Genomic DNA, 72,089 nt, shown 5'->3' on the forward strand with positions numbered 1-72,089 from the left:
GTGGTGCTAAACACTATTACCAGAAAATGCTTAGAAACAAAAATTTTTTTCTTGTAGCAGTGTGGGTCATGTGGTATTTATTTTGTGGAGATATAAAAAGTTTTTCTACCAAGTGTGACTTAAAGGCTAACAAATTAAAGTCTGACTGAGTTATACTTCTCACCAAAGACTTCATATGGCTCAAAAGGCTGGAAAGTTCTTGGAACAGCAAGAGGCAATATGAATGAGATGGGAAGTACAAAACATACCAGAACTTTCACCCACAAACTGAAATCCACATACCTTTTTTTTTTCCAGAGAGAAAGCCTTCCCTTATTCATACGTTCATTGCAGTGCCTGTCATTTAAACTTGCAATGGCAATGCCTTTTCCATACACCAAAGTATTTAAACTAAAATTTAGCCTAGGTTTTTGAATATGAGAATTTAGCCTAGGTTTTTGGAGATGAGAATTTACTAATCAGCAAATGTACTTTGCAGATGTGGATAATTGTGTGTCCCATGACTAAAGCACCATTTTGAGAGTGTGAATTGATTTCATAGAGCTTCTTTCATTTTCCCTCATAAGAGCCAGCAATAGTAGGAGCATCTTAGGGCCTATGACAGACAGGGAGTAGTCTATGATATATCATCACCATTGGGCAAGTTTGCTCTGAGCCCAGCCTACAATCCTGAAATTGTCTGCTAGGTATCCAAATACTGGCATCTTTCTTTCTTACATATTTGTAGTCAATAGTTCCCATCAATGAACCACTCCTACTAGGGGAAACACTCTGGTTAGAATGGAGATGAGCTAAAGTCTTAGTCTTATACCCCTGCTACAGATTGAACAAATCGCCCTGAATTTTTGGTATAATGAGAGTGACAGCTGGGAAAACCCATTCATTAAACACCATTGCAGTATACCGAAGAACTGTTGTTCAAAATAAAACAAAAGGTTCAGTGCAGAAAGAAAAGAATCTAAAATAGGGTTGGAATAGATTGTCTTTTTCAGATCAAGTGTTAATATTATTTGTAGCACTGCTTTTAGGATGTCTGCAGTGCTCTGGCTAAGCACCACTGCTGGCTGGTTACCCATCTCATCCTCTGCAGCACCTGGGGGAAGTCAGTTCCCCAAGGACCATCTTCACCTCTAGCTCTTACCTGTGGGGCAGATGGAGTGTCTGGGGCCTTGATACTGCTCCTGCAGAATCAGTTTTAGTGTTAGAGAGAACTGGAGAAGTATCTAACCCTATTGGTTTTAAATTTTCACATTTTGTACCATCTGCAAAACAGGAGGAAAGGCAAATTTAGAATACTTCAATTCCAATCTTTGAATAGGAATCCTAAGGTCATGCAAGAATATACTGTTTATTAACCTGGGTGGGTGATAATGATATAGGCAGACACAAGTGTCATAAGTATTATATTTGACGGGGTTTTTTTAAGAGTGAGAGACAGTAGATTCAGTATTCTAAGCTAAATGTATGGTAGCATATACAATGCATTATGCATTTAGTTTTTTCTGCATACATCAAGCATTTCATAAAGTGATGGCAGATGTTGAAAATCTCTGCTGGACTGCAAAATACTAATATGCAGCATTTGGATACTGGGGGAAATTACATCATCTTTAAGTTCCAGAGTTCCCTTTACACAGTCATACAACAGCATGACAAATTGTTTATAACACATGACAAATTGTGTACCAGTCTCTACCAAGCATTCCACAAAATATGCATGATACTAACACTGGAAACGAAGGGGTAACTTTTGTATTGTGAGTATCACCCACTCTCCTTACTCCTATATGGATCAGAAATCTGGTCATGGTATAATTAACTCACTTTTTTTTTACTTCTTGGCTGAAATAGCTGGATCCCTTTGGATAGTCATATGATAAATCTGTTGGTAACTTTTTCCATTGCCTTTCTAAAGTAATTTGGCTAATGTGCAGAGCTGAACTTCCAGCCAAGTCTGAAAGGCTTTTTTCCCAGTTTAGAAAATGCGACTGTTCCCTATGTGCAGTAATAGTTTTCCCTTAGAATAAGGTAAAATGGCTCTATTAGAATAGCTTCTGGTTTTCAGATACCTCTTTTGGGTACTTTTACACAGAAAATGGCCACATTGAAGTACTTATGAAAGGGAAACCGTTTTACCTGGTTTGAAGTATGCATGATGTGCTTTAGGTAGGTCTGGATGCCTGTGCTTTGTCTGCCTTTGCAATGCCCTCCTCTGTAGGACAGGACAGCATTGAGCACCATTAGAGGTATACCTGCCTCATCATTATGGCTGTACTAGCTTTGATCCACAGCCTCTGAAGATTAAAAACTAGTTGGTGTCAACTACTGCAGTGACTTTTTGCTAATTGCTAGGCTGGATCAAAAAGTGAAACATTTTCATTGGGATTGCATCAGGACATTGCCTCATGCAAGTGGGATGGATGAAGGCTGGAACAGCTTTGCCCCAGTCTGCTGTGTCTCTCTGTGACAATGTGATGGCAGAAGCAGGCTGTTAGGGTAGATGTTGGGGACGAGCCAGTGGCATTAAGACAGCAGGCAAGAGGCTGCATGCAGCATCCAATTCAAGCTGGCATGTTGTTCTGGTCTGCGAGATCCCCAGCCTTGGTACCACCAGGCATAGTGCATGTACAGCTGGCTACCAAGGGGCAGGGTTATCTAAGAAACTGCAAGGCTGGTGCAATGATGATTGGGATATTTTCCCATAAACATTCGTTAAACATAAGTGATGGCGAAGAAATCATAAAAGTAATTGGCTCTTGTAACTCCTTTTTTGAAAACAAATTATACCTAAAACCATGGAGAGATGTCCTTCTTTTCCAGAATATTATTGAAAATTAATAGACCATCTGAGTCTGCAGTATCATAAAGTCTGTATCCATTTTTTCACATACCTGCAGATTCATCTCCAGCAGCTCTCCATCTGTTTGCAGGCTGTTTTCTAAACCAGTGTGATGCCTCAGGTGCAGAAGAGAGAGACAATAATTAACAATGTGGCCTACAGCATCTTGGGGAGCAATTAATTTTAGTGAATGGATGGGGGATGAAGAAGAGGGAAGGTAAGCTTTGCACATTTGTCTGCTTGTGCATGCAGGCTGTGCATATCGGATAGATGTACATACAGATATGTATGTATCTCCCAAGAAGACTATTTCCAGCTCTCAGGCTTTCACTCTTTCGCAATGATTGTTGTGCACAGAAACTACTTGAAAAAGACAGTGCCATCTGCACTGAGGAGATTAGGGGGTGTCAAGGAATATTCTTTTTCACTTCTCACATTCCTGCTTCTTTCCATCCTGTCCTTGGAAAAATCCCAGCTTTTAACCTGTCAAAACAGTTTTAAAGCTGGTCTCTGATGTATAGAAACCTGTGAGACGGAACCATGACAGCTACATACTGTCAAAGGAGTATGACTGCATAAAAAATAAAAATCCAATGCTGCTGAATAAAAGAACAGGGAAATATATGAGGCTGTACTAGCACGTGGGGTAGCTTTTTTCATGCAGATCTATGTACATACATTGATCAGGGAATACTGAATTTAAATATAGGAAGACCATTTCACTGATTTATACATAGATTATAGGGTGTATACACAGCACTGATAATTAAAGAACCGCACATCTAGGGAGAGGTTAAAAATGAAAATCCTATGATCAGCTAGATACTTTTTCCTCAAAATTTTCCCCAGTCCTGGAATTAGGAACTAAATCCATTTATAAGCTCTTAAATGCAAGTGGCCTCATTTCAGATGTGCTGAACAACTACTGCGTCTGCTGGCTTCTCTTATTAAGACTAGCTCCGTCTCCAAAAAGCAGCTGTCAGGAAGGAGATCCTATAGGATCTCCTCTGACGTGTCTAGGTAGCAAATAGCCAAGCATGACTGCAGTATCTGTGTGCCGTATGAATACAGCTGGAGACACAGAGAAGTAGCGCTCAACTTTCTGGCTGGCTATGTAATCTTCGGGGAGGAATCCAGTGGAGATTCTGAGGGAGAAACCCCACCACACACTAATTATTTTTCTGCTTTGTCTTTACTCCTTTTTTCATATCCCTCTGTCCCTTCTCCATTACACACCGGTGCCCATGCTGAATGCAGAGACTATTTGAACAAGCAGAAGAAACTCTCGCTGTGTTAGTTTTGAGAGTGGGATATCACAGATGTGACTGCTCTGGGTGCCTCACAGGCAAACCAGGCATTTTGAAACTGTTTCATCTCACAAGTGCATGGTCAGATTTGGCAAATGGTTGTGTTAATTAAGGGCACCTGAAAGCTTAATTGTGAGCCCAAATAAGGTGGTTTCTAAACTTTTAACTTTATTCTGCAATTCTGTAATTGCACAAATGTGGATGATGCAGAGAGAAAATAGAGTGCCCCATCGGAAAGCTAGTAGTGCATTCATCCCTTCAGAGAACAAACTCATTTGCCCTTTTCTTTTTATGTCTGCTTATTCAAACAATTAAATAAATTAAAACCAAGGAAATGTTCTGCTCTGAGCCACTTTCAAATTATTTCAGGCAGTAAAATAAATGAGAATCAGTAATCTAATGCAAAACTGATTTGACCATGTTTACATGTTATAAGGAAGCTAAAAGGTTTATTTATGCCTTTGGTTCTGAGTTGATGTAAAAATATGTACTATGTCTGTAGAAACAGCTGCATGTTGAGGCTGCTGTTGGCAGGCTGCTCTCTGTACAAAAAACAAATACGGGGGCATTTGTCTTTTTCTCCTCCAAATGTCCAGACGATGACAGCAGGGAAGACGACAGACTGTCTTTCAGGATGTGAAAGCTGTCATTTGTGCATCCAAGAGAGGACTCTTCTGTGAAGGTAGAAGTATTTTTCTATAAGGAAATGACATACTAGGAAAGAATGTAAATTTCTGTGGAATGTGAGGAGCAGTTTATATTAATATCTGCATATCCATGTTGCCGTCTTGATTCTCTTCATGCTACCTCAATTATACTGTAACTTTTCAAACTTCTGTCTGTGAGTAGTATTGTTAGCTGTAGCCAAAGATTGGAAAAAGATTATCCTTTTAAAATTTGATTGCTTGCTCACCAGGAAAGCAACAAGAAGGAAAAATAATAATAATAATTTTACCAGATCCTGCAGAGAAAAAGAACTCCATCTATTTTCACTTCTAAATACAATTAAAAAATCAGAAATTCCCATGCAGTTTCTAATCACTACATCTTCAATATCTTTGAATTCTCTGGTTTTGAAAATATAAAAAATTGTGATGTGAATTGTAATTTTGGTTATTATATATGCATGATATTGCATAGAAGCATAAATACATACCACACGGAGGTTTCTATACAAAAAAAGAAAACCAGAATACTTTACTGTGCCAAAATGCAAAATGCAACATTCCACTCTGATAATAGCTTACTCAAAACCAATTTTATATGGGGAAGTTTGATCAAAAGCAACACATTCCCATGAATTTTCTCATACCACTCAAGCTGCTAACTCTAGTGAAAGCTGTTCAGTATAAAAATTTTCAGCCTGTCATAGGTTCCACAGGCTTAATTTGGTTTAAGATGTAGTTTTTCACGTCCTGGTTTGTGTTACTCCTTTTTTCATTGTGAATGGAAATGAATTTATGACCTGAAAAAGAAAGCAAATTGTAGCGTAGGGAGCTCTTCCATAACGAAAAGAGTAGAGCGTAGAGCAGTCGAAGAAGCTCCCAGTATATGAGTCTTGCACAGCTGTAACTTCTGTAATTCAGTGATATTTTGTTCATTTTTCCAGTTCTTGGTCAAATGACTACTGAGCATAATGGATGAGATGCTCTTAACTCATAATTTTAAAACATTTGTTAGGAAAACTACTCTTTCATAACAATATGGGTTAATGTTATTGCTTGAAAGAATATCAGTCTTTCATGCTCCAAGAAAAGTTTCCCCAGTGCTAAGCATTCACATGTATGATTAAAGGCAGTCTAGGTAGATACTCTGATGTTAAAGATAACACAGCAGGAGTTATATAAATTACACCAGCAAATATAGGGTAAGCAGGAAGAAAGAAAATCCTCAAAAGATTTACTAGAAAAAAATGCTTACTGGGAAAAATCTTGGCATCATTAGTAATCAACAAAGAATCTCACAGAAAGAAAACGTAGAGAGGTGGCTGTCGAAAAATTAGCATTTGAAGATAGGGAGAATAATATGGAAAGACAACTGTCCTAGGCACAAATTCTGTGCTGCTGGAGAGCACAGTTGGAGTCTCTTCCCTCCCTGATTAGCTGCAATCTACCTAAACAGGGAAATGATGCCAGGACAAGGCATATTCCTCCTGAGAGGTGAAGCTTTTGTGTTTCTCAGATCTCTCTGCATGTCACCTGAAGACACAACAGAAAAAAAAAAAAAAACAACAACAAACCCACCAAACCAGATGGGAGGAGGAATTCTCATGCTCAAAAGTTATTATTTTATTTCACTGAAATGATGAGTCCAAGGAATTCCAAGGCTGTTTGGTCCTGCAATACCAAGGCAAAGAAGAAGTAGCAATCCAGTAGCAATACTGAAAATGTTCATAAATTATTTTGAACATGCTCTGTTGAAATGTTCTTGGTTTCAGAGAGAACTGGTTCCTTAGCCCTGTGTAATGATGAGCCTGGCCTAGAGCAGTAAGAAGGGAGAGGAGGCAATCAAATGAATTATAAAACAGAATTCAAAATGCACTGGTAAGGGACAGGGTGCTTTTTCAGGGCTTGTCTCTTTCCTGCTTCTGGCAGACCACAATGATATAGTAAAGCTACCATGTACCAAGCAAAAATCAAAGCAAAATAATATTGCTTTAGAAGCAATGATTCTAAAATTCTTCCTTCTTTCCATTTACTGTCAACGAGAGACCTGTTAGTTTACACCTCTAAGAATGGCTAGCAGTTACTCTTGCTCCCTGTCTCCTGACCTACAGTTGTTCCTTAGCCATGCTATGCATATTTTAGCTCATTTAATCTTTCCTTTGAAGTCATTCCCTCCATCTCTTTTTCATTTGTCTTGCTTTTGTCTGAACTCCTTCCAATTCATCCTGGCATGAAGGTAGCCAAAGGGGGGTATTCGGGGTGTGCTTTCAGGAATATGTTATCAGGAAGGACCACCCAACTCTTTCCATCTCCCGGGTCACCTTGGTAGGCTCATGGGACCACTGGTGGTCCTGGTGCCTCCCTGCTCCCTAACTCTATTTTACAGACTGCACACCATGGAGCATTTAATAACAGAGCTGCAAAATGCACTGGCTGCTAGTTTTGGTTTATTTTTTTGTTTGTTTGTTATTGAATACCACAATCCCAGTTCTGATCCTTCTTCCTGCGTATACTCCTTAGACCTTTTTCAGCATTTCTACCTTTCTATTTTCTTTCTCCCACAGAATATCTGTGCTGCAATATATGATTTTTCCAATATGTGTCTTCTTCAATGTTTCTAGGCAGTATCACCAGGGTCCATAGTGCATTGCCTTAGGTATTTGTTTTTCTCCTCAGTGGGTTTCTCCCACGAACTAAGAAATTGATTATTGTCTAGGTTTTATGAGGTCAAGTCTCATAATGATCCCCACATTACAAACAGCAGATTTTGGCTCAGTTTGCTGCTCTTTTTCAATTTTCCAAGTCTTTCTCCAGGGCCTTGGTCAAAAAGACAGGCTATGTGGTTTCTCAACAGGTTTTCCTGCTATGTTCCTTCTTTGGAACTGAAGTTAATTAACAGTTTTTTCAAGCACTTGCTGATGCTTGAACACTGGGTTCTTCAGCCTTGAAAGTGAGACTGTAAATAGTGGAGGTCTCTCAGGTCAGTTTTTAGAGATTGCTGTCCCATCCCTGAGCAAAGATATTATTCTTTATAAAACTAACACACATACCCCTCATTTTCCCAAATGTGAAGACAGTGTCAAAGGGAAGGGTAGTAGAAATATCATATTAGGTGACTTAGTGTGATATTACAGGTAGGTAGATAAAGCATGGTACCCTGAGTATGTGCAAACCAATGAAAGCAAGAATATCTCAACATGTTTCAAATGCCTTTTTAAAATCCAAGTCTTGTATTTACATCCTGTTCCATCAGCCACATAGTTCACAGTTCTGCCAAAAAAGCTATCAAGATGCTATGCATTATTTATTCTTTAATATTTCATGATTCATACAATGTATTCATCTAGATGTTTGTTTGCTTGATTCTCTACAGTGCATGCTGCTGATTTCATGTACAGTAACACTTGGATAAACCTGTATTTTGTTCTGAAGATTCTTGCTACTTTGGCAGGGCTCACTGCTTGCTACATTTGTAGTTCGTTGTTTCACCACAGCTGTTAAAACAGCTAACAGTTAAATGGTTCTCTAAATGCTAATTTTGTAATCCCCCATCATATATACAGTATTAGTCTACTGATTCTGAAACATACAATAAGAGTGTAGATCAAGAGGTAAAGCCATCATGATTAGTGATGTCCATGGACAGTCAGAAGAATGATAAACCTCAGATGAGAAAATAATTTGGTATAGAGATGTGAAAGTTGAAAAAAAAATCATGTAGATAGGAGGTAGACAGTTTTCAGAGAAGAGACGGAGGCCTACCTGGATAGATATATAGCAAAGCAATCTTTTGCAGATGTCCATAGATCAATGTGTAGGAAAAAAGGGTGTGTGTATGTGTATATAAGTGTACATGCACACACACATATATACATATATACATATTTGCGTGTGCATGTCTACATCTTTAGACTTGTAAGTAGTAAAGGAGAATCCAGAAGAAAAATGAATGTCAAATATCAGTGATAAAGAGATGTCCCATCTGGAGATCAAATTAATCCTCTGAAAAGAATGCAGCATGTGTCAGCACTGAATGTGACCATATTACTTGAAGAAGAAATGTGATAATTCAGAATCACATAGATTGGTTCATGTGAGGATACATAGTGCACACACAATGAAATAAAGAAATGGAAATTAAGATGTGTTGAAGGAAACCTGGAATAGAACTGAAATCAGAATACATCAACAAAAGATCAAGACTGGGAAGTCAGCATGCATTCAGCCATGGACCATAACACAGATTCCACTAAGATCTAGGATTCAGAAACTAAGAGCTCATTTGGGAGCATTTTTAAAACTACTAGCATTGCTGCCATAAAAACATTTCTTTTGATTGCCAGGAATTGTCATACTGGATCAGAGCAGCGATTCATCCTGTTGAGTATCTTGTCTCTGACAGGGTCTAGGATAAGATATGTTGAAGAAGTAGCTGAAATTCCATAATAGAAATCATCATATATCCTGCTCACCATAATGATTTGTCCTGTCCCTACCAGTTAGTAAGCATCATATATGGTCCTTTACACAGTATTTTAAAAAAAAAGAAAAAGAAATAAAGGGGGTAATTTTTTACATATACAACTAATCAAGAAAAATAATCCTGTGGTTTGGACAGCAGTTTGTTGTGTGGGACCCATGTGTCTGCTTTGGGGGAGGATTGGGAAGACATCCTCAGGCACAGTTTAATTTTGTAACTGAAAAATAGGACTAAGAGCACTTTCAAACTTATCATGTATTTTGACATAAACTGTTCATGAAGGATGGCCTCATATTAAAAGATGCTATGGAAGTATTTCAGACAGGCAGTCTTTGTAGATACTCTGTTTTGGGCAAATTTGTTTGCATTGTTGGATGCTACCGAAACATGAAGAAGTTTCTGCTGCTTTAAGGATCTAAAGTTCTAGTTCTCTGAGCCTGCATCTACTTTAATAAATACTGCAGCTCAACAGGACTGGATCTGTGGAGAGATACATTTGGTGCTGAGGATCTCCTGTACACACGGTACCTGATTCCAGACTAATTTAACTTTAGACTAGCTCTACTCTCATCCCAGGAACTGAAGGCATATTAGGAGTTGGAGAGCAGTGGGCATATTCATAGAATCATAGAATTGCAGGATTATTTGGCTTGGAAGGGACCTTAAAGACAGGGGCATCTTTCACCAGACCAGGTTGCTCAAAGCCCCGTCCAACCTGGCCTTGAACACTGCCAGGGAGGGGGCAGCCACAGCTTCTCTGGGCAACCTGTGCCAGTGCCTCAACACCCTCACTGTAAAGAATTTCTTCCTTATATCTAGTCTAAATCTGGTCTCTTTCAGTTTAAAACTGTTACCCCCCATCCTATCCCTACACTCCCTGATAGAGAGTTGCTCCCCATCTTTCCCGTAGGCCCCCTTTAAGTACAGGAAGGCAGCTATAAGGTCTCCCCGGAGCCTTCTTTTCTCCAGGCTGAATAACCCCAACTCTCTCAGCCTGCCTGACTCCTGAAGCTCATCTTCTAGTTTTATTTCACCTGAAGGGAATCCAATCCATGTACCCCAGGACTCATACCCAGTGCAAAGCAAGGCATGGTAACTGGGAAAAACTGGGAGATTTGGCTTCATAAACACATTCCAGATCTGAACCCAAACCTTAATGGAGACACATATGGAGAGCTCTTTTATAGACCAAATGTTCTCATAAATACAAATAAATTGTGTGCAAAGACAGATTTTTTTTTTTTTTTTTTTAAATCAAAGACAAAGTTCGTGGGTTTGATAAAGATCCAGTAAATTATCTCATTTACATAACTGGAACTTCAGCTGACAAGGGGCATCTACCTTCCAGAGCATTATTTGTATGCACATTTAAACACAAAACCATGCTATATATTCATGGAAACAGATACACCAAGTTATTTTAGATGGTCAAAATAATTTCTGCATTTGATTTTTCCATTTCTTTTTTAAAAATGTAGTTTATTCAGTAACTGTTTAGAACAAAAAAATGTAAGGAGGTGTCAGAGTGTAACTGTAGCAATTAAATGCTGAAGTAATAATTTAATAAATAGATAATTTTAAAATTGTGTTACTGAGGAACAGTAGTGGAAATTGGTTGTTATCATATGAAAATTGGTAAAAGATTAGAGATTAAAAATGAGATGTAATATAAAATAAATATACACTGCCTGTGTACCCCATGTTTCATAACCAGGCCTCTCCCAAAGGTGGGATTAAGACACCTGAACTTCAGTGTCTATGTGTGGTCAAGCACATGTGAGTCGAAACTCTCCTTCCTGACAATGGAGATACAGTCAACGCAGCCTAAGGGCCAGGGCCTTTGCAAAGCCATTAAGGACAGTCATCAGTTGCCCACAGATAGCTCTGAGGGCCCTCTGAGGTGCCCAAAGATCCTCCAGATGTCTGCTTGGGGCTGGCCAGTGTCAGAAGGGGCAGGGAGGCATTCTGCGCTCCCTGGAGCGTGAGTGAGGGGCCAGACTGCAGGCTCTGTGGCACCCAAGCAACATGAGGTGCCTATGTTTAGGCATCTGAATCCTAGGCAGGTGTCCAGATGAACTCTTCCTAAGGAGCATCTTAGCAATAACTAAAAATAGAGTTTAGACATTTAAATGTGAATGCCTAAAGGTAAATGTCTTCACACCAAATTTAATCTGTCCCTTGATGTCAAATGTGTAACTCAATCTGAATTCTCAAGACAAGGTAGAAAAAGATATGACCACAACCAAAGTAAATCTGTTTCATTTTGTACATTTTTTCTTTGTTCAGATACTTGCAATTAATTACCTCCAATTAATTAGCTTCATCATTGTTCCTTTACAGACTTTGAGCAAGCAAAGATAACTCAGCAACTGCTTGATATCATCTCTTGTTCTGCACCTGGTATTATGTGCAATGCTGTGTCACCAACAAGCAGATCTTGTGATACATCTATTGTGTCAGGATGTGGCAAAGGCAGGTTTTCTGAGGAGCAGTTCACAGAGCTAAGCAGAATGGATAAATATGGGACTAACTCCTCTGCTGTTAGAAAATGATCTGTTTTAGTAGTCCCTGATCACACTCTGCTGAAGCCATATTCTACATGTCTATAGCCATACACTATATAACTATAGAGATGAATTTTCTTACAATAGTGATAATGAGGCTGATTAATGTAATGCCAGTCAGAGACCAGTCTATTTCTGTAATGCTGAGATAGAGCCTTTTCAAATAAAATGAGCTACTGCTTCTGGCTGAATACTGCTAAGCCTCAAGAAATAAGTAAGGTTTTATGAACTTCAGGATCATCCATCCTTTCTCCCTGTCTTCCAATCACTTATTCCCCATCTGCCCCTCAATTTCACCATGCCTGTGTACCCTGTCCTTTCCTTCCCTATGTAGCCTGAGGAATGCTGTCCTCATTCATTTCTGACCTGACCTGCCACCTTTATTTGTGCTGTAATGCTAGTATCTTTGTCCTCGTTGGTCAGTCAGTTCTTGCATCCCAAGATTTTAAAACAGCTGTCACCAGGTGTTAACTGGAGATATGCTGGGGCCTGTGATTTTGAAAGGACACTGTGGTAAAAAGGATTAATGAAAACCTGTTACAGATGGAAAAGACTTTTCCTGTATAGCAGCAGAGGCAAAATTCGCTCAAAAGCGGAAGGTCAGTACAAGGGGAATAGATCATCAAATCATAGCTTGAGAAGCTAAGAAAGGTAAAGATTTGTGGTGGATTTCTACATGGATTAATTTCATTGGGGGAGAGCAAGACTGGGCAGATCTTCTCAGGTGTGGTCAGGGCTGATGGTACATGATGCAGAGATGGCCAAGAGGCTGGTTCACCACATTTGCTTGGTGACAAACCAATGTACTCAGCTCCAATATGCAAACTGATGTGCAGCCCTACCTGCTATGCAAGATTGTGGCTTTTGGACAACCTGTGGCTGATATGAAGGCAGCTGAATGCAGACAGATGGAGTTTGGCTTCCTCTGCATTTGCTCAGACAGATGTGCCTCAATACCAGACAAAGATATCAAAAATCGTATCAGCATAACTGAATTTGGGATTTTCTCATTTTTTCTTTTTCATATCCCGTTTCCTGGAATTTCTTGGGTAGTTTAACTGTGTATCTAATTATTCTGTGTTTGATTACATTGAAAAATACACGCAGATTTTTAAAACGCTGTCTTTTGCTTCGAAGTGGATTGCTGCTGTCTCAGAAGCTCCCTTCCCTTTTTGCAGTTGTTTAAAACGGGAACTGTCAGATTAAGGACATAGACAACAGATCTACTAAGCAAAGAGGGAGCTTCAAAGGATATACAATTCTCTGAGCTTTGTTGTTCCGTACTGGCAGTGCTAGACAGTGCACTTAACACCTGACCTTATATAAATACTTGTAGGAAGCTATGTGCGCTTTGGAGCCACCCATTCTTTGTTAATTACAGAAGATATGCATGCAGTTTAAAAGTGTATCATGGTTGGTTTTTAACGTTTATCCTGTCTTAATGTCTAAAAGCCATGACCAGCTGGGTCCCACTGTACTCAGTTATAAGTAAAACTACTTAGTGGACTGTGTGTGTCCGGGCCCTGAGCCCACCAGGTGTTGCTGCAGCCTCTTCCTCCCTCCCCTGGTGTTTTTCTGCCTGTGTTCAAGGCCATCAAGCTCTGATGTGGTGCTCATGTGCAACCAGGGGTCATCCACAGCTGAGGAAACAGCCCAGTTGTGAGGAGAGCTGTGAGAAGCCTCCTCTGGAGACCACCCCGTAGCTCATGAGCTGCACTGCATCTCTGGCCCTGACACTGGATCCCTACATGGTCACTGTGGCCATGTCCACACCTGCCCATCACCCCAGCTGATCCTGTTCTTGCCTCCCTCTCTGCAGCCATCCCATCCCCATGGCTATGCCTTACTGTCCCAGGGCTGCAGGAGGCCCTGGCCACCCTTCCTGGCCCAGCTCTTCTTGCCACCTCTGGCTGCGGTGGGTTGGGGTTGTGGGACGAGGTCCCTGCCCCATCCTGCCCCACTGCCTCAATGCTTCCTACCCTCACCCTGCAGCCTGCTCTTGCTACTGTCTGATGGACATGTCTGGTGCTGTGAGCATGTATTATTTGTGCAGATATAGTCTCCCCATAGTTCCCAGATAGGTGTACATGTTTAAAGACATGTACCCCTTGATCAGTTGGGGCTTACCACACAAGGGCACTAAGACTGTCCTATGGAGCTTTTTAACTGTAGGACAGAGGAAATTTCTCTGCAGAAGTGCTTGCTCGAAGGGAACTAAAGAGCAGTTTGGCTTTGAAATAAGCCCTGAGGTGTCTGTGAAGCCACTAAAAAAGGAACAGTGAAGGATCTAGCTATAATGCGAAGGCAAGCACAGATGCCCTTATTGGAAAGATGTGCTTCAATTCCAGGCTTTGTCAATGGCAGTTTAATTGCTGGGTCACTGTGTTTGTGCTTCATCAACTACAAGAAAGAAAATAAGTGGCAATAGAAACTTGGGAATAGACGTGCTGGTAGTAACTAATCTGTACCAAAATGCTATGTACAAGCCAATGGTTTTATAATGGGCACATCTGCCCACCTCACAAAACCACTACAAAAATTGGCAGGATTTGCAGCATCTGTTGGGAAAGTTTCAGCTTCAGAATAGCAGAAAGTGCTGAATGTTGGAGTTTTGGAGTTTAGCTGTACAGATCTTGATATTCTTAGTTTCTTCTTGTGCTGTGTGAATGAGTCCTAAATCCTGACCTCAACAGGCACATTTTCTCTTGCCTTTTCTTCTGGACCCCCACTGAGATCTCATTTTTTTTTCCCTACTGCTGAAATCTGGCTTTGAGCCTGTTAGGGTCTCTGTGTAAACCATGCTCTCCTTACTCTTTATCCACTTAGCAAAGCTAGCACATTTAACAGGTATTTCCATGAACCTGTCATTGTTCTTCTAGAAGTTCTAGTGGTTTTGTGATTGTGTCTCTCAAAAGATGTAAAATATTCCCTGCAAAGATTCTTCACACAGATTATATCACATTCTCTTGTAGTATAGTGAGTGCTAAAGAGGTCTACACTTTCCACTCTTGCTGTAGACAGTGTACTTCTCAGGACCTTCTATTACCTTGTGAGAATTTTGCACTCTTTTAAAAAAGGTTTAGTTATTCCTCAGTATATGAGTCTTCTCTGTAAGAGGAGCATGACCAATTCTCATGGGATATGACCATTCAGCTGCCTCACAGCTACTTAGCTCCCAACCAGTCCTAATGTTCTTTGGTAATTCCACTTACCTCTCAAGCAACTTCTGCTCCCTGCTTCTGCATCTCTAGACTTGGAATAACTCCTGCTTTGACACCAGCAGGTTCTCCATTGGAAAACCAAAAGTGCAGTGAGTTGTCCCAGTCTGAACTCTGTACCCGCCTTTTAGCAGTAACATATTAGCTGTATTCCAAGTTCTCTGAGAAGTTTCTCAATGCCATCGCTGCTTCGGTGTAAGCAGATTTCTATGTGTTTATACACCTGACTGGCTCATGAGGCTCTGTTTAGTTTATTTTATATAGTGCTTCTCTGTTTGTGGTTCTGTAACACCACACTGTCCTTCACCAAGGAAAGGCTTGTCTATTCCAGTCGCTTGCTCTTTGCCTCGGGAACAAGACTTCTGAAAATGTTGTCTTTTTTCTACCCTCATTTATATTCTCGAAATAAAGAGAAAGTAAACAAAGCAAATGTACACTGAATCTCCAAAGAATTGCAAATTGGTCTTGTGTTGTCAGGGAATAGCTATGGTTTAAGTTAAATGACAGACAGGAAGAAGTCCTGCCTCAGCTTTGCTCTTCTTAAGAACTCCTGCAGGACCTTCAATGTTCAAGCATACCATTTGCTTCCCACTTTCCTACAGCTTCTCAGGGTAAGTCCTATGCTGCTGGCTAGTGAAAGATGCCTCTTCCACAGAGGTTCTTATATTATGAGCTCCCAAGATGGCCCTTGCATTAAAATGGAGTGCACCCTGATGTTTTACAGATACCCTGAAGGATTGTATTGCAATGGTAAGCTTTGTTAGAGCACTCCAGTGTTGTCCTCTTAAAGCTTGCTATGCCAGTAGAAATGGCATGACACAAATAAAAGGAAAGTGAAGCATACAGATGCAACGTCAAAGTCAAGTAACGTAGTCACAGAGCTGTATGAAAATGTAGGCCATGTAAACAAGGAAAACCAAGAATGGGTTTATACTTGTATCAAATCCAGGAGACCCTGTGGAACTCCTTCTGTTGGCAGGGTGTAAAAGTGGATCTACTATGCGTGGGCAAGGACTCAAATATGGTCTACGCAGCATGTCCTCCAAGTCCTGGCTGGCAGAAGCCTTCTGACCCTGACGTGCCAGGCTCTCCTTCTGTTTCCATTCAGAATCAAAGACTTTCTTATCCAGTTTATGGATCGCCTAATCGTTCCCAGCATATCACTGGCTTCCACCTGCTACTTTGGAAATTATGAGGTTCCTTGGCAGACACAGGAGCAATTATTGCCTGCTTAGATAATAAACAGAATCAGATAATGTCTGCTTTGGTGTTTGATTAGTCATCCAAATTTAGTTCTTATAAAGGCAGGAAACCCTTTTCCACAAGGCTTGGTATTAATATTTTTTTCTGTTGTGGATGACATATTTAATGCAATTGTCATTTGCTATGCAAGACTTGCACAATTACCTATTTATGTAATTTGTATGTGCTACATACTACTGTCATTTGTCTGAGACTGCATTAACAACTAGGCTTCCCTGAGGGGGTACTGAGTTAGGGGTGACATTCACCCAAACTCTGTCCTTGGGAGCACTAATCAGTGCCTGACTGCATGAAAACTAGCTGTAACTCCTGTCATTATCCACAAGCAAAATAAATAAAATCACCAAATTATATAGGTAAGTCTAAGGTCATAGAAGCAGATGTTATACTTGACTTAAAATATGCAGTTCAACTTTTTATGGTTTGATTTAAAATTTAAAATTAAATATTTTAACAACTCTAGATACTTGACATTGAAGTAATGCCATTATGTATTGTAGGACGTTATGTATTATTAAGGCTGACTGTCCTTGTAAGGCACTTCAGTAACAGTGCATAACTTAACTAGAGATGAAAATCCCTAATTGCCAAATGTGTGGACCAGCACACTTGGCTTTCACGAAGTAAATACAGAGGGAGATGCTGCTGCTGAATTGATTAGCAGTAGCAAATACAAGTCATAAACAGGATGGGGATTTCCATTCTTCTCCTATCACAGTGATGTGTCCCCTAAGCCAGAGACCTTATGGTCTAAAATAAAGACAAAAGATAGATATCTATTTCTGGGGGGTTGATGTAAGCCAGGAAATATGCTAGTACATAGGCAATGTTCCCTTAATGACATACCCCAGACTGATTTGAAATGTCATTGGTGTTTTTGTAGGATAGTTTTAGATAATTTTCTATTTGGAAAAGATCAGGTTAAACCTGATCTCACTTGTATGTCAGTGACCCAAAAGCACTTGCCTGGGAAACCCACAGTTGTTGTTTTGATTTTATTTTCTGTTGAAGAGGGGAAAGGAATTTTTGGTGCTTGCTGTAGGTCCCTGGAGGCTATACCTACACATGCAAGAAGTTCAGTGCCATAGGAAGAGATCCAGCTGGTGCTGAGGATTTGATATGGGCAATTTTTCCCCTTTTCAGGTGAGCTTTACTCAAATTAGCTCTGGTCTGGAGCAAAGAACAAAATGGTCGTAGGAGCTGGAAGGCAGTACATGTGTTCCTCAATCCCATCTTCCAGTTTGGTTAATTTGAAAAGAATCTGATTAATTTGAAAAGAATCTTCCCAAGACCTTTCCATCATATGAAACAAGGCACACTTAAGTGGCAGCAATTGCAAGATCTGCCTTCACATTCATGATCTGAACTAAGCTCACTCTGTATGAAAATAAACACAGCTGCACTAAAAGGATTCATTTTATGTCAATCCCATACTTTGGGATTTGGCTATAAACTCCTTAGTAAGCCCAAAATGTTGCAACTTGCCCCATAGCTGCTTCAGTACAAATGCCTGGATTTATTATTTCATGGGTTTTAATGTTTCACAGATTGCTAGAAAATAAATTCAGAACACCCTGATCTAATTTACTAATTGGCTTAAAAATCACCTCTAATAAACTATGTAATTGCACAGGGAAATGGTGATTTCAGTCCAAGTGTATTATTCTGTGTGTAGAACTCCTTTTTCTGTGATGTTCACATTCAGATGCTACTGAGGTTTTATAGCATGCTGTATGTTTACTAAACTGCCTGCTCACCGAGCATTAAGAATATTTGCATGTGTGCAATATTTAAGGAAATACGAATTAATTTTGGCTGATTTTTGTCAAACAAACAAATCTAATCCAGTTTGATCTTGGATGACAGAGTGGCAGTTTAATATCCTTTCTGACTTAATGTAACTAGCTTGCTATAAAAAAAAAAAAAGAAACAGTTTAAATCTAACAGATATTTTTTTCCCAATCTTTCATTGCATTTTCTATAAATCATTGTAAAAGCAGAGTGAGAAAAATTATCATTATCTGGAAATTACCTTGACTGAAATCTGAAGCATATAGCTCAGCTTGAGGTACTGGAACTAGAGCAGTCAAATGTTGTTCCAATTAAAAATTATAAATTAGAGCTGCTAGTGTGTGGGACTGCCTGCCTGATGAACAATCTTACTTTCATATACATATATAAAAAGGTTATTGAGTTCCTGAACTCATAGAGATTAAAGCAAATAGACTCTGTCTCAGAGAGTCTCAAGAGAAAAACAAGCACTTTGAAACCACTCTCCTTAGGATGTAATACTGTGGCTGAATCTCCTATCAGAGGAAAATTTACCCTCTCGTTTGCAGATATAAGAAGGAAGGAATAGCTAACCAGTTAGGAAACTAATGGTCTCAGAAGACCCAATTATTTAAGAAAGTTTATTGGTGTGCAGGAGTCACAAGTTCAAGCTCCCCTTCTCCTCATACAGACCAGCTATGTGTGTGGCAGTTTTCTTGGGGGGATTACACTCTTCTGGCCTGGGTCTTCCATGCTCGATTAGTCCAGTCCAGTCCAGGAAATAATTTAAATTCTCATTTTCAAGAGGCAATTTCTCTCTGTTCCCCAGACTCCCCTGAATCTTAGAAAACATCCCTAAAGCTGATACATTTCTATGAGTGGCAGTATTGATGGAACAATATATTCCTGTGAGAACACTTTTTGCCAAGCCAACTGTAGTTGGGCTTTTATCTTTCACCTCTCAGATATATTATTGCAATCTATCTGATGAGTTGAGCAGACTTTCCCACATAAGGTCAGATTCCTCAGTAGCAATGGTTTCAGGGTCACTTTTCACTTAAATGAACATTCAGTTTCTGAGATACAGCTAGAAACCAGCTTTAATGAAGAATTTGCCATGGTGCAGTCAATAACCAAGCTGAGTACTTTATATCTGGAACATAAGGTTACCTGATGTTTTTATTAGAAGGGACATATGTGATGATGTGAGACTTTTTCAAAGCAGCGGATTCTCTCAGCTTGAAGCTCTGTGTCAGAAACCACTGAATAATCCCTCCCCATGAAACTTTTCCCTTTGTACCTAGCACTTCACCATGACCCCATGGATTCCCAGACTTGTCTCAGTTTGCATACAGCTTGTCTGCAACATTACTTGAATGTGTTACATTCTGAACACTGATGTACTCTAAATTTGTCAAAATACTGTGGCTAGACAAGCTTAAAATCAAAATAGGAAAGCAAAGAGAAAAGCTCTTGATGACGGAGATGGAGCTGCTGCTATGAAAGCATCAAATTAAGCATGGTAAACTTATTTCAAAAACTAATCTGCTCCCCAAGCTGTAACTCAACACTCTGTGGAAAGCTACCTTGGTAGCTGTGGTGGAGGATTAGCTCACTCTGCTCTCCTGAGGTGGTGTCTCCTGGAGCATATGCCCCTGCTCTGCATCACCTCATTCCTATGATACCCGTGCAGTGTAAGCATGGCCCTGCATGCAGATGAAGCTTCAAAGCACTCGCTAGGAAAGTCTGCTTTTCCTTCATTCTGGCTAATCAATTTAGGGAAGCTTATTGTTGCACACTTTGCTGTTTGTGTATATGCAGATGAAGCCTTGTTCAAGCTTGTCTGTGACTGGGATAGACAAAGCCCTTTTGATGTGTTGATTTTCCATACCCTGCTCATCCTCCTGCTTAGAAGCTGTTTGAATTGCAATCTTTTTGACTCATCCCTTCCTGGACACAGAGTTTGCGCTGTGTGTCTTTTCATGGTGCCACAGCACTTCATAAAGGATAACGTATAGGATGTTCCTGATTGATAGTCTTGCAGTGTGTGATAAGTTGCTGAGTCTATACAGAGGTTGCATGATGTGTATTAGGAATCCTGATATCAATGTGGTATTTTGCTTGCTGCCCGCCATTGCAATTTTTTTGAATTCTTGTCAGTCATAATGTGTTCTGTTCACCCTTCCAAGCAATGTCTGCTTGGAAGAGCAACTACATATCTCTTCCTGCCTCATTATAACAAACACTTCCATATATATCCGTATATACAGGTTCAAATAGAGCAAGGTGTTAAGTGGGAAAACCAAAGAGGCTCATAGAAGATGAACTGGCCGCATGCTCTACCTTTAATTAAGCATGAAATTTTGATACAGGGTGTGCTCAGGGGGGATGTACAGTGGGGTCATTTAATGTAAATGTTGGGAAGAGTGTTTAGACCTCATTAAATAAGAGTTTTGACAGGTGAATGGGTATAGTAACGAATAATTTATATTGCCCATAACTAGAAGGTTGTGTAATGGTAGTAGCTGTAGAGAATTAGAAGGTTTTTTGATATTTTGATAGATAGATAGATAGATAGATAGATAGATAGATAGATAGATAATGGGGAATGGAAGTTAGAGCAGATTTCCAAGCATTTTAAAGCTGCTGCTATTTAACCACACAATCAATAGTTCTGAAAAGGGAAAGGCATTTGCAATGCTAATTGCAATTCACATGTGGGGGTGTACTGAGTGGGTGGAAGAGTTAGTTGTTTGCTTGCTGAGGGACGTTTCAGAGCTGCTGAAGTTCTGATACTCGTAATTCTTTTTATAAAACAATTATCTGCTGAGCCCTTGGCTGAGAAGAACACAGGAATAATTTCTAAATCACAGAAATCAAGGAGGGTGGTACTTCCTCAGGTAGTGATTTTCTGGCAGGTTTTGCTGGTTGTCTCAGTGCTCCCACTGAGAGGAGAGATATGATGAAGAGCTGCCAACCATGGAGCCTGCGGGACTGACAGTCTTTGCTAGCCTTTAGAGGTATGCAAGGCCCATCTCTTCATCCAAAGTTTTGCCAAATATGTCCTGTCTTTACCTATGTTCTGGTATCTACTTTTTGATTTCTGAATAATAAATTGATATTTTTACCTGTGGCATGACCTGAATCTGCCAACTTTTTTTAACCTGATTAGTGCACTACTCTGTGCATGCAGGTTTGTTGGCCCCAGCTGAAATACTTGCAGAATAAAGGACAAATCAGTGTGACAGAGAATGACAAAACTGAGCTCTTTCCTCCTCTCTCCCTCCTTAAGCAGGGGCGAAAGTTCCCTGGACTCCACAAACTGACTCCACAGCATGAAAACATATGTGTGTATAAGACTAAAGTGCAGAATCATTTTGGGGAAGAGGAGGAAGAAAATTAATGTTCTGATGCTAAGTCTTGTTAATGCTAATTATCAAAAGTGCCACTGATCTCTAAGCATATGAGAGCAAGGAATAGCAAAGTCACCTAACTCCTGCCACTCTGAAATCTGCTGCTGACATCCCAATGTTCCCTGGGCTGTTTAGATACAAGCTGGGGTTGAATGTGGTGTTGAGTGAATGTTACCTTGTGCACTCAGATGCAATTTTTAATTGGGTCTGGGTGAGAATTTCTGCTTTACACGGGATAAAATGCAAAAGTCTGTGGCACGGAGATGTCACAGACATACAGTTTTAAACTTCTGAACTAGGAATTGTAAAAGATCAAATAGTAATACCACTGTTCTTTTTCAATTTTTCTTTAACAACTAACAGATGAGTGGCTACTATTGTTATGTATGCTTTTATTATTAACAAAGTATGAAATTTCTTTTCTAAGTCAATTTGGAATTAGAGCAAAATTTTTCATTTCCTAGAATAAAATATTTTTTTTCTGAAAAAAAGAAGCCCAAACCTGAAACTTTTTATTATCTTCTGCCAAATTCAACAAACAATTATTAGACGAAAATGAGGGGCAACCCTGAAAAGGTAATAGATTTTCTCTTTCCATTTCAGTATGGGATTCTGGAACTAATTTTAGCACATTCAACATTTCAAATAAGTATGTAAGGGACTGTGTTATCTGTCTCAAACATTGCTGTCACACCACCACCATTTCCTGGCCTTGGCATCCTGTCGCCATGGAGGAGACAAATTGTATGCAACAGTACCACAACATCTGCCCAAAGTTAAATCAGGATAAGGAGGATGTGCAGGCTGGCACAGGACCATGGGCGGCACATATTACAATGAGCTCTGTGGGAATGAGTGGGCTCTTCAGAGAGATTGTGGGGACTGGGACATAAAAGGACTGTGTACTCCTCTTTCATGAGCACTATTCACTCTTGTCATCTCATCCTTCCTCGAAGCTGGGACTTTGGCAGAGCTTGGAGCTTGGAGCACCAACACGTGCACCGAGACCGAGCCAGCAGGACATCGCTGGACTTGTGGTGGTGGGAATTAGTCTCGCTGCATCTCTACCATTTGCTTGCTTAGGGATTCTGACTTTTCTTTTCCTCTCTGTCCTAACGCTGTTATCAGTTATTATAGAAAATAAAGTTTACAAGTTTGTACGGCATCTGACGTCGTTTGTATCTTAATCTCAGTCTTGGGATTGTTTAAGAACCCTCCCCGATATCAGATCGAGACATTTTAAATTGGCATCATGGACAGGATCCCTAGAGACAAGAGTGCTGTGCTACCTTGCTGTGTTGGATGCAAACCTCTCAGGATGAAATAACCCCCTTTGTGTTACATTAAGGTGTGACCTCCTGAGAGTGAACAGAAGAAACTTGCATACCAAGGTCTGGTCCTCTCAGGACTAAAACCCCTTTGAGTTGCTTTTGTGTTAGATTCAGATATGGCCTCCTGGGAGAGAACAGGGGAAATCTGACATTAAGGTGTGACCCTCTCAGGATGACGATCCCCTTTGCATTAGGAAAAGGAAAAAGAATGGCCACCCAGAAGGCAGACGATGCTTTTGATGATGTGCTCTCACAGGCTGAAGGAATAGATAAATTATATGATCTTTTGGAGGTGCACCGATCTTGCTCCTCAGTCCAGGGACAAGACTGGGTGAAAACTCACTGTTTTCAACCGCAGAGTGTGGTGGATAAGATAAGGGTACTGTGGAAGGAAGCTAAGGTTAGGAGGGGGAAAGGAAAACTATAATTTGTGCAGTGTTAAATGTGAGTCTGGCAGCTGCAGTGGAAGAGAGAAAGCAGAAGTCTTGTCAAACTGATACTGTAATAGACTCCCTGCAGACTGCCATACAGACCCTGCAGGAACAATTGAAAGAAACCAAAGAATTGCTAGAGGAGGAAAGGAACCAAAATGTAATATTGAAGAACGAGTTGAGGGAACAACTTTTGACAGAGATGGATACACTGGCGGAGGCAGAAGTGAAGCTTTTGGAGAAGGGGATATGACAGATTTATCCCCAAGGAGATTTGCAGAAGGCAAAAGAAACCGTAGAAAGAGTCCCCCATGTGTATCCGCTGGTTAAAACAGAGTATGTGTACAAGGATGATAGCGATAACCATCCTCATGTTATCACCAAAGAAGTCCCATTTACAGCAACTGAATTGGCAAAGCTGAGAAAAGATTTTGCAAGGACTGTAAAAAAATCAGAGACAGAGTATGTTAGGAGAGTGTCTTTGTCAGGAGGGGATGGGATTTTGTTGTCAAAAAAGCAGAAGGATACTGGGGTCCAGGTGTGTTTCTAACTACTGGCGACCGCTGAGCCCCATGGTCATTGACTCAGAGAGCTTCGTACTGGGCCGGAGGGCTGAACTCCTTGGAGAGGGGAGATCCTCTTGCCATAACATGTACGGTGGATCAGTTAGTGGAAAGTGTGCAGAAGGCAGCCTGTCTCCAGATGATGTATGATTGGGAGGGAGCTCAAGCCCAACCAGGGCTCCCCAATGATGATGTTTGTGGACTTGAAGAGGATGACTCCCCTGATACGAGGACTCCCTGACTCCTAGAAACCCATGGGCATTCAATTGCAAGGGAAGATTCAAAACACCCCCAATGGAGAAAGAATGATGGCCGCTCTGGAGGGGATAGTGACCCCTGACCATTGACAGCCAGGGAGGAAAGTATGGACATGGGGAGAGGTAGCCCAGGAATTGATTAATTTTGGGAGAAAATATGGCCCCATTGGTGGATCATCCCAAAGAACTGAAACCAGGGTCAGACAGGCTACAGAGCAAATTATTGGGTGACAGGCATCCATGAGGAAGGGCCAAGGCTTGGGATCACCCCAAGAACAGAATTCTGGGAGAGAAAGGCCCCTAACTCGACAAAGACTGTGGCAACTAGAGTTTCAGAGAGGCATTCCCCGGGACTTGATGGACGGACTCCTGACTTTAAAAATAGAACAACTTGTGCAGAACTGGAAGATGTCACTGCACAAGGTCTCCAGATCCTTGAGGAGGATGGTGAGATCAGTCGTCTCCTGCCTGGCCTGGAGGACAACTCACAGTTGGCACATCTCCACCCCCATGCAGTTCATCTCGTTTTCCAGGAAAACTCATCTTGGTCAAACTCCCCACAATGGGCAAAGTGCCACTGGTGTTGGACACACCCCTTAATAAATACACCTCGAAGGCAAAAGACGCCTGTGGAAAAACTCTTAAGATTCACACTCAATGGATTGTTCCCTCTTTCTAATCCAAGAAGCGAATTTGGTTTTTGTTTCACTTTCAGGAGAAAGCAGGCACACAGATGCACCCACAGAAGAAGTGAAGCAGATGCAGATTTTAGTGTAATTTGGTTAGGATGTGTATGTCAATTTTTGCTATATTTTGGGGGGGATTTACCTATAAGAGTGAAGGGAAGCAAATTCCCCCACCTGCCCCCAGCGCATATGATCCCTTTGAGGATAATGAATTCATTTTGTTAGCAAAAACTGTAAGCCAAACCTTTAATCTAAGTCACTGTTGGGTTTGTGAAGGAACTCTAGGATTATCAAGATGGCCATGGGTCCCTACACCCCTTACTCCAGCACAAATTGTAAGCAATTATAGTGAGACTGATAACACCACCTGGGATGATAGTGGAACATGGCCAATTCAATTTCCTACTATGGGTCAATATTGCTGAAATCGCACCCAGGAGGAAGGGGTCAATGTGGGGGAAAGCAAGTATCAATGGACACTCACACATAAATTGGTTAACAAAGATAGAGGTGTTTACATATGGATGTGGCTTGATGAAACTAGACGAAAAAAGGGTTTAAAGGGTTTTGGTCATACAAAAATGAAACGTTATTTGTCCGATGGCCTGGAAACCACATTTACCATCAAATTTGTAAGTGGAAGAACCACACTGGTGCCTGGTATTGTACCGGCCAGACAAAAAAATAGCCCAAACAGCTTTTTCAGCCCTTTGGGAAATGAAAACACAACTTATTTCCAATTCCCAAAGGTTGCAGCTGGACCATTTGCTCAAGGGGCCAAAGCCAGAAAAGGCCATTATTGGATTTGTGGACATGCTGCCTACAAACAATTACCAGCAAACTGGTCAGGGATTTGTTATATAGGGATTATCTAACCTCTATTTTTCCTTCTTCCAGAGGCGGATGGTCCTCATTTGGGAATAAGACTATATGACAAGTTAGGGGACAAAAGGATTGCCTGCAATAAGTGATATGCTGAGTTTGAAATAGGTGGAACACAAAAGTGGGGGGAAAATGAATGGCCTCCAGAAAGAATAATTAAGCATTATGGGCCTGCCACTTGGAATCCCAGTGAACCAATATCAGGGGCAAGAGAACCGATTTATAATTTGAACCACATAATTCGACTACGAGCAGTCTTAGAAATTATTACCAATAAAACTACTAATGCTATAGACCTTTTAACTCAACAATCTCCACACTTGTGTACTGCAATCCTTCAACATTATTTATTTGTCTTTGTCTAAATTTAGGATAGACACTTTTATGCCTAAACCACACATAACAGCCACCTTTTCCCCCTCCCTGTCCCCAAAGACCGGGAGCACATCCCTCGGCCCAGCCTGAGACATGTCTTGTTTGTTTGGTTAAAAAACTGTTGGTTAGTAGTGTTACTGTTACCTTTTTATATGTTTATTTAGAATATTGTTAACATTGTTATGAATAGCGGTGTTGTTTGTTTACCTTTGTTTAAATCTGGGATAGAAGTTTCTAGACCCAAGAGACACATGCGCTTTAGGATAAAGGGGGTGTGGAAAGCTATTTTCCTGCCATGCATGCTGATCCCAACTCCAGCAGACCAGAGCAGCAGACCACGTGGACTGCCAGGGCCTCAGACACCTTGTGGTATTTTGTTAAAACTGTGGGAAAAATGGAACAAATATTAGGATTAATCTTAATTCACTTTGCAGTCTTTGACTTGTTAGCCATTATCTTAATTGTTATTGTAATACTTCTTTTTTGTCCCTGTGAATGTCAACCATGTAAACTGTTGTCATGTTCTTCTGCTGATTCATCAGAGCCTTAGAACTGGTTTATAAGATGTTTTGGTTTTATAAAGTTAGTTAGTTTTGAGTATGCTATATTTGTTAAAGATGTTATTGGTTATGTTTGTTAGTTGAAGATGTTCATATTTGTTATTGATTAAAAATTTGCTGGAAATCTTGTTTGTTATTGTATTGCGGGCTATTTCTGGCCTTTCTCTTTTTCTCTCTATACTGTTATCTTTCACGGCACCACGAAGACAGCAATGTTGAGCCATGGGGTGGTGTAAGGGACTGTGTTATCTGTCTCAAACATGGCTGTCACACCACCACCATTTCCTGGCCTTGGCATCCTGTTGCCGTGGAGGAGTACTCTGAAGGAGACAAATTGTCTCCAATGGGGCCATGACATCTGCCCAAAGTTAAATCAGGATAAGGAAGAGGTGCAAGCCGGCATGGGACCACGGGGCAGCATGTGTTACAATGAGCTCTATGGGAATAGGTGGACTCCTTGGAGAGATCGTGGGGACTGGGATTATAAAAGGACTGTGTACTCCTCTTTTGGAAGCACAATTCACTCTTGTCATCTCATCCTTCCTCGAAGCTGGGACTTTGGCAGAGCTTGGAGCTTGGAGCACCAACACATGCACCGAGGCCGAGCCAGCAGGACATCGCTGGACTCGTGGTGGTGGGAATTAGTCTCGCTGCATCTCTACCATTTGCTTGCTTAGGGATTATGACTTTTCCTTTTCTTTGCCTCCCTGTCCTATAGCTGTTATCAGTTATAGAAAATAAAGTTTACAAGGTTGTACGGCATCTGATGTCGTTTGTGTCTTAATCTCACTCGGGATTGTTTAAGAACCCTCCCCGATATCAGATTGGGACAAAGTAATAAAAGGGTCATAAAAGAAATGAAATAATTAATCTCAATGTATTTTAATAATCTCCAGCTTTACCCTGAGCAGTTGTATCACAGTAACATGTATTTATTACCTGCAGCAGTATGTGAACATGATAACCCTGAAGTACAGGATATATCTATACTATGATCTTATAATGTTTGCGTTGCCTTGCACCAACATGCTGCATAAAGGTGGATCCTTTTCTGTAATATTTGGGGAAAGGTGGAATAATTCAGCTGATTCCAGTGGGGTTAGTTAGAATATATCCAGGAGAGACTGTTAGCACAACCCAACCAATACCAGAAAACCTGGTGTTTCATGATGAAACAAGGATTTAGGATAACTGCATGATAGTACATAGTGGTGTAACGTTATGAACAGAGTCTTCCTTTGCTTCCCTTTCAGAGGGTTTCAGGAGTCTTGCTGTTAATATTATTTATTTGTATTTCAATAGCATTCAGTATCCCTAAGGAGGACTGAGACCTGGTTGTTCTGGTCATGAAGTGAGGGTGGTAAGAAGAGGGACCAGACAAATGGGAACCACAGGGACAATCTAGCACAGGGGCAGTTCAATACCTGTGCTCCAAAAAGCTACCTGCCTTGCAGGTTCTAGGTGGAGTGGCTCGATTGTGCTTATGGTTTTAAAAAAATATGGCTTTCACCTGGATATTTAACATGGAACTGAGGAGTTTTGTAAGCACTGATCCTGCATACTGATCCCCAGATGATAAATCTCTGGCTGTGAGCTCTTGGGTAAGAGTTTGGAGATTTCCTAGTTTGGTTTGTAACAAGATAATTGAACTCCAAGTACTTAATGAACTAGTAGTGGATCATTACATCCTCTGTAAATATTGAAAAAAAAAAAACAACAATGGATGCCAGTTTAAAAAAAAAAAATCAGCATCGATGAATTGCAACAGGTACTGAAGAGCAGTAAGGTTTCTGTTTGAGGAAATGCTCCAAATGAGCTCTAATAAGGTGTGTCTTACTATTTATAATACATGGCAATGTGAGACTCCTTTAAAAGTCACATCAGTGAGGGCTCATCTGTTTTCTTGAGGCTGGTCCAACTGAGTCAGAGGCAGCTCAGGGTGGAGGCAGCACACCTGGTTTGGGAGGAGCAGGTTGTACCATGTGAGTCTGGGCAGGCTTGCTCAGATCAGAGGTCCAGGTAGCTGTGTCCATGTGATACGGAGCTTGAGTTAATGAGCTGACAAGGCTGCTAGCTTGGATGAGGTGCAGACGTGGTACTTCTGCTCCTGGACATGGATTGTCTGGAGTGGAGTGCTTGAGCGCCAAATGAACTTTCTGACTTAAACCCCCTGGGCACAAAATTATATTTTCCAATTAAAGTTTATTTCCTCTGAAAATTTCAAACCAATTATCCCAATCTCCTGTTAGTTTAAACATGTAAAAACGTTTCTATGAGAAGATATTATACCAGTTGCTATCCAGCCACCTCAGCTTGAGGTTTGTCATGCTTTCCTTATTTGCACTTAATCATAACTTCATTATTTCTAACAGATTCTTTGAAAGTTATTGTTCGTATGCATTGAAAGATCTGTAGAACTCATTACAAGATTATAAGGTTAATCTGCACACTGGTACAAAGATTCCTCTTTCTAAAACTCTGATTATTTCTTATGTCTTTCACAGACATCCATGCATTACTGAGGGTGTGACTAATGCTATTCCTGACTAACTCTACAGGCAGGTGATTTCCTTCAACTTTCCTTAGCTATGTGTCTACTTTTGAATAAAGCAAATTCACCCTTTTGACAGCCAGATATTAATACTTGGTTTAAACAACCTTAAGGCTGTGATATAAAATTCAGGCAGTTGACATCATCTCCTTTAATCACATGGCTTTTTGTCTTGGCACATGCTTGGTGTGCATTTTCATATTAACTGATTTCAGCAGTTCATCTTTCACCTTTAGGAAACCTGATGATCTCTTCCACCATGGGCCTGCTCACGGGGGTAGCAGTATCTTGTGACAATACAAAAAATATGTACCGAACACGTGTACACCAGGTGGATAACATGTCAAAGTGATTTTAAGGAGTATAGCACATGCTGATCTTCACTTCTGGCTACTTTCTGTCACAAGTTGGGAGGAATTTGGGAAGGCATATACAAATTAAATCAAAAATGTAAGAAGCTGGTTAATGAGATTTGAACTTTGGAGAATAAAAGCATACAGCGATGCTTTTGATGCTCAGATATTAGAAAGAGATTAGAAAGTTATTCTGTCTTATTTCCTTCAAATAAATGTGTCATCTTTTTAAGAGCTAAGTCATTACATTAAAAAAATAACAATCTCTAAACTAGTTCAGATTCAACTTGACAAACCTGGAGGAATCTTGAGAATGGGAATAACAAGAGAAATCTGTTTTTGTCAGCAGAGTGACAGCAGCTTCTTTTATGACTTTAAAGATGAGGAAACTAAAAATGCATTGCACTATATTACATAAGAAGAAGCAAAGTCAAAGTCCTCTGACATAATTTTATTTTGCAGTCCCTGGTTAGGAGGCATAGTTATAATTTGACAATGAGAAGGATATGATGTTCTTCACATGCTCAGTTTTTTTCTAATATATTGAAAAAATGATTTGCATAGTCAAATCTGTGTGTGAGGGACATTAGTATTTTTGGTTTTGGAGTGGGGGCTTTACAGTATGTTGGGTAGTGGCTAAAAAACAGGTTCAGAATCAAAGTAGTTCAGATGTTACCCCCTATAATGCATAACACTAGGAACTGGTCCTGACAACCAGTATTTGAGGCTGTATTCTTTTACACTGTAGAAAACATATCGGGGGGTGGGGTGGGGTGGGGTGGGTGTTGGAGAGGCTCTGAGATGCTCTCCCCAAACAACCTGCAACTGGGTGTGCTAGAAACAACCTGCAACTGGGTGTGCTGGAGATGCTACATTCAACCCAAGGGCTTGTGGGAAGCCTCAAACCACAGGGTCAGTCTGTTTAATTTGGTTTGCCCAGTTCATCTTTCCAAATACTTGCCCCACCATGCTACTCCCTTAATGCCTACCTCTGCATTTTGGCCTCTGTTCTGCAAAGACTCTAATGGGGTCATGGTGCAGTGCATGGATGGACTCTGTAATGGCTCCAAGCATCCCTGTGTGTCACGCAGCGCTCGCAGCAACCTGGGGCGCTTTGGTCTACCTTTGGCATCCGATGTTTGTGTATCCAACTCAAGCACTGATGAATGGACTACTGAACCTGCACAGTTCTGTGTCAGCACATCTCTATTCCACTTCTCCTGACTCACAAATCAAGTATTTCATTCTTGAGCACCAAGGAGAGGCTCCCTCAGTAACTGACATATTTGACAGTCACACTGCACTTCAAAGAACTTCACAGGGTTGTTAGCAGTAGCAGAGATTTTCACACAGTCATATTTTTAGCTCAGAGTCTGAAAGAATGACTTGACATATAGTACAGTGATCATAACCCTATTCTGAGCACAATAGGCTCCTTAATTTATTACTTCTTTCAGAAATAAAAAAGTCAGCATAGAATATTTAGCAACGTCAAAGTTTCTGTATAAGAAACACAGAACTGCAGAAATGCTGGGTGAGCATTTATTAAAATTAGCTCTGATTGCGTTTTTCATTCCATAGTATGATTGATGCCCTAGTTTTCCCTCCATTGTTTATTTCATGGATTTTTGGCTGCTATCATTACAGTCAAAGATATAGGGTTATAGTGAAAATACACTAGCAGACTGGTTTAAACTAAATATTTTCTGTAATATTTGGACCAAAGGAAGAATTTTCTGTTCTGGAACATTCATTATCTGAAATCATTTCCCGAGAACAATGACAATATGTTAAATCTCCCTGTCTGATGAGTGCCCATGTGTCTGTTTTTTGACTCATCCGGGCATGCAGCCAATGAAGAGCATTTTTAAAGGAAAAGATTATGTTTTAAAAATCTAACCGAATACGCCAAGGTCAGTGAATTGGCAAAAGGTGTTCAACCTTCTCTTGTTTCCCTTGCCCTTCTTACTTTCCTCATTCTTTCTTTTAATTCACCTGTTTCTGCCACAAGGTATCATCCATCCTTTCTAACTACTTAATTCAATGAGGAATAGGAAACTGAAGCAAGCAGAATGTGAACTTGTCATTATCCTAATGCATTGGATTGCAACGCATCACGTACAGACATCTTTTCACCTTTTTGTTCCTTGTTCTTTTTTGAAGCATTTTCTTGTGTTGATGTGCCTGACCCCTCTCTATTACTAAAAGACAGAAACTGACACAATGTGATAAACCTGTTATTTTTTAAGCCTTCTCTAGATTGATGTTCACGGCTCTATTGTGGCTTGTGCAAGCTCACTGTAAATATACTCAGCTAATACCACTACAAATGCTTGTCTAGACAGTTGGCAAATATTTGTGGTGTATATTCAGACTCATAGGAGTACGAGTGGTGAGTATGTACGTCATGGAACAAATCTTTCAGGCTACCATTTATATGGTGGTAGTTTGACACTATTCTGAATCGTTGTAGGTGCACTAACTCTTTCTGTACATGCCTTTGATGGAGAGGCAGTGCTACTGCCGGACATCTGCTTTCTGCAGTGTGCTCTGTGAGGCGGTACCTCCTCAGGCCTTGGTGGGGGTTTCACCACCACAGATAAGAGCGTGTATCTGGTGTTTCTGAAACAGACATTGAGTCGATTTCTGCTAATTAAAGCAGTCTAACATGAAATACTGAAAATCCAAAAGCTAAAGTGGACAATTTCTAGAGAGAAGCATTTTTTCTAAGTGGGTCTTCCTAGGGTTGCTGAATGAGTGTTGTAATGGTTCCTTTTCTCTCACGCCATACATATTTGTAAGCACTACTTCCTGCTCTAGAAGGAGGTATGTAAGTGATATTTCTCTTTACCACATTGCATTAAATTTAGTTTTTCTGCACTACTACGAATGTGAAAAATTAATTTCAGGAATACTGATTTGTTAATTTCAGTTCCCATACCTAACGGATTTCATTACTTTTTTTTTTTTTAACAAAGGTGTACTGAGTCTTTATATCTATTTTTCTGGTTTGTCCTAGACACATGGAAACACATTTCTAGAACTTGAATAAAAGTATATCAGTACTGTTTAATGCTTTCTGTGGATTTATCCACCACGTTTTATGTTAAACTGGGGGATTTGTGTTGCATATGCTATCATTATGTGAATTTGCCTACAGGACAGAAAACATAAAAAAAAAAAAAAAAAAAAGGCTTTTATTATTTTAAGGAATTATTGTTTTTCCTTTCCTTTTGCAAAGGATATAAAACAATAAAAAACCACAAAGATCAAAAATGTTAATATGAACAGTATAGTCACTCTAAAATCTAGGTAACATTTTCTTGCATCTAAATCCATGAATCATTTATGTGACATAAAATCGTAACTACTGAGGTGGGGAGTGGGACAGAAAGCCACAGAGAGCAGCACCTGTCTGTTATCTTTCCTAATTTCTATCGTAATGCTGATGGAGGGAAACCTCTTTCAGAATTCTCTTATTTGTATTTTTTTCTAACTAACTACATTTTAATTTATTAAACCCATAGGTCAACTTAAAACAAAGAAAGAAATTAAATGGACCCTGTAAGTGAGCAGTTTGCAGGTGTGTAGGTATCAAAGAGCATTTTCCTTTCCACAGCTGCCTGACTCTGACCTTTCTGCAGCCTCTTCAGCCTACTCCATCACGGTATGTCTCCCTGCCTACAGCTCTGCTATTTTGTGATGGTTATCTCAGGCTGTAGATAGTGGAGACCTTATCCAATACTGTCACCTTTCAGAAGATCTGGGTTGCCTAGCTTACAGATTACACTGTGAAAAGATGGTATTTGCACAACGACCTTGTGGGATCCCAGAAAACTACTAAATACAAGTTTTTCGTTCATTTATCCCATTCTTACAAGCCTTAAATGTATTTTGTTACATCATTCACCTCTAGATGAAAGTGGACCCTGTATTGCTAACATTTTTATCTTTACAATCGTCTTAGTATGTATATTTTTAAAGACCGTGGTGTTGTTTTTTATATTGATTCAGAAGGCTTAGCGACAGATTTTTTTACTGCACTAATGGAGACTGAAGTAAAAAATGCAGCCTCTCTGTATGGTTTTGGGGAAGAAGTGAAATTAGAAGGGTGAAATTTTCCTCTGCTGCTGAATGTATGTAACTGAAGGCACACTCTATAATGTGCTTGTTTTACCATTTTCCCTGGCCACTGAGGCAGACAGGAGGCAGTGGCTACACCTCGTGAATTTGACTTAGCAATTAGGTCAGAGGTATTTCTTTTCAATTTGTAAAAGTGAGTCCAATCCATCAGCACAGAGTGTGATAGGGAGCACATTGAGATGGTGAAAACTGATTGTTGTGGTCTGTTTTCAGCTTGTCAGCACACCCATACCTGGGAGGGCAGTGCAGACACCAGCTAATGCCTGGAACATCTTAGTAGGCAGGGCCGTGTGCCATCCCATCTCGATCCAAGCTCTCCAAATGGCCTCTGAAAAGAAGTGGAGTCCTGTTGGTGCGTTGCTGTATGAGTATGAGCAAAGCCTGCCAGACTTGTACCTTTGCCATTGGAGCATGGGACCAGCTCAGGTCACTCTCCACTGCTGACAGAGCAACCGCAGGTTGAGGTATTCACCCCTGCAGTGCTTTGGAATTAATTCTTTATTCATAACATGGGACCAGACCTGAAGGATGCTTGTATAAAAGTTACTGTTCTTGACACCAAAAGGCCTCTCAGTTTTTGTGCTGGTAGTTAGTTGAGAAAGAGAATGTGTTTGAATTTTTTTATTTTTTTAAATTTATATACAGGTGTATTTGGTGAGCTAGGATTTGGATTCTGTAGGTGATGAGGAAACCAAGGAGAGGTTATAACGAGGTGCACTGCTGCTTCGAGGCGGGCCCATAAAAAATTAGCTGAAGCATAGTTCCTTACTAGTGAAGGACCCTGGCTTACGGGCTTTGAGGGAGAAAGAGGTTTGTGCAATCTCTGAGTATCTGTTTATAAATATGACATTTTAGCTGGAAATCTGTTGTTGATAAAAAATCAAAATTTATCAAGGAAAATATAGCAAGCAAAAACCTCCACCTTTGAATCAAGAGAACAAGGCCAATTTAAACCAGCTGAGTTAGTAATATTTATGTTCTCCAGCTTTTCCCAGGTATTATAAAAAACTCTGCTTAAATTCATAACCAATAAAAAGACAGATAGATTATCATAAGGAAGGAAAACATTATTTTTCATTATGGGGGGTCATAACTTTGCATCCTGATTGAATAATAATAAATCAAGTAAAGAGTATTAACTAAAAACTAAGTCAAATTTTTAATTAAATCCACAGCAGTTTCTATTTTTCAATGTACATGGGAAGAGGCAGGGTGTGATATATTCCCTCTATTGAAAAATTTTCAAGTTCCAGCTGGACAGAACTTTAATTAACTTCATTTTCTCCCTTTTCTCAGCTGAGGTCCCACTCCATTACGATGCTGAATCAATCTTAAATGTAATGTCTTGGGAAAGATAGCTTTCTCACTGTGTGACTGCTAAATGGTTTGGTTGGGGGTGGGTGGGGGTTGTTTTGGTTTTTTGTTTTGTTTTTTGTTGTTTTTTTTTTTTTTTTTCAGGAGGCTGAAAACCTTCAGATTTGGTACTCTAAAAGTTGTGGCGGCAAGGGGGATGTGGGGAAGCCAGAGTGAAGATGACAAATGTGGGAAGCGTGTCCCATTCGAAGGCTGGTGAACAGTGCTTGCATTTAATGGAGCTACTTCTGTCTGCTGTTTGCCAGCTGTAGTGTGACACTGGGGATCTGCTCAGTAAAATGATAACACTTTCACAACAAACTGTTTGTCCCTGGCTGGTTGACAAACTGAGAGCAGCAGTATTGTTGCTGAACAAGAGCCCAGAGTCTCCTCCTTGTCATTTTCTCACACTGGCTAATTACTAACAGTTGAAAGACAGCATCTATTTCACAGGTCAAAGTTGAAAGAATTTGTAGAAGTATCCAAGAGCCCAGGTCGAGGTTTTCCTCAAGTCTGACTTCATGGGTGTGGATAAATCTTCATGGGGGCTTTGCACAACTAAGGCAAAAGGCTCGAGAAAGGGACTTGTCACTGGTGCCTGCCAAAACCAATCCTTCTTTCCCTGCAAGTCACTGGAAATTTATTTTATATCACATTTCAGTGGGTAAAATATGTCAGGTGTTATGCATGTAGTAACAATAATTTATATTTTCAAACAGTTTGGATTTCAAGAGAATGGTACAAGCCAAATGGAGTTGGCCTTTGTGAACTGATCATTTGGGAAGGCTCCATTGGAAAGACAAGTGCAATGCATGGGTACCTACACCATGTTTTATAGCCATGACTTTATTTTTACCTGGAAATGGCAGAATTAAGACAGACAGAGTGTCCATTAGCAGACTAATAACATCTAAACCAGGGAATTGTCTGTGAGTTTGGCACATCAGAGAAGCCATGTCACAGCATGTCACATGTAATGTTAGGGAACTTGATGTTTCAATTATTAAATCAAGGTTGAAACAAAGATTGCACTTTTTTCCTCTGGATTTTGGTTGAGTTTCCCTTTTTTGCCCGTGTCAGTATTGTATATAGGATAGCTTGGGTCTCAGTGGCTTTTGTGAAAGTTTCTGCTGGGTCTTCAAATGATCTAATTTATTGAGATTATTACAATTAGAGTTACTGAGATCTCAGAGGCAATACTACTGACATTTAGTTATTTTTTTTAATTTCTTTTTGTTAGTGCTGTTCGTAGTGTTACCTCTAGGACAAAAGAAGAACCTTTGAGTGGAGCTGTAGTTGTTTAGCTCTCTATCTTCCTCGTTGAGACAGAGTATGGCAATGCTGCAGTGCAGAGATACTCAAGCTGGCATTAAACTAATTACATTGGGTACTGGAAGCATGCTGGCTAGAGCAGAGTGGAGTCCAGTATGTTCTGATTTTTCCTGCCAAAAAGCTTAGCAACTTGGGCACCAATGAACCAATAATAATAAACAGCAGTGTCTGGATAGGATTTTATGGGGGAGTTTGTAGTTCTGAAATTTTTCATGTTCCCTACATTGTTACCATTCTTGCTTCTGTAGTCTTTTATCTCTTTCCTAACTTCAAAAGAAAAAAGCAAACAAGGATGACAGGATACAGAAGCTTTGGGCAATACATCATCCAACAGCAGATGCCTGACTGCAGCTATTTCTCACACAAAGAGTCTGTGCAATAATGCCCATGATAGGTGAAGCCAAATCCTTACACAGAAAATAGTTAGGAATTGAGTTGAATGAGAAGATAGGACAGATTGCAGTGATCAGGCGCAGAACTCAAGCATACTGGACCCTTTTGTCCCCTTCTGCTCCACTTCCCATGTCTGTTCTCCCATTCACCTTGATCACCTCTCTTTCTCCACCATTGTCTTCTCTCAAATCAAAGCAAACCCTAATTACTTTCCCCCTGTAGGTCTCACTTTTGCTACCTTGGTATCAAAACTTGATGTTTCTGATAGGGTTACCTAGCCAATCATTTAGTTCCTGGTGGCCCCTAATGAATTTTCATCCTTCAAATTGTCCACAGTTCCCCCCTCAATTATCTGTGAGATTTCATAAAGTCATAGAATCATAGAATGATTAGGTTGGAAAAGACCTTTAAGATCATGGAGTCCAACTGTAAACCTAACACTGCCAAGTCCCACTAAAACATATCCCTAAGTGACACATCTACATGTCTTTTAAATACCTCCAGGGATGGTGACTCAACCACTTCCCTGGGCAGCCTGTTCCAATGCTTGACAACTCCTTCAGTGAGGAATTTTTTCCTAATATCCAATCTAAACCTCCAGTTTGGCCATTCTTCACATCCCTCCCTCCTAACCATCTGTGCAATTGGGTCATTATTCATGTCATATCTGTAATACTTGTTAACTTCTTGCTCTGTTTTCTGCCCTAGAAGAGAATCATAGAAACATAGAATGGTTTGGGTCAAAAGGGACCTTAAAGATGATCTAGTTCTAACCACTCCTGCTATGGGCAGGGACAACTTCCACCAGACCAAGTTGCTTAAAGCGCTGTCCAAGCTGGCCTTGAACAATTCCAGGAAAGGGATGTCCACAACTTCTCTGGGCAACCTGTTCCAGTTATTCACCACCCTTATAGTAAAGAATTTCTTCCTTATATCTAATCTAAATGTTTCAGTTTAAAACTGTTACCTCTCATCCTATCACTACACTCCCTGATAGAGTCCCTCTCCATCTTTTCTGTAGGCCCCCTTTAAGTACTGGAAGGCCCCTATAAGGTCTCCCCAGAGCCTTCTCTTGGTGAACACCCCCAACTGTCTTAGTGTGTCCTTATAGGAGAGGTGTTCCAGCCCCCCAGTCATATTCATGGCCTTCCTCTGGACTCCCTCCAACAGGTCAACGATGTCTTTCTTATACTGGGGGCCCCAGAGCTGGACACAGCACTCCAGATAGGGTCTCAGGAGAGCAAAGTAGAGGGGGAGAATCACCTCCCTCAACATGCTGGCCACGCTTCTCTTGATGCAGCCCAGGATACGGTTGGCTTTCTGGGCTGTGAGTGCTCATTGCTGGCTCATAGTCAGTTTTCCATCCAGTAATATCTCCCAGGTCCTTCTCTGCAGGGCTGCTCTCAATCCACTCCTTGCCCAGCCTGTATTAGTGCTTGGGATTGCCCTGACCCATGCACAGGACCTTGCACTTTGCCTTGTTGAACTTCATGAAGTTTGCACGGTCCCACCTCTCAAGCCTGTCCAGGTCCCTCTGAACGCCATCCCTTCCCTCCAGCATGTCGACCGCACCACACAGCTTGGTGTCACTGTCAAACTTTCTGAGGGTGCACTCAGTCCCACTGTCCAGTCACCAGCAAAGATGTTAAAGAGTGCTGGTCCCAACACTGATGCCTGAGAAATGCCACTTGTCACTGCTCTCTTGGACATCGAGCTGTTGACCGCATGTCCAGTAATTTCTCATGCTCAGTTCCCTGAGCAAAACCTCAGGACATGGCCCAATCATCTGCCAGTCTACCTTCACAAACTGGAAGGGAGAAGGACTAACAGCAGAATCACACAAATGGTGGCATTCAGAGAGCCACTGAGGAAATTACGTGGGAGAGGAGACAATAGAAAGACTCAGAGACCCCTGTTGACCAGGAAGGTGTGGCAGGTTGATCTACAGACAGAAAGGATAATCCACAGAAACATGCAAATGAGGACAGGGGAGAGACCATCTACTAGAGGAAGGAGGACTGTGGAGCGCATCAGCTGCTTTGAAGAGCAATGAGAAAGAGTGTAACTGGGAAACAGGGTAGCAGGAGAGGAGAGAAGAACCACTCACCTGGTAAAGGAAGCAGATACAATGCCTAGAGTCAGGAGCGACTACTGATTGGTGCAACAGGGGAGGTTTAGACTGTGCTTTAGGAAGTATTTCTTTACCGAACGAGTGGTCAAACACTGAAACAGGCTTCCTAGAGAGGTGGTCGATGCCCCATGCCTGTCAGTGTGCAAGAGGCATTTGGACAATGCCCTTAACAACATGCTTTAACTTTTGGTCAGCCCTGAATTTGTCAGGCAGTTGGACTAGAGGATCATTATAGGTCCCTTTCAACTGAAATAGCCAGTTCTTTTCTAAATATGTTTAGACTGGATGTCAAGAATGTTTCTAATGAAGAGAGGGGTGTCTGAAATGTGCTCCCCAAAAGTGTTTTCATCACAACAATCCCTAATAACAAGGAATGAGGTTTAAAAGGCATCTTGATCCAGTGTAAGTGAATGTATTTATAAGTCTGTGTTCGGTTTATCTTGTGATTTGCATGTGATTTGGTACCTGATGTGGGTACTAAAAAAAACCCCAAAGCATAATGATTCAACAATAAAGACTTTGTTAAATGGCTGTTTTCTTCGTAAATTATAACAATAGCAAATACAGACCAGAGAATAACGTAGTTTCATTCCAAAATGCTGATTGTTTTCTGTGATTTTCATAACATTTTTACTTTTTAATTTTAATTTTAAGGGTTTGAGGTATAGAAGAAAAGAAATATTTTCCTGAAAGTTTGAAGTTTCAACCTATTTTTACTGTTTGCAAATAAAGACCAAACTTTTGAAAAGTGCTGACAAGAAATAACAGTGAGAGAAAACAACTTTGCCTTTCCCCCTACTCTATTTCCTCTAAACACCACTAAGAGAAAACCTAGTAGCCTGCTGTGTTTTCCTGAGGAACCGAAGACCTCACAGTTAAGTTTTAATTCCTACAGAAAGGAGACTTGACTGAAGTTTTCTGTGACTAGGCCGGTGTCTTAGGCACCCAGTTGTTTTAACATTCTCATGATTTTGCTTTCTCCAGAAATTGCATCCAATATCAGATAAATGTGTTAAGTGGACGATGTTATTTTAGTCAGCAGAAGAATAATATTTTAATTTAAAAAAAAAAAAAAGATAGGAGACTGTGGACGAAAAAGTCATTTGTAGGATAGCACACAATACCTATAAACTTTAAAACTTCCTACCTTAAAACTGGGAATTTAGACCTAAGTGAAATGGAGGACATTTGTATTTAGTCCCTGCCCAAGCTGTGGAGTATGGAGGAGCATGGAGTCCTGAAAAACATAAAGCATTTTAAAAACTTTATTAGTATTTAAAAAAAACCCCTCCTAAACACATCTGAGTTTTTAAATTTTAATTTGCTCTTTGCAGAAAAAAATGAGGTAAGTATAAAAAATGGAAACGCAGAAATTTAAGAGTCATCTGTTAAACTGTTTGATTAAAAATTTGAAGATAAGATTTAGAACTTTGGCATTTAAATATCCAGCTCCTTCTGGTATCTTTTGCAGAAGGAAGTGCTGGATGTGGGTATAAAATGAGGATAAAATATGATATTAATTTGCACTGGAGTAGCAAATATTCTACAGTAGTTTCAGGTCATTAATCTATCTTCCAGCTAAGGGGACTGCATTAATAGCTTATGGGATTTACAGGGCAAGCATCAATTTAATGGTTCACCCTAAGTTTGGGGAAAATAAGAAAGGGCAGGATACTGGAGGATACATTATATCTTGGTGCATTAAAATCAGTGACAAAACTTTCTCGGCCTAAAATGGCCTCTAGATAGTTTCTAATTCCAGTGCTGCTGCTGCACATTAATTTCCTGTCTGCAAAATGGAAGGAACCATATTTACCTGACAAGTGGTAAAACTGACTGTAACCCTCATAGCTCTGTCTCAGATAAGAAAATAATTTGAATTAATCTTTACTTGCCTAATTGGAGACGGATGAGGTGGGGGTTGGTTCCTTGCTGTTGGAGATAGGGGATACCTTTGTACATGGTGAGAGGAGTACATTACGCAGTTTGCAGCTCATTCATGAAGAAGGCTCAGGACAAGAACCAGAAAAAAATAATATTATAACTGCAATAGTATCTTCACGGGTGAGAGTCATGCTAGTACAGCACCTATAAATCAGTGTTGGTGCAGTGCGTCATCAGGTATGCAACCTTTTTTAAGGTGATAATTCCCATAATTTGGGTATTGACCTTGTTCTATGTTGAACAGACTTGTAATCTGTGGTTTTTTGAATGATCCCCACAGGTGGGACATTTCTAATGTGAAGTCAAGCTGTGAGACACCTCTGAGTGTGCTGGGAAGATGGGATTATAAATATTCATTGCTTTTGCAACCTTGGGCTATGAATGTTTCAAATTTTATAAGCTAAGCAGAACTGGGCCTAGTCAGAGAAATAAAAAAACCCCTCACAACTTTGGTAAATCCAGGTAATAAATGAAGCGGAATGGGTAAGAAAATGAGAGTTTTTCTGCTAGGCTGATTTTGAACCAACATGCTAATTTGATTAGGAGAAGTACATAAGCACAATATAAAATCTAATCAATTATGACAAAACCAAGTCAGGCTAGATTTCCCTTCTCTTGGAATACAATAACTGCTTTGTGGTCCATTTTTATCACTGAAGAATGAAACACCGTGAGCTATAGATTCGGTCATCTCACAGTTTACCTCCCAGGTCTGAGGAACAAGCATGGGTACTGTCGGGTACCTCCATGCTGTCCCATCCTTCCCAAATTGAGACCCTAGACCACGGGCCATGGCAAATATGATCAAAGAAGTGACAACATCATGGGCCTGGAGAAAATTCTGTCTCAAATTGTGTAGAATGCCACTAGGAGTTTCTTTCAATCACATGTCTGACAAGCAAGGGATGAAGGGCAGTAGGAGCTCATTTTGTTTCTTTCCTACTTAATTTGTCCAGGTTCAGAAGAAGGACTCATTAGCACTTGGCATCTGCCTATGCTCTGCAATAAGATATGGCAAAGTCCAATTCTCAAGCCTTCTTCCTGAGATCAGGTACAAATGTGTTTGGTTTTTTTGTTTGTTTCTTGAAGAGTAGCTTTGCAGATAAATCATCTCAATGGAAACTATAATCTTATATGCCTCCCCCTGACCACTGAGGGATTCCCTGGGTTTATGTGACAGAAATTCAGCGTGAACCCCTGCTGCCCCTGGGTTCATGGCATCACCCTGCCAGGGTCTGAAAATCATAACTCTGTGCGGCTCACAGAGTAATGGTTTTCCCACTGGGTTGATATGCAGTGTCCCTTGTGTCACAGGTGAATCTCCAAATCTCTACACCAATGACTATTGAGGGCCCTTCCTCCTCACCCTCTCTCTCTTTTGTGTTGTATGTGAGTTGGTTTGGTGTTTGTTTTATTTTGTTTTGTTTTATAAACCAGGAAAAACTCTAATATCAAAAAATCATCATGTTTTCCAAAAATGATATCACTGTTTCCAGGCAGCCATGGAGTTCATCTTTAAAGTGCAAAAAACCCCAGAGCTCATGACCTTAAAGTCTCTCCTTGTTTGTGATTTGTTAAGCAGTATGAATTCAGTGGAGAAATTGGGGATGGTTGCCTCAAGGGCAACTGACAGGAGGGAATTCTCAGGATCTGTCATGGTGGAACACAGTAGCATGAGACATAAAAATGTGTTGAAAATGTAGATCTACCTCTATGTTAAGTCTTCTGCTAATGCCTTTTTTTCCTCTCTAGATGAGATCTTGGTGTTGCTGAGGAAAAGCAAAAAAAAGAATATTACAATTAAGCAGATGAAAATCTGATAATCCTAGAGGACCTATTTTGTTATAAGATTATGGGCTTGTGTAAATTAGTGTGTATTTTATAATGACCAGAGCATAAGAGTGCCTAGATACGTACATCTGGGACAACCAAGGCATGAGCTGAGTCTGGGTCTCCTCCTTCTGTCTCTTTCTTGCTATTTCTTTTAGAGAAACAGGATTTTACTGAAATGTCCTGGAGTGTGTCCTACTGTCACCTGCAGTTCAAGTTCCATCATACTTAACTGTTTCAAGGACTTACCCCCACACCCTACTTGAGACAGGATCATCAGGATTATCACTGTGAGACACAGGGGGTCATTCTTCTATTTCTGCTACTATTACCAATTTTCTATTTTTTCCCCAGTGTGACAGTTGGACTATTTATGAAGTTGCAGTGCAAAAACAAATCAGTGAAATGTTGCAAATTATAAAAATAATCCTTTTAACAATTTTTGGGTTTATCATGAACCTAAAAGAAGGGGGGAAATGTTTTAAACTACTTTCCCTGCAGGGCAGGCAATGATGCTGGACCATCTCCTTTTTGACGTGATAAGCCCAAAGCATAATATTTCTGCAAGATAATTTCCTGGTGTTTGTGGCTCTTTAACAGGGTTTAAGGAGACACCTTCTTCCAAAGAAATGTACTGTGTAGTTGCACAAAGTGCAAATCAAGTGGAAAAATGGTTAAAGACACAAAAATATTTTCCCCCAGGATCTGGCCTGCAATTCCCCCCCTCCATCCCCCAAAGCTTATATGATGACTCATATGCATTTACATTCCTTGTGCTTCACATGGCATCTGCTGCTACACATTTGTTGCAGGATCTTGTCTTTGAACAGCTGGTGACAACCCACTTCCTCTTGCTTTCTTCAGCAGAGATTTTTCAATTGTTTCTTGTTGTTTTGATGTGAGACCCAGTGTTGGAAAAACAAGCCCATTTACCCTGATTAGAACCAGGCATTTAAGCACTTGCCAATTAACAACCCATTTGTTATTTTTCTAAGGACCCAGGAAATACTTTCCCTTTCTCTACTTTCCCTTTCTTCAGATGTGATTCCACATAAGCAGGACAAAATCAAGCACTTCTTACATAAAATGTTATTAATATTTCCCTTGTTCTCCCCTTTGCCCTACAGAGTTGGAGATGAGGGAATCCTTTGCCTTCTTCAAGCTAATTGTAATTAGCTTGATGTCATGATAACCCTGCTGCCTCCTTACACGTAACAAAACTGCCACTAATGACGAGTGCTATGGATGTGACCTTCTGAAAAGGAAACAGGAGAACATCAGGCTCATGTTAGCAACAATAATACAAAAAGTTATTAGTTTTAGTTACTTGGTGCCAATTCTACTAACAGGCATTAAGAAAAAATAATTCAATGTGCATGTGTTTTTAGCAAAATTAGGAAGAGTCTGGTTTATACTAGTCAAGTACATTCAGTGAAATAGAAATCTTTCAGGGATTTGATCTCAACTATCTCTATGAAATCATACACTGTGTTTTTATACTTTTGGAAAAAGTATGTACTGAAAATGGAGCTTAATGCTTAGCTACTGTTTTTTCTTTTTGTTCTCTCATTCAACACATCTAGATCGCCTTGCCAGGGACCACTTTTATTACACAAATATTTTAAGGAAATACTAAACCTTCAAGTGAGACCATCTTATTTCCATTTTTGAAAATACAGTTACTTATCTCAGACAACTCCAGTAGTAGTTACTTGAAAAACTGCATATAATCATATCAGACCTAAAGGCAATAAAGCTAAGGGCTCTTTTGCTTTAAAACTCTTGCTATCTTTATTACTGATTTGATGGCTATACCATTCTGCAGGAATTTTCCATGGATTTTTTTCCCCCTTTTCATAATTCAAGTCGAAGTTACAATCTTTATTGTTTAGACTGTACTGTACTTTTTATTCCATAAGTAATATCTGCTCATATCTTCACCTATACATTGCCTGTCCCTTAAAACACATGTATTCTTATGGTACATGGCTATTGAGGTGTTCTGCACCTCTCTGCAGAGGTATCTTTGACAACCATTGCATATTCTGAGTTGAGTTTTCCCTTGTAAATGCTACAGAGCACCTGACTACACAGGGAGGGGTTTTCCTGGGGGGTCACACTTGCTTCCTACCATTGCTGAATATGTTGATTGGCCCTCTCTGATAAACAGTTCAGCTTATTAAATACTGAATAAGCACATATATTTACTGAATAGTTGCCAAATTTGTTTTTTATTTGTTTGTTTCCTGTGGCAAGGGAGGATTTCAAATCACTTTTCTGCTCAGGGGAAATTGAAAACAGGATCTATTTTTGGTTCTCATTTGACTTCCCAAGATGGATCAGTTGAAACCTGTTACAACACTAATTTACTTAAAGATGTATTATGTGCACTTCGCTAAAATGCTGAGGGGAAAAAGCTTTACTGTTGCAGTTGTTTGGCCTGAAGCCAAGATTCCCAGTGAAGCTGCATGAAGAAGACAGACGAGAATTATCCACATATTTTTATGCATGCAGCATTATTGAACTGATTGGGTTGTGAACCTGTACCCTTCTTAAAATATATTAAAAAAGATATTAGGGGTCTATAAATGTGTTGAAGGTGTATCCTTTCTCTGTAGCTGTGCAAATCAGGACTGATTCATCACTTGGATGAATCTGGTCCCCAGACCTTATGTCAAAACAAAATATTATTGCTTTATAGTCAGAGATGAAAGGTTTCTCATTTCCTGAAATGCAGTGCAAGTGCTAAAAGCCTCAAAGTTTTTGTTTGTTGGTTGGTTGTTTTTTTTTTTTTCAACAAAGCATAAAGGTTAGTTACACATAACTGTTAGATAATTCTTACTGTATTAGCTGTAATTTCCACTTCAGCATCGCTTTGGTTTAGTGCTCCGCAGCTGAATGCATAACATCTCTCAGTACCTGGGGCAGTATTGGTAACAATCTACAGTATGGCAAGTGTTTTGCCTGCTCTATGAATAGCTGTATCATTTGTCATGTATTTGAAAAGACTGCCTGTTCAACATAGCTGATGACAAATTTTAAGTTGAGATAGATTTGTCCTCTAGTGCACAGACTGGCTCTTTTTTTTCCACTGCCGTGTTACTCACCACAGGCTAACCCTGTTGTGCCCTTTCCATTCTCTGAGAGAAGACAGATCTGCAGATAATTGGATATTCAGCACCTGTGTTTCAGTTATCATATTATTTGAAGAATCTGGTGCTCTACTTCATGTTTCTCACATAGTTCTCTTGATTATTGGCTATTGCATATGTGGGGTGAATTTGTTTCCTTCTCCTTTTCTCTCTGCCTGAATTTGATTTCAGAAAGCAATCCCAGATAAAAGAGATTTCAGAATCCTGATCATGTGATGCTCTTGTTGCCTATGTTGCTGCAAGCGGCAACATAAAGTATATTTTACCTTACACTATACGAAATGCCAAGAGCAGAATACATTATTTTTATTGTGATATAATTTTTTTTGGTGAGCTTTTCCAGAACAGGCATATCTGAGAGCCACGATAGTTGTATTCGGTAAGGATTTATAATAATTAATTGCAAGAGTTCTGCATACATTTACATAATGTATTGGAGGCTTTTGCAGTGAGAAAACAGCTCAGGGCACATAAGACAACATCTCACTTCCTCTCTCTCCTGTCAATTATCCTTGAGTCATCCCACTTGCTTAAGCTTCTGGTCAATAAAACAAATTTCAAAGCAGAATCTTGTATCAGCTTAGATACTAACTTCATTGCATGCCTGTAGAAAGTGCATATTTTTTTCATCATCCTTTTCTCCTAATGTAATTGTTCTGATTTTCTTCTACAGAGGGATCCTAATGCACGTTCAATGTGATTTCAGCTAAAGAATTTCTGCATGTCCTTGGTTTCTGTCAGCATGCATTTTATTTCTGTGTGTGTAATGCTGCAGAAGAACTGTTAGTTTCATTTGTACAATTTGCAAAAATCATCAGATCCAGAAGGGGCAAAGTTTATTATAGAAGTTTGATAAGATGGATAGACCTTCATTATGGAGAATAAGAGTAAACATTTCATCATGTGTTCTGGAGCTTATTGAGTACTCTTACTTATTTTATTGTTAATTTCAGTAGCACTATGGTGTCCTTTGTGTCCTAGGCAGTGTCAGTTATTATCAAATTGAGAATTTCCATCACTTTTCATATTTGGTTTTGATGTTAGGCAAAATTAGGCAAAATGTTGAAGTGTCAAAGTTCCATTAAACTGGAACAGAAATGTTTGATATTTTCAACAAAATATTTTTACATTCCTGAAATGGAAGAGTTTTGCTTTGCAAATTCCTGTAGCCTAAAGAGAGTTATAGTACTGATCCTTATTCGGTTTCATGGTTCCCAGCTGCTACTACAGTTCCCAAATTAAACTATAGGATTCTCATACTATACCATATGGAAGAAATACATTCTGAGAGATACAGTGCATTACAGCTGGAGTCCTTTAGAGATCCCTACCCAGCCAAGAGTAGGGCCTGGAATTAAAAAGTAAACAGTGCAATGTAAACACATGGAAATATAGGGAAATACAATGTATAATACAAACATTTGGATTTTCCATGTTTTCCAGTAGTTGCTAATAGGCTCTACTCTATTTCCAGATATGTGGAATGCTATGTAATAATTACTCCATTATAGATAAAAACTTCAAGGGATCAGAGGTTTTTTCCTTTGTTTTAGAGAATACGACACTAGAGAAGGTTAAAATGGGTGTACGCTCTTTTATTTCACAAATATGTCTTCTGAGCATGGAAAGCAATAGTTTAGTACAGATTCTAGGGAGAAACACACTGCATCATAGTGGCCCACTGCAGAAAAACATGCTGACCAAATGCTAGTGAAATTGTTCAATGACAAATTGTCCTGAGTGCAGAGCTGGGTTTGCAGGCAAGTAGGCAGGGTAGCTGTCCAGGTTTTGCACAGACTAGATCAAGTAGTGCTACAGTTTATCCTGTGGAGGGTGAAAGATGAGAAGGGGCCCAGCCTTAGCCTTTTTTGAAGAAATTCCTGGGTCTAATGCCAATCCCTGAGCACAGTCAATAGTTCCCAAGAGACTATGTACAAAATTCATAAAATCATTTAGATTAGAAAAGACCTTTAAGATCATTGAGTCCAACTATATTTGGACACCGCATACTATACCTTGGAACTGGTTTCAGGTTAACTCCAACTCCAATGGTGGCTGACAGATTTAGGGGGAAAAAATAAAGGCAGGAGAATGGGAATAAATAAGAGAGAGTTAGATGTTCTTTATAATTTCTCTATGGATATCCCAGATAAAATATGGTGTATCTGGTACACCCCAAACTTGCATCTAACACATAAATAAAAGATAATGCCAGGTCTTTTTATTTTACTTGATTTTCTTTTTTTCTCCCAAATAATCTTCTTATTCTTTAGAAACACGAAAGAGAAGCTAAATAAGCCTCAGTTTCTGTTGGCCAAAAATAGTTTGAATCCTTCAAAGGGAAGCATACATCTGGACATAAGAAACTGCAGATGGTGTTTCATTTTCTTCTTCAAACATATTCTGGTGAAAGGCCTGATGACCTTTTGTGAAAGATGGCTTCCTGAGAATAGGGTGAGTTTCCCTTCTGTTCTTTCCTCTTTCTGGAGATCAGTCTGTCATCTGTCTGTAGAGAGTAAATCACTCATATCATACCGCCTTGGATTGAAGGACCCAACTAGCCCCTCAGCTCTTTGACTTTTTCTTCTCCACCAGCTGCACATCATATGCTTTGATGGGCAAATTGACCCACCAAAGCCAAGGTTTAGACACCTATAAGTACTTAGGATTGTAGTTGTAATGCAAACTATTTTATAGGTGGATGCAAAGTGATAGGAAAAATAATCTCCTGAATTACATTATATCAAGAACAATTCATCAGGTAAAACTAGAACATTCTGGGAATTCACGTACAAACAAAAAGTTCAAATACAGACTTCATGTTTACTCTTAAACATGCAGAGCTTTGTCTATTTCTGCATAGATGTGTGTACACAATTTTGGTTTAAGCATTAAAAAGTAATGATCTGATCTTTCACTCCCCATACTGCTATTTGTTCCACATCAGCAGCCTCGTAACAGATTCACTGGCCCCTAAGCTGCAAACTGTCACAAGCAAGAGACAAATGCTTAGAGAGCTTTTCCTCTGTTTGATCCTTGTAATCAACTTTATTTCCTCTACAGAATTCCAATTATCCCATTAAACAATGAGTCAGGATGCTTATATTGATACAGGTGCCTTAATTGGTTAATTTATACTCATTCCAGCCTCAGCTAAGAATTCATTTCCCTGAGGCTTCCTTAGATAACCGGAGTTCCTCCTAAGCTGTAATGGTAATTCCTAGCAGGTATAGTACTTAAGCACAGCATTTAGACCTACACAAGCAACCCTCACCACACACTAATCCATGTTTAGCCATACATATACATGCTGCTGAGCTTTTATTTGCTTCTACGTCGTAATTTCTAACCTATTTGGTTTTAACGATAAGGCTATGATTGTACGTATGCTTTTAAAAACAATTTGCAAGGAAAAAGTCCTACTAATACTGCTTTTTTTAGTAGCAATTCAAAGCAATTAAACATTTATTAGGTGCCCGCATATTCAGCTGCAGTCTATCATATATACATTTATTTGCATATGCTGTCTGGTGAGTGACATAATTTTTGTTATTGACTTATAAGGATGTAAAATAATAAACAGATTTTTTACTGAACTGTCTTTAACTCTGCGTCAACCAAAATAGATAATGAAACGTGTAACAACTTTCACTCACACAAGCCAGGAGATTTTAAAATCAAGGTGAAGAGAAGGGCAAGTGCGAGTCTGTGTGCTGTAAGACTCGTTCTCACCATGGCAAGAAAATAGGAAATAGAGTCCTGTAAATCATCAGAGAAACCAGACAGAACTACAGGTACATTTGCTGTGAAATCAGTTTTTCAGGGCCCAACAAACCCACTAGTGAACTCCCAGGATTATTATTTTTCCAAACTTACATCCTGATGAATGTCATGAGCAGGAGCTTCTGCTATAGTTCCTAGAAGGAAATTTCCAAAGGAGCTGTGGAAGTATTAAGTGCCCCACTCAAGAGACTGTAACAGTTCCTTAACTTCATTTCTAGTTTAACTTACCTCACCTATTTAATTTCTTTCCCTCTGCTAAATTAAGAACTCACCTTCTCCCCTCCTTATACTGCTATATCAGCTGACAGTTTTCAGGCAGGAACGGCTGTAGAAGGTGGCAGTGTCATCTCTGGTTCATAGACATAGTACTGTACTTGTAAAGGCAGCAGTCTGTAGAGAGCAAGCACAAGCCTGCATCTTTTGAGTTGCAGACTAACATCCAGAATGTGGGATGATTCTGCTTTTCTGTTCATCGGAATTTATCTCTGTTTATCCTTTCAGAAGATACATTCAGTTCATATAAAGTAAATTAAACAAGCAGTTTCTGCCAGTGGTCACGTACAAAACCTATTTTGCATCCTCTCTGTTGTGGCTTAACTATGTGACCTGATACCTCCTTGAAATGTGCTAAAAGCTTCATATGCATATCATTTTAAATGATACAAAAATATAGTTTGACTAGAAACCCCCCGTTCACTCCAACATGATAGTGGTAACTGCAGATGATACATTCCAGCAAAGCATCTTTTTATACGCACAAGCTAACAGGGAAAATTTGTCAGTGGCTTAGTCACCATTCAGCTGAATCACCAATCTCTTTAAAAATAGCATGGTTGTGGGGAGGGTGTCCATCTCCCCTGTAGTAAATTAGATTAAATGCGATACAACAGGTACTCTGCAGAGATGTATTTTGGGATAGGAAAGAAATCTTTTTCTTTTTGTGGGCATTAGCTAATATTTTATGTTGCTCAAGTAGCATCTTTGATAGACTAGAGTGCCAATTGCTGCTATGCAGCAGTATGAAATAATGTCATTTCCAAATGTGCCATCTTCAGGGACACTGATTCTGGAAATGATCACAAAAACAATGAGGCTTCTCCTCCCAGGCATAACTGAACTGTATAAAACAAGTTCCTGTTTACAAAAAGCATAATTTCCACAAGAGAATAATACCTGTATTTAGGACACCTGTCTTAGAGAGAGAACCACCTAAGGTAGTGACTTAGTCCCCAGATTAAGCTGCCGTTTCACCCAGGTTCCCCAAAGACAGCAGCTGAAGCACCCAGACTTGAGCATGGAGAAATTCCTGAAGGACACAAATACGTTTTGCAATTCTGCTTCCTAAGAATTTCAGTCATGATCCATTCCCTTTTTCCAAAAGATCCACCAAGATGTTAATTCTGTGTTTCTGCAGATGTATGTAGTAGTACCTGGTATTTTGATTCCTTACATCCAGTATGTACCTTTAATGTCTTTCATGAAAAATGTGTTAAGAAAGAAGGTAGAGGAAAATAGATGAGCCAGTCCCAGTTACTTGATGACCTATCCAAGCTTTCATCTCAAAGTCAAAATGCAGCCATTCTGAAAGTCAGAGCTGAGTAAATTCCAACAGGTTCAGCATATTCACCAGGGATATCAGAATTTGTGAATTATTGACTCTCCTCACTGATTATGTTTGAAAATGTGGGAAAAAAAAAGGACAGAAGCTTTTCGTATCTCTGGGACTTTTACAGACTTTCTTCCCTGATTTCTCTAGTATCTACAAAAATATGATTACAGACTGAAGGTTTTTCCCCTCAGATGGGACACTTCTTGGATCTCTCTTTGTCTGTTTTCATAGAAGATGGAGAAATTTTATTTCTGTTTAAATGTAAAGATGCTTTTTTTTCTTTTATATCCATCTTCATTTTCTGCTGTCAGGAACAGACTTCAAGATATGATGAACTGGTTTTGTGGCATCACAGGCTTGAATTGCTGACCTTGCAATGACACTGCTTGTGAGATTTCCAGATCAGTTTTATGTAACTGGGAAACTGGTTGCTGTGAAAAAGTTTCCAAACATTTGAGTCTTCACTGAAAGCAACTTCAAGCCTCTTGAAGTTTACTCATTAATTGCTAGGATTTGCTTTATAACATCTACAGCTAGGAAGAAACACCCAAGATGTTCTGGGAATTTGAGTTCATTCAGCTTGCAAAAGCCACTGAAACAATTTTATACTTCTACATAAGTGTTATCGCTACATATGTTCTGTCAGAACTGGAATAAACCCAACAGAGCCATGCACTTTCCAGATAAGAAGGGAATGTCCTTTAATGTTACAGCAAGTTCACAAGCCACAAAAGTTTTTCCATATTTAGACAGGCTGTTTCCAGACTGAGGGTTTTTGTAAAGGAGTCTGTGCTGGAAAATACTGGGGAGTCTGCAGCGAAGAAGCAGGGAGTTGGAGAGATCTTAGATAACAGCAAACTAATCCTACCCTTTATTTTTCTTGGGTTTAGGCTGGGTCTGTCCCAAGGTACCCATCACAAGCTGATAGGGCAGGTGAGCAAGCATGGTGCAGAGAGAGCTGGGCGAGGAGTACCAGTGAGAGAGAGCTTGGCAGGAATGTGATTGAGAGAGGCTGGGTTGCAATGCTAGGGGTGGTAACATGGTTGTGTTTCCTGAACATGCACAGCTTAATTTTCAGGGTCTGAATACTTTTAAGCACTTACGTTGTATGGAACAGTACACATCTTTTTTATTCAGCTGTGTTTTAATCGTTCTATTAGCACTTGCCAAATTTTGTACATTGTTCCTTTCAAATATTTGCATCCCACCCTATTGACTCTTTTACAGCTTCTGTAATACATGCTGGGTGTGTATCAGTGCCAGGTATTCCACTGAAATTACAGGTGATCACATCATGTGCATTATTTGAAATGTATCGTCTTCTCATGTGCCGTAAATTTTGAACTTTGGATGCATGCTTTAGCAACAGAGGGATTATTAGTAGAATATGATGTGGAGTATTCATAAATATACATGCAGAAATTGCACTTCCTGTGTTCATGAATTGTTTTCATTCTCGAGGACTCCATCAGTTGCTAAAATTCCTCAGGGATGGGAAGTACACAGAAAACTCCCTGGACTATTAATTATTCATTCATTTTGAATAAGGAAACAATAATCTTCAGACTCAGTTTGATTCAGTGTTTAAAAAGGAAAGCTGAGAAAGCCTTTCCTGCTGCTGGAAGTAAATAGCATATGAAAAACTTCCTGGAAGACTGTACATCCTTTCCACATGTTCTGAGCGGTGTGGGTTAAAAAGGTTTGTACCAGCACTGGGAGACAGCCACCACAGCAGAATTATCGACTCACTGCTCTCCACAGTTGTTGTCCAGATGTGGCCTCAGTAGAAATGTCACAAACAACATTAAAATATATTTGTGAAGGTCTGAATAGACTGACATTTACCTTCTGAGACCATGAAAAGGAATGGTGGTACTGCTGTTGCCAGGCCCAGAAGCTGGAGTGCTTGTTCAACTGACTGTCTCCTCCATTCTCCAGCTGTCCTCTAGTGCAACCACGAAGTTGTAGGGGACCCTCACTGTGACCAATTCAGGGTCAGCCCTACCAAGGCATCTCATTAGGGGTCTAACTGCCATACATTTTAAGGGGCAGTACACCTAAACCAGCACACCAGTCCTGGGCTTCAGTGAGTTTGAGGTTTAGCTTCTTTTTCAGCCCACAGCATCTAAGAAGAATCTGGTAGCCAGTAGTCTTGTAAGTGTCCATAAAATACTGCAAATAATAACTATCACTGCTCAGAAAAACTTCCAGAAGATGCACATAAGGAGAGCATTAATGTTTTGAGCCTGAATGAGTAGTGGTTTCTGGAGCAAAACAATCTATAATTCAGAGCACTTTTTTCCCTATGCAGAAAGTTATGAGAAGACATAAAGAAAGGTTTCTGGTGGGTATAATTCCCACTTCAAGTGGGGCTTTAGGCAGTGCAAAAGACAAAGATAAGGCTGTCCAGAATCTGCCTTAATGGTTCCGTTATTTCTGAGTCTGTCTGGATAGGCATATGTGAGATTTATCTGCCAGCCATGAAGAAAGTTTTGATAGTAGTCTAAGATTTCTACATGTCGGGCAGTCTGCACCAAAATAGAGAGGGTCCAACTCCATTTCATGTGCCTTTTGCAAATCAGAGCATCAGTATGGGTAAAGCAGAGTGTCATTCTAGAGGTTACCACTATCATGTTGGAGTGAACAGGGGTTTTCCAGTCAAGAGCCAGCTTGTTAAGCAGAACTGGTCTAACTGGTCAATTCCATATGCTAAAAGGAAAAAGTTAAAATTTGGAAAGTGCTGCAATTTATCTCCAAAGATGAGGATGCTGTACTTGCTTGCACTTTCTGCCCACGGTGGAGCATGTTGTGATTGCAATAGGACCACCTACACATTCCTTGGTACAGAAATCGGTGCTCAGAGGTGGAAGCTTTTTCTCCAGTGGCAAGGCAGATGGGACCTAGAAGTGAGAGTTGTTCTTAGTCTTCTCAAGAAAAGGCTCCTTTTATCTCTCCCTCCAAGGTGATCGGCATTATCATCTGGTTTGAGAGCCCTTTTGTGACAGAGCAGTGCAAAAGGAACAAAGCATGACTGAGAGATACATGCAGTACAGTGCTTTTCAGAGCTTACTTTTAGACTGGAAATAATGTTGGTTTTGATCTTCCTTGACAGCTGTTTTCACAGGCACACAGGATGGACATTGCCATTTAACCTGTCCATTCAACCTTGTTTACAAAATCAAGGATTCATTTAAATGTACCAAGATTGTAGATTGTGGATTCATTTAAATGTACAAAGATTGTAGATTGTAGCTTTCTTTCCAGTTCCTTTTTTGACTCAGCTAAGAAAATTTTCCGGTAACTAACTGATTTTCACAAAATATGACATTTGCTTTGCTGTACACAGGGGAAATGGGTTTTTGGGATAGAGCAGATTTCCTGCAATTCACTTACCTGTGTAATGCGCCCCTGCAGAAGACATGGTAACTAGGAGATAGTGATTTCGAGCCAAATCAAGGTGGAGAATGACCACAGGCCTTGGCTGTAGAGACCCATATGTTAGCATGAGTAACTGATAAATAACCTGAGCCCATCCCATGACTGTCCTTAGCTTGTTCCTGTGGAGATGTATAGGGGTGTACTGCTCTCAGACAGCTTGGTGACTGCTGGACCAATTTGACTGGTAAACTGTAGCAAAGATGCCTGTGTGTGGGTCCCAAACAGTATGTGGACAACACCATCATACACATACTTTGTCTTATCTTGAGATGAAGCACAATGTCTACATGAGCAATCCTTTACCTGGCAGCAGAAATCATAAATAGAATTGTTTACTTCTAAGAAAAACCTGTAAAAGCTCTACACACCACAATGAGGATGAACCTGGCCACAGATGAGTTATGTGCGCTGTGTCGTGATCCTTGTGAAGGGGCTCATCCAGTGCCGTGATAGCTGTGGCTCTCAACATCAGCAGGGAGGTAAGATTGCTATTACCTTTTCAAATGCATCTGTTAGCATCAGCAGTACTGTCACTTTTTCTGTTATTGCTGTCACCTTTTATAGTACATCTATTCTTTATACAATAAGCTAGTTATGCCTTTCTTATTCAGATCTCAAAAGAACCAGCACCTCCTTGGTGCAAAACAAGCTTCTGGGAGGTCCTTCTATTTTCAGCATCCTCTTGGTTTAGTAAAAATCCACTGGTGAGCTACATGTTATGGTAGTAGAGCATACTTTGCTTCTGATTTTCTGAAATTCTAGGGGTTACTGATATATCCTTCGTCAGCTTCCTTTACTGGCTGAGAATGATTGTTCTCATGGTTTCTATGCAGAGCTGACTTATCTTTGCATGTTTCCCTTCAGTGTTTTGGGATTGCATCGAAATCCACTTTTTCTTATGCAGAAGAGCCAGACATTTTACAACTCCCTGAAGTAAGTGTGATGTGCAATCTGAGCCTAGCCTGTTAGCAGTGACAAAACTTTGAGTCCCTGGGTGTTAAGGAGGGCAGAGGGAGGAGAGCAGAGTGTACACTCTCCAAATTCTGGACTACCTGTTTATTCTGTTTAAATCTGAGTAGCATGGAGACCATTTTGGCTAAGGTGCATGACCCATAGGTCTAACAGATGATTAAAAACTAGCCACAAATGGCCAAGGCATCAGGAGCTGCAGCTGCCTTCCTGTTCCTGGCCCATATCCATGTTCCTGTGGCTCTACAGTGTGAGCAGAGATGCAGCTGGGGAGGCCCTGTGCCAGGGGAGAATACATTCACCCAGGAGGGATTACTTCAACCTGGTTATACCTTCAAGCTAGGGCTGCTCTTGTTTGTCTGACCAGGTCAAAGCAGCTGGAAAAGGGCCTGGTCTGAATGTGCAGCAGTAGCAAAATAGATAATCAAAGATAGGGAAAGAGAACACTCCTTGGAGAATCAGGGCAGGTATGTTTGTTGTAACCCCTTGTTAATGAAGCTACCAGTGCTGTAAATGGCAAAGGCAAAAAGAGACTCGGGCAGAGCAGTAGAAAACCAGAGGACAAACACATTTTAAACCTTTTCCCACTGTCTCATTAGACAGCTTTGATCCTTTCACAGAAACCAATGGGGGAAAGAAATTACACCAGAGAGGCAGAAAATCCATTTCATCCTCCTCTTTCCTCTTTTCTAATGTGCTCTCCAATACAGATATGGGAAAGGTACAGAACAACAGCAGAAAAAATACAGACAGAATTTGAGAGAAAAAGGGAATGCATTAAATGCTACCTGCTCTCTATCCCTCTTCAGATAAAAAGTAATGGGTCTCACTGCACATATTTTAATATCAGGAATTCAAGTCTTAAGTTGAAAACTGTGATTTCACTGAAATTTTGGGATAAGTTTAAGGCAAGCCATATGTAGTCTTTCAAAGACCGTCCTATCCAAATACCACAGAAAAGTGCCTTAACAAAAGAGATGTTCTATCAAGGGAAAGCCAATGAGAGATCATAAAATGAAAGATAAAATATGTCTCAATACAAGATTAATAGAAATGTAAAGATTCTCAGATTCTCTAGAGAAACAAGGGGAAGAGCCTCAGATGAGACACTTAAAGAAAAAAATTGTACCTAGTAATCTTGAAAGAATGGTAACTGCAGTTATGTCCATGCAAGAAAAGCTAATTTTAAGTTAGAGCTTTTCTATCCATCCTTTCTCCGGAGCTGCTCTAGGGTTGTCATCACATGGTCACTAGCTGCCATTGATACGATAGCTGCTCAGAGACTTTGCCAATACTGGTGATACTTGGAAACTTCACTTTTCAAAGGGTGAGGTCGACACCACAGAAGAAACATCTCCTGAACTCTGAGTTTAGACAACCCCTACAGCTCACAGGGATCAGAAACAGCAGCACAGACTTTTGCAGAGGAATAGGCATGGTGGAGGCAACCATATGCATCACACAGCTTGGTGTGGTTGGATGTCAAGCCACAGTTTATCAGCAGCTTCCTCAAAAGCAGCCCAGGAGCTGCTGGTTAATCTGCAGCATGTTTCTCTAAAGCCAATGTACTTCTCACATTGCAGTTTATTAACAAAGTCTTTTGCTTATCTCTACCTGGCTTCAGCCATCTGAGATCCAAACCAGTGGACCCTAATTTTAGGCTCTTCAAACCTCACTGTTGTGGAGTGCCCCTAAGACAGTGGTGTGCTTCAGCATTTTAGGAATTTGCTGTGCTTAACTAAAGGTCCCAATTCATTAGAGATTTAAGTAGAAGTGGGTGGTAGTTTTCTATTGTATCAGGGTGAATGGACAGCACTAAATATGCCACACGGCTTAGATGCGTCTGAAAACCAAAAAAGAGTAGACTTTCTAATCTTTGAAATCGGTGTAGTAGCCAGCTCCTAGAATGAGTCACTTAGTTGCTAGATTTGTTTTTTTCTAGTGTATGTGTACAGATTCCTAGTACTTCCATTCTACATACCAGTTATGTAGAGGAATCCTACTTTACAGTGTATCTGAAGAACAGTGGAATATATAAATGGCTCACAATTTTTTTTACATATAGGTTCCAATTTCATGAAACTTGCACTAGTACCAAGGCCTAATCCAAAGTCCATTTGAGGCTGTGAGAAAGGCACCTGTGGGGTGACATGTTTTTTGTTGCTAAAGATCACTCCTGAATGCTGCTTTAAAGAACTGACGACCATCCATGTATTTATCTCTCTCAGTCTGAGGGTATACCTAAGGATTGCAGGCAGAGAAGCCACCAGAGTAGTTGTCTGTGTGCTAAACCCAGGACTGAAAGCACCAGGAACCCAAGCAGACCTGGAAGCAACACAGTGATGAAAAGCAGGGTTTACTAATTCAGCCAGTGTCACACAAGCAGAGCTCTGCTCTCTCTGACCTCAGCAGATAATTTTACATGGCACGGAGCTGCAGCGGTTGGACTTGGGCCAGAACCTGTCAAGTATGGGGAAATTCTGACACCTCTTCTTGTGCTTTAGAACAAAGATCTGCTAAAAGATCTATTGTATTTCTTTAGTAAGACAGTGGGTTTTTTTCTTACTAAGTTAATCGTGTTATCAAACTAGGCATGTCTATATAAAATATCACAAGATGGAATTTTCTTCAAATACTGTATGCACACAAACACATAATGCAAAAGTCACAAAGGTGGATTTTCAACAAGAGTTTTGCTTGGGGTTTTTTTGTTTTGCAATTATGTTTTTCCCTAGTGAATGTGCTCCATAGTTCTTCCCAATGGTGATAGCTGGTTGCATTAATTTATACGTATCAAAACCAAATACATGGAGGGTCTTCTTAATCAGCTGTACAAAGGTACCTGCTGCTAGTCTTGATTTGATAATTGAGAGAAAGAACCCACATTATTAGATCTCTATAGGAAGCCAAAATAGATACAAAATTCACTGAAACAAAATGCCATTACCTGAAGAGAAGCAGAATGTAATATTAGCGAGAGAGGACTTGAGTCTATGTGAATCTGTATTAGGTTACCATGATCAGCAGCTACATGCTGATTTATATTGCCTCAAGATGTAGAACCTATCAGATAATGAAAGAATATCTAATTCTGACACCTCTTTTCTCTAACCAAGCCAGAGCCTCAACCCTATCCACTCACCTAACATCTCACCAAACAGATCCCCGTATTCTCATCTTCTTTCCCTCGCTCATCCCAGACACTCAGCCTGCCGAGCCTTTCTCACTCCCTCATCCCCACAGCATACACTCCAGCACCTCATGGGTTCTTCTTTGCTGCAATCTTTACCTTCCCTGTTGTTCAAGGTCCCTGTGGGACACCTGCAGCAGCACCACCATAGCTCAGGGAGACGTTGTGGCTTCATAATGGGGACCATGACACAAAATAATTGTCTGTTCCTCTCTTGTCTCATGACCCTTCCTTCACTTCGTACCTCATTTAAAAGACAATGAAGTTCCATGGGTTTTTTTTTCAAATTTCAGCAAAAAAGTTCAAATAGGACTAAGCTCAGGGACTTGGACTGGCATCTTTACTACAGCAGAGTTTACCAATACCCCTGGTGTTACAAGAATGTAACAAATATGTTACACTGAGAACCACTGAGCTGGAGTTGGAGCACCATCTGTCTCTAAAAGATTCAGGTTAGCAGTTTGCTCTCCCTTCCTCTGCTCCCAATAACCTGTGCTCTTCGGGTGAAACAGTGGATGCTAATGAGCCTGCAAAGCCTTTCTGAGTATGGGACCCCAAAGCAGTACAGGAGTTTCATGTGTCAAATGCCCACTATGGCAACCTGTCAAACTTGATGCCACTTTGATACCATGGTCAGCTCATATATAATTTACAGCTGTTCCTGCCTTAGGTCTCAAGGCGAGACAGCTTTATTATCAAGGTGACAGAGCCAGAGTCACAACTAACATCTTGGACCTCCACACCAGTGGTCCCTGGCTTGAGGGAGAAACTGGGCTGTGAATAACAAGGTATCCAAAAAATTGGTGACTCACTGAAAGTCTGTGGTCCGAGGTATTGACAGGTTGCCAACCATTTTATCATGTAGGGGCAAGATAAAAACAAAACCAGAAAATGTTGTTGATTTTTAAAGGTCATTATAATTAGAGTTCAGAGTCACTGTGGGTGGAATCCTCTGGATTTTCACAGAGATTTCACTGAGAAAAGGATAAATAAAAAATGTGGATTACCTGCTCTTAATATAAAATACCTATAAATTAGTGTTCTGAATACAGGTAAAACTAGTCTATCATGGTCCAAGCTTAACTACATATTCTTCTTTGTATTTCCAATTTTGAATTAGCCTGAACTTCTAAACATATTTCATTAGTGGAACACCAAATTTATGGAAGTATTTGCTTGTGCATTTTATTGTCTTCACCTGGAAGATGGTGTCAGATAAATTTGTACAGTGGGATTACCGGGAAGCAACCAATGAACCACATGTGCTTGTAGTTGATCATCTGTATTGAGGAAGGTGGGAGAGCTCCAGGAGTTAACCATTGTTTCTGAAAGTCATGTTTTCTTTTTATTTCCAGTCTGGGCAGATGATAGGTTCCACCTTGCTGTCCTACTGATCTCTTACAATTGACAAAATAACATTCAACTGGTTAAAAAAATGCTATTCATCATATACATGAATACAGATAATTTCCCTGGGGTTTTCATTTGACACAAACCAGATCTAACAAAAAATCAAATTTTCCTTAATGCAAAGAAATTATAGTATGTTCATGGTGCTGCAACTCACAGAAGAAATGGAAGATTACAATTCAACTAAAATGACTCAGAATCCATGGGAGATCTGTAGGTCCCTGAGCTTGAGATGGTTAGCTGGAATAACTTATCCTTCAGGTGGGTTTTCCCATACCTGACAGCAGCTGTCTCATTTCTTATTCCTCTTCTCTCTACTACATATTACTCACAGATGTTATCCCACCACCTTTTTTATAAGCTTTTTAGACAATACTACGATATTTTCCCTTTCTATGTCTTGTTCTGTTGAATTACTCAGTCAAGAACATTTATTAATTAACTATATTTTCTACTTTGTGCTCCACAGGTTTAAACATTAATTTTTGCTTAACACACTCTCTCTTTGAAGAGTAACATGAATAAAGCAAGTCTGCTCCGTTTTAGGCAGATAGTCCAGATCATCTATTAGATATCTCTACACTGGTCATATTTTGCTTTTCTTTCCAGACTTGAAGCAGAATCATTAACATCATCTTCTAAAATATGGGCAAAAAATAAGAGTAGATACTGAGTCCAAACTGACATAAGCCACTGCTTCTTCCATACTGAGAAATTCCTCACATTTGCAGAAAGTTTTGCAGCTCCTTTGGCACAGGAGAATTGAGCTTAAAACTCAAGCATCCCTCGTTGTCATTGCATTGTGCAGAATATCTGCTCATTGCAGTTGTGGAGCTGCTTTCAGTAAAGGTGAGGAAAGCCTTTGTCTATCTTCATACTTCCAAGCCTTGGATAAATCCCTGTCACTGAAACAGAGATACATAAAAGTAATGTGCAAACTTACACTATGCAGCTGCAAGGACCACTCTAGTACAGTCATCAGGTTTCTTTCTTTATGTTTCTTTGAGACTTTTGCAATTTCCTTATGTCTTCACTGCCTTGCATAAATAGAATTTTATCACCAGAATAACTGATGAAGAACCTTTCTAGGGTCATCTTGACTTAATTTAGCAAAAAATGGCTGGATCTCTTGTTACAGAGAAACTCAGCATTTCCTGAAACACATTTTTCTATAGCCCTCTAATTTATGGCAAACCTAATTTCAAAGTTACCAGAATAGTGCATTCTTATTGGCTCTTGTAGTGTGTAGACTCTTTTTTTTTTTTTTTTTTTAATATTTAAAATTTTAGAATTACTTTTCTTTCTTGGGAACTTGTAATTCTGAAACTCAAAGTGGAAAACCTTTTACCTAGATGTCCAGCACAGGCTTATTGCTTTGCCTTGCCTTTTGCTTTTTTTTTTTTTTTTTTCTTTTTAATCCTCATGAGCTTGTATCACCATGCTGAAGATGAAAAGTGGAATTCAGGAAGAGAAAAGTGGTTTTCTGTTTTTCTTTCAAAGAACACACAACTTCTTAGGAAAATGTACAGTAGTTGAACATGATATAAAATTTCCTAGAAAATTATATTTGTGTAGCTCCCAAAGAGGACTTTTTCTTCTGCATCACTTCCTCATGACTAAGTAACTGTACGCCATCGAAAGTACACATCAAAGGACTTGGTCTCAGCCTGGTTTCCTGAAGGAAAAAGTTTATGCCATAGTGGTTCATATGCACATGTGTCCTGCCCATCCTGAGTAACTTTGCAGCCTCCAGTTACTCAGTGACATCTGACAGAGCAGTGGAGTACTCAGATTAATTCTGACAAACTTCATGAAGGTCCATATGGGAGAGATCTGTTCTGAGGGAAAGAACTTCAGATGTCCACTAAGGCTGAATGATTTGTGGAGGGGATGGTCAGGCACTCTAATGCATGTCTCCTCTTTCTTACCTCTTCTTCTGACTGTCCCCTCCTCCTCTCATAGACCTCCTTGTGTCTAATAAGTGGTAATAAGTCTAATAAGCTTCACACTTCAGCCTTGACATAACACAACTGAAATCTTTGTCCGCCACAAGATGCAAAGTAATTGAAACCCAGACTTCCTGGTGTCTGACTGGAAACATAGGGTCTTCAGAACTTCTCAGCAAATTTTGCCTTGCCTTGCCTTTTTAGTTTGTTAGGTTTTGTTTGTTTGTTGGTTGGTTTTGGGTTTTTTTTGTCTTGGCCATTCTGTGTTTATGGTATTTTCCTCCTTAATCCTCCTTAGATTTAGGATTAAAACTCAATTCCCACAGTAGGTGAAGAAGTTTGCTGAATTAATCTGTTATTGCTTGGATTCCTGAAGTGAGTTCTTTTACTACTGAATGCCTAGGAATTATTGAAACTTCAGTGGAGACTGTTAATGAGAGTCTGGAAGTCCACTGATTAATTAATGTATTGTAATCTCTTTCACTTGCTTTTAGTTCTATACCACTGCCTCGGGGGGACATATCTCAGGTTGTCTGGCAGCAGTCTCATTATTCACAGAAATAGGCAGTAACTTCTTCAGATAAAATCTTTTCATTGATCTTAAAAGAGAAATTTTAACTTTGAGCTTTTTATTTACTTTTGTAACTATCTTTCTATGTCACAGTTGCAACACTCGGACCCTGAGGTCTACTCTAAAAGGTCATACCACTTTGTGCTATGCATCATTAGGACTTGCAGGTTGAATACACTTGGGTCAGAAACTGCACAGATGTGAAACTAAAACAACAGCAAATATTGAAGTTTAAGTGGATGTCATTCCTCCCTAGCAGTCACTTCAGAGTAAAAGCACACAATGCCATTTTGATTCCAGAGGGTCAGGTTTCAGATACTTTTCACAAAAACCACAATTCTAATTTATAACCTACAGTCACTAGAGGTCAGATCCATACACACTTCTAAATGTTCAGTTTACACCCAGTACTTCACCTTGAAATCCAAAAGATAATGGACACCTAAATAAGACCTAGTGGATAGTTTCATAGAGGCAGTCAGGTTCAAAATTTGTTGTTGGTGTCTGATCTAGAAAAATTCACCAAAACCTACCAACTGTGGTTTTCTGGCTATAGAAATACCTGTGGGACGCTAACTTTGGAGACCACTCCAACTCTGAGAACTACCTTCTGTCTAAGCCCCTTGTAGTTTCAGGAATTATGTGATTCTGTGATTCTGTGTGAATGTAAGGACTCACTCTATATTTTGTGAATCTATCCTGATTTTTTAAAAATATAAATTAGTCAGTATAATATGAATTTGTGAGGTTTTATTATCAGGAGAACATTCTCTGGAAAATAAAATAATTGTTGAAAATTTGTGAATATTATATGTAGCAGTTTTGAGTCATGCAACATTCAGATCAAAGATTTTGACAACATGCAATGATAATTATGATGTAAGAAGGATAGGATAGGATAGGATAGGATAGGATAGGATAGGATAGGATAGGATGAACAGAGCAGGTGTTCAAACATGTTGGCAAATACTCTGAAAAAACACAGTCTTCACAGGGCTGAAACCTGTGTTCACACCAACTGGAAGAATAGCAATAGCTATACTATTTTTTAAAAGGGTAAAAAGGAAGATTCGGGGAACTACAGGTCAGTCAGTCTAACATCCCTGCCTGGCAAGATCATGGGGCAGATCATCCTGGAAAGTATGCTAAGGCACATGGAAAATAAGGAGATGACAGGTGACAGCCAACATGGCTTCACTAAGGGCAAATAGTGCCTGGAAAATTTGGTGGCCTTCTATGACAGGGTTACAGTGTTGATGGATAAGGGAAGAGCAACTGATGTCATCTACCTGGACTTGTGCAAAACATTCAATGCTGTCCCACATGACATCCTTGTCTCTAAATTGGAGATACATGGGTTTGATGGATGGACCACTCAGAGCATAAGGAATTGGCTGGATGGTAACACTCGAAGAGCTATGGTCAATGGTTTGATGTCCAAGTGGAGAGCAGTGACGAGTGGCATTCCTCAGGAGTTGGTATTGGGACTGGAGCTGTTTAACATCTTTGTTGGAGAAATGGACAGTGGGACTGAGTGCACCCTCAGAAAGTTTGCCAATGACACCAAGCTGTGTGGTGTGGTCGACACGCTGGAGGAAAGGGATGGCGTCCAGAGGGACCTGGACAGGCTTGAGAGGTGGGACCGTGCAAACCTCATGAAGTTTAACAAGACAAAATGCAAGGTCCTGCACAGGGGTCGAGGCAATCCCAAGCACTAATACAGGCTGGGCAATGAGTGGATTGAGAGCAGCCCTGTAGAGAAGGATTTGGGGGTAGTAGTGGATGGAAAACTGACTATGAGCCAGCAATGTGCACTCACAGCCCAGAAAGCCAACCGTATCCTGGGCTGCATCAAGAGAAGTGTGGCCAACAGGTCAAAGGGAGGGGATTCTCCCCCTCTACTCTGCTCTCTTGAGATCCCACCTGGAGTACTGTGTTTATCTCTGAGGCCCCCAGTGTAAGAGGGACATAGATCTGTTTGACAGAATCCAGAGGAGGGCCACAAAGACTATCAGGGGGCTGGAGCACCTGGGTTGTTCAGCCTAGAGAAGAGAAGGCTTGGGGGAGTCCTTATAGTGGACTTCCTGTACTTAAAGGGGACCTACAGAAAAGATGGGGAGGGACTCTTTATCAGGAAGTGGAGCAATAGGAGAAGAGGTAAGGGTTGTAAACTGAAAGAGGGTAGGTTTTGATTAGGCATTAGGAAGAAATTCTTTACTGTGAGGGTGGTGAGACACTGGCACAGGTTGCCCAGAGAAGCTGTGGCTGCCCCCTCCCTGGCAGTGTTCAAGGCCAGGTTGGACGGGGCTTTGGGCAACTTGGTCTAGTGGAAGGTGTCCCTGCCCATGGCAGGGGGGTTGGAGCTAAATGATCTTTAAGGTCCCTTCCAACCCAAAACAGTGTATGATTCTATGATTCGATAATTCCTCCAATAACTTTCAAGCTGGTTTGCTGAATTTAACATGGAGCTAGAAGACTTTGATACATAATTTTCTAACAGGTTTGAAGTTGATAAGTGACTGGGTAAACAGTGGGACCAGTAAGGGACAGACTGACATGAGCTCAACCCAATTGCATGAGGCTGGCTGTGTGTGAAATAGGTGTTTTGAACATTTCACTGAGGGAAAATCATTGGTCAGAGCTCAGTTTGTTAGTGAATGCAGACATAATTCATCTGTAATAAATCAGGCTTTGCTGCTTCTACTGCTCCCAGAACTGTTTGTTATATGTGTATTTTAGGGCTCTCTGCCTGCCATAAATTTGGGGCTGTTTTTCAAACAGTGACAGTGATATATTGGTATGACTATGCTGGCTCCCAGAAGTGGGACTGTAGACATGCTGAACAAACAGAAGTTCATGTTTCCTTTTTTAAAAAAAAATCACCTATCATGAAATTCGTCTGTGGTCAGAGTCCATAAACATGGTTTACTGTTGACCACAGGGCCTGTGAAAGAGCTCACTCAAGAACATTTGCTGCAGGGTGAATTTCAAATAGTAGTGTACTCCAGTTGAATATTTTTTTTTTTTGTCTGATGAGCTAACTTAAACAATATCAAGATTTTCTGAGCAACATGGGACTGAATTGGATATTCTATGCAGAACATCAGTGCAAGCATGAATGACTCCAAGAGCAACCTTTTTCTTTCAAGACTTGTTCTCTATTTCAGCTGCAGTAAGAGAGCTGTTTCCAAGAATCAAAATAAGGAAAAATGTTTTGTTTGCCCTGAAAGTGTAGTGTCAAAAGAGTGTCCTTCATTGCTGGGAACAAGGTAGGGGAGAATGGGGACAGGGTCAGAAATATAGTTCAGAAATGGGGAGGTCTCAGGCCAGAAGGATTTTTGTGTGCAAGTCTTAGTGATCAGAAAGCAAATAAGGGGCACAACTCAGGGGGATACCAGGGTGGAGGGAACAGGGGAGGCCCATGAGGTGAACCAGCAGCACTCCGGTAGGATAGGATGACAGCAAAAACACAAGCCAGAGCAGGCTGGATGTTGGAACAGAGCAGGGAGGGGTCAGATGCCAGGGCAGGTGTACAAGGAAGAAGAGAAAATTAGTGAACTGGAAAGCAGTAAGAGTGTGAATGGCAGAGACACAGGGATATTGAACACCCCACACCCAGAGGAACGGAGGACAACCATGTACATGTTTTTCTGTTGCCAGCAAATGCTTGCAAAGCCCACTAGCCAAAGACATTTCTTGTTTCTGGCAGTAGCTTATCCATATAGAATATAGACACTGGTTACTTTTTAGCCAGGGAGATTATACTCCAGGGTGGCTCTGAAAGATGTTGCTTCATTTGTATGCCCACTGATACTAATTTTTGAAGATGAACTGAATTTTGGTGTTTCAGTGAATTCAAGCAGCTGACTTTGAAAACCTAACCTTGTATTGTTCTCATAATGTGTGTGTGTTAATAGAGATATATGATTAAGGGGGAAATGCCAGAAAACCAAGCCTAAGTATGAACAATGCAGCTGGCACAAATCCTGAACTATGAGAGATACAAGGTTGTTGCTACCTATTCCTCTCCTCTACCCACAGACAGATAAAATGGGATGTTTTCCTAAACTGGTATAGATTATGTTTGCTGTCAAGGCTAATGAAGAATAGAAACTTAAGGATAGCTTTTGTTGCACCTGCTGTTTGAATGGACCAACAACTCAGTGTTACAAATACAGCTGTAATCTTTTCATCCACCACAAATAACGTTTTAAACTGTGAAATGTGGGTATGGAAAAAAGGAGGAGCAGAAATAGTGGTGAATGCTGGTTATATTTGTATGATGATGCTCTGAAGTAAGGCTAGAACACAGAAGCTCTGAACACTACAGTGAAAAAACTCAGACTGAAACAACTTTAAATCTCCTTCCCCGGAACCCTTTACATCCTTCCTTGTCTATGGTAACAACATGTTCTCTGATCTCCCTTCAAGGTATATGCACAAAGATTGCTAAAGCCATCTTTTTTCTTCCTTTGACCTGATTATGACACTTCAAGCTTTGAAATACTATTTATGCTGTGTCCTCCTCTACTTCTCTTCTCCATGTTATCTCCTTCAAAGACCCACACAATTCTCTTATTCCTATTTAATCCCTCTGACATGCTTCCAAATGCCCCCACTCCTCTGCAGGTGCTTCCCAATCTTTTCTGACAGCTTAGATGAGAGTTGGCTCCTATATTTCCAATTATTTACAAGATTTTGCAGTGTTTGGGAGTCAGATCTTGATGAACAGAGAAAATGTCTCACCTTGCATAATAGTTTTTTAGGAACGTTTTCCTAAAGCTTCCTGTGAATGTTTTTGTTTCACAAAAAGGAAAATATGGAAACAAAATGGAAACGTATGTGAGTTCTTATGCTGATTGTGGAAAGGCTGGGCAGCAGCCTGTGGAGAGAGACAGTCCTGGGATCCACACAAACATTGCCTTTGCCTGGAATGTGTCTTTTGAGGTTTGTTTGTCATTGGCATGAACTACATTTTAAACAAACAAATGCCAAAATTGTCATCCCACATTTACCTAGATCTCATGATCACCATCTAGAGAAAAAGTTTTTCCTACCGCATGTAAAACAAAAGGATGGTTGATAAAGATGATCTTTGAGAGAAAGAATATTGTCACTAGTCAGATACCTAGAAAAACTGGGATAGATGTTTCTTCCAGAAACCCCTTCCTTTCAAACCATTACATGCACTATGGACGTAACAGTGTTATACCATGTCTTCTAATACAATGGAGAATAGAAAAAAATAAAAAAGAGGAAGAAAGGTTTTTGTCTGTGCATGACCATGACCCTTCCTCTTTCTGCCAGCCAAATGTGAAATGGGCTTTGCTTTAAGGAACCAGCTTCACAGGCACCCTACTGGTGAGGTGCACCTTAGTCAGTGGCCTAGATCCCAGCGTTTTCATTGTGGGTCGTATCATACCTGATCGATTCTTCAGGGAAGACAAATGTTTCTGGAATTACAGCATGCCAAGTTCCCCAGACACACATGCTCTCAAAGTGTGACTGCTTCTACGAAGTGGAAAAGCTTTGATTAATAGGAATAGCACTAGACTTTAAGGCGCACTTTATTTCATTGATGAACTTTGTGGTGTCTCCTGCAGTAACGTTTTTGTAAACTGTAATCGTTACATTGCTTATTCTGGATTTACAAGCGAGACTAATGTTGCCTATTTTTTCAGACTGCTACAGGGATAAATAACTGATGTTGAAGAAGCAGATCAGGATCTCTGGAAAAAAAAAAAAAAAAAAGAAAAAGAAAAGAATGGTGTGTGGGCTTTATAACCAGCAAGTCATTTTTCTGAGGTGCCTGTAAAAGTATGTGGTGTGATGTGACTGTTTTATAAAAGAGGGAAGGGTGATGTGTGGGCTCCATTACATAATATTATTGCAGAGCTTAATCCATGAAGGGGCACAAGGGAAAAAGGATATCATAGAAATCAATTCACATCATATACCACTTAGAAAATGCAAAAATTAAAGTGTTTGCTCAAAACCTCTTCTATAACAGGATTAATTGCCAAGGAAATTAAAAATTATGTAAGAGGAGAAGCTGAAGAGATAATCCAGGATGATCCAAAGGATTTTGTCAGATATCTCTGTACTGTTAACAATCTTGTCATTAAATCTGGCAATGTAATGAGCTGCATTCTCCATTGGTACAATTAGGTACAGTTCCATGTACACGCTTAATGTGTTTTTTACTTTGTCATAGATCTAAGCATGATATACTTGTTTTAGTATATCATGTTGTGCATTAAGACGTGTATATTTAGCAGTGTACTCCTATTGAAGGTAGTATATATGTGTTGATTAAAAAGCTGAGGATGCGGTTCATAAACCATTACTTTCAGGGATGTGTGAAGCAAGTGCTTGAAATCCTGCTTTGTACTCACAGTGATGTATAGCACTGGCTGGTATCTGCAGCTTCGTCTCCCTGTGGTGTTTGGTATTGTCATACATTTTGACACATTCTACTTTTCTTCACTGAAAAACAATGTAACAGTAAATAAGAATAAAATGAGCCAGTTTTCTTCATCAGAAAAACACTTTAGGAAAGGTGCTGTGATTTTCTTGATGGTTGTGTCTGTTGAATTTGCATGTAAATCCTTGTGGAGTAACATGACTGTATGAATGTAATGAAGACCATTTGGGTTCACCTTCATGTCACAGGTCACACTAAGAGCAGCATGTGACAAGAGCTGATTCTTGACTAGTTTCTTATCATGTGCTCTGTTACAGTTAGTTTGGTGCAGTAAGAATGTGTTACATAAGTCAATGACTGATTGCTGCCCTTCCTTCTCCTGTCTTTTGCTTTTTATTACCTTCTGTTCCTGGAGCTTTCCTGAAGCAAATTCAGTACTACCCTTATGATCTCTTGTTGAAGTTTGTTGCTCCAATCAATCCTTTCTTCCCATGAATAATCCCCACTTTCTTTTTAAAAATTTACTTTATGCTTCACTTTGGACTTGTCTTGCAGCCAGTTCACTTTGCAACGCAGCACATCATCTCTTCCTCTGAATGTGGAACATGTAGAGATCAACTAAAAGTTTTATAATGTTCTAATGACTATACTTACAGGTTACTGGGTTATAACAGTATGCCAGAGGGTTAATGAACCTTTTAAGTAAAATAAGGAGATGCATCTTCATGGGACCTAATTAGAAGGTGAAGTTAATAAAGACAGAAGGAAAAAAAAAGCCATTAAGGAAGTCAGATACCTTCAAAAGCTGTTGAAGGAAATATTTTACTGGGGTGTTTCTTAGTACTAGCTGGGATTTCCCAAGAGGTAGAGTGTGGGGATCTTTGTGAGAGCCCCTTAGGGAGAGCTGGAAGTTCCCAAGAGGCAGTTCCCTGGGGAAGCCAAGGATCTACAGATATACATCCTTGTGACACCCTCCAACAGTAGGGACAGAAGGAGCCAGAGGAACAGCAAGAAGCTTGAACAGCTGGTTGCATGGTGTTGGTAGTCTAATCAGAGGCTGGGAAAGCAGTAGAAGTATGCCGATACCTTCTCCAATAATGCTACCTTGGAACCTTGTGTCAGAGGAAGGGAGCCTGTGTTGGAGAGGTGGAAGCAGAGACAACTTCGAGAGCAAATAAATCCAGAAAAATTCTGTTAGAGAGAGCATGGAGGCTGTTAGACCATAGACTTTTACTGATGCCATATACAGTGGGACCCCTACATTTTTATGGAGGCTTTCTATTGGGATTTTGAAATATTATTCTGAAGCCCTGGGTAAAATAATTGCTCCAAGATTGAGTATTTCTGAATCATTTTATTACAATGGTGTTTTTAAGAATTGTACATGAAATGAGAATAGATGTTGTTCTCCCCCATACAGCCTTGGGTAGAAAAATTCATGATGAGTTTGGAATGGTGTTTGTTGACACCACTGAATTGTATTTGAAAAAAAAAATTACACTGCACTGATTTCCTTCAGTATTAGTGATTCAGTACTAAGAATAGAAATCTATTATTCCTATTATTCTGTGTTTGTGTTCCTCACTGGAGTTTATGTAAGCAGGTCCCTATGTATATGTGTAGAAACCTACCGAATTCTGTGAACTAAGTATTGGGATGTATTTTTTCCTACAAATGTACTTTGCTTAAAAGGGCAAGACTGTGGCTTTGATTTTCACACATAAATCTCATTTCCCACTTTAGATATGTTAATTTTATTCTCAGATTCTTTCATCCTTTCATCAGCAGTGCAGAGTTCCTAGATCCTCTCTGGACCCTAAACACAGATAGGATTCCTATTTAATATGTAAACATACCTCCTCCGTAGTATTTGGGTGTTTGCTAAGCACAAATAGAATCTTTTATATTTATGAAATTATTTGTATAAAAACTTTACTTTCCTGATCTTTTCTCAGTGGTTGGTTTTTTTTTTTTGGTGTTTTTTTGTTGGTGTTTTTTTTAGGAAGAATAGGAATAAATAAAACTTCTGTGATTTAATTTTCATCACTTGTTGGCCCAAAAAATGAACAGAGCAAAGCGTGTATATTCTTTTTTGGAAATTAATCTCTTAGAAAAATTCTCATCTGTTATAACTTTGTGGACCATGCATCACAAAAGGATTTATCAGGCAAATTCATGGCACTGTCTGTCAGGCTAGGCCAACAAAATTATTACTGCCTTGCCCAGAACATCAGCCTGCTTTGATGCTTTGAAAATGAGGGCTACTTGCTTGGGTGGAGAGAAAAGCAACCGTGATGCTCTGAGAATGCCAGATGAACTAGCAGCCTTCAGATAGCCATTGCAAAATGCTAGGTGCTTGAGGACATTTAGAAAAATGTTGCAGCCTGTAGGCATCAGCACTACCCTAAATTTGGGCATTGCTACAGGTGGTTCCTCCTTGCAGCAGCACTTTAATGGCTTCTATTGGCAAGCTAGGAGTGCAGAGAGGAGCATGCCAGGTTGAATTTCCGTTTACTTTGGTGTGCCTCAGGGTGTTGCTGTGAAAAGGCAATTCGCTACCAGAACCAAGAACAGTTTTGAACTTTAGTGAACAGAATTCAAAATATAAAGGTCAATATTAAAAGAAACGGTTTTACTTATAATGTGAATATTCAGAATCAAGTACAAAAATGTTAGGGCAGCCAAATTTGCCCAATGGATCTGGGGTTGAGAGGTTGCCTTAGGTAAATGACAGTGTCGTAGATTAGCTGATGTGCAAGCAGATGATCAGGCACTGTAGGTTTTTTCTTGAGCTTTTTTTTTTTTTTTTTTTTTGGTGAAGGAGTAGGACAGACTTTGGCAAGTATTTCATCCCTGAATCCTGACTGAACTCTTTCTAATGGAGCTGAAGTCCTTCAGGGCCTGCTGTGAGATGACATAGACTAGCAGAGCAGCAAACACAGCCAGTGGGAATGACTGTTTAC

General features: G+C 40.0%; 1 pseudogene; it reads left to right on the forward strand.

The window, feature by feature from the left end:
• The first annotated feature begins 23,022 nt into the window (after positions 1–23,022).
• On the forward strand, positions 23,023–24,701 carry LOC141958226 (uncharacterized; annotated as a pseudogene).
• The last annotated feature ends 47,388 nt before the right edge of the window (positions 24,702–72,089 follow it).

This window comes from Athene noctua, chromosome 1 (assembly GCF_965140245.1).
Source record: "Athene noctua chromosome 1, bAthNoc1.hap1.1, whole genome shotgun sequence".
Lineage (NCBI taxonomy): Eukaryota > Metazoa > Chordata > Aves > Strigiformes > Strigidae > Athene > Athene noctua.